General features: G+C 43.6%; 1 protein-coding gene across 5 annotated transcripts; it reads left to right on the plus strand.

Moving 5' to 3' along the window:
* The first annotated feature begins 13,854 nt into the window (after window positions 1-13,854).
* LOC147606184 (uncharacterized) lies at window positions 13,855-41,648 on the plus strand. Of its 5 annotated transcripts, none has more exons than XM_086792455.1 (8): window positions 13,855-14,228; window positions 15,884-15,936; window positions 39,756-39,815; window positions 39,903-39,980; window positions 40,494-40,623; window positions 40,774-40,826; window positions 40,945-41,133; window positions 41,253-41,648. In XM_086792455.1, exons 1-8 carry the CDS (start codon window positions 13,889-13,891, stop codon window positions 41,391-41,393), a joined length of 1,044 nt encoding a protein of 347 aa, XP_086648581.1. In that variant the 5' UTR covers window positions 13,855-13,888; the 3' UTR covers window positions 41,394-41,648. The 5 variants fall into 5 exon arrangements, with proteins under 5 accessions (XP_086648581.1, XP_086648582.1, XP_086648583.1 ...); XM_086792456.1 differs by having other exon boundaries at window positions 40,948-41,133; XM_086792458.1 differs by having other exon boundaries at window positions 14,098-14,228; window positions 15,813-15,936.
* Window positions 41,649-67,808: the final 26,160 nt, after the last annotated feature.

Below are 67,808 nucleotides of genomic sequence, written 5' to 3' on the forward strand. Positions count from 1 at the left end.
AACTTGTTCTTAGAGTAGACACAGTGTGGTCATCTGTTTATTTATTAAGATTGGTTATTTTCCTTGACTTAGGCCAGTTATAAACCTTGATTAACCTTTGACACCTTGCTTACTCTTGTTCAATAATTTTAAACTCCTGTTAATTTGCTACACTAGCTCATTCATGTGACCCTTAAACTAAGTTCTCATTGCAGCATCCATTGTGGTCTAACATGCTTGAATTTATACACTTTATATCTTTTGAATTCCAGCATACTTTCACTCTACTTCCCTGTTTTGCAGACGGTCCACCACAACAACCCTATCGAGCTTACCATACCATAGCTTCCGAGGACGGAATCTACATCAGGAAGGGGGGCATGTTAACCCATGGGGCGGACATTGAGACGTATTATGTTTTACGTCATTAATTTAAATATTCTGAGTCATGGACCGGGCTTGTCGGCACCATATGTTAAGGATAAAGGGATTGGGTGATCGTCGATGAGAGGTGCACCTTGAATATCAGTAGGATAAGGGTTAGGATCGGCCGGCAATGTATGGGCGCCCAAGTGTGAACGGCCAAGTCACCTATAAGAGTCAAATGTAACCCTAAAATCCTCATTCTCATGTGTTGTGAATACAAGAGTGCTCTTGCCTTATCTCTTTGGTTTCCTTCTCCTGCGTGTGTGTGTGTGTGTGTGTGTGTGTGTGTGTGAGAGAGAGAGAGAGAGAGAGAGAGAGAGAGAGAGAGTGAGAGAGCGATCGAGCACTGTGTAGCGGCACGGCGGCGGAGAGGCGGTAGAGCGGCGATGGCGGCTCCTTCTTCACTGCGACGCGGGAATCCTTCAAGGCGACGGTTGAGCGGTGAGTGACACACCCTTTGGCATTCTGTTTGAGCTTGCTTTCCTTGTTGTATGCTTGCAGCCATTCGTGGCTCGCATACGGTGTCTGGCAAGTCCCCAGCTACGACCTGTCGGCAAAAGCGCACAACATGTCACTACCATATAATGCTACAAGTATATGCATTATCTGTTTTGATTTATGTTCTTTGTCAACAACCATCAAGCATTGTTATTTGCTTATTCTTTTGGAGTTTGATTTCACCACATCACTATGCAAAATGGGTCTATGCATGTACATGTCGACCACTTTATATAATTCAACCTAGAGAACCCCCTCTAGGAGTGGAAGATGATCTTCCCGATGCTCTAGTGTTCCACATTGACCATGTATCAAAATGGTGTGAAGATATTGCCCACTTCTTGCCCAATGGAGCCAGACACCTCATTAGGAAGGCACCCCCTATCAATTGATAGTGGGAATGCTTTACAAGAAGGGTCAAAGATGACATCATGAGGAAATGTGTTCATGTGAAGATGACTTTGTTTCCATTCTGAATAAGCCCATTTTGGCATAGATGGAGGATACTTTGCCGAGGACACGACTTCCCACAAGGTTCCCAGGCCAGACTTTGGTGGCCTACACTCTTTGGTGGCCTACACTCTTTGGAGATGAAATTAAGTAGCGTTGTGATGAATGCCAAAGGTTTTCCATAGTCTCGAGAAGGACTGAATACCCCTGATCTAAGTGTCAGAACAACCTTTTAAAAAAAGGGGATTAGATTTTGTGGGTCCCATTGGCCCAGGAACTAAGGAGAGATTACAGGTAAACTATTGTGAGGGAATTATTGTGCATTTCTTATTGTAAAAAATGACTTATATACAAGTGACTAGTTTTCATACTAGGCCGGCCAAACTAAAAAATGGTCCGGCCTCTATTACTAGTCTTAAGCAACTATGTACACTAAGTCTATAGAATTTTCCTATTTGACATTAACTATGTACACTAAGTCCATACGCTTTCCCTGTTTGACATTAAGTAACTATGTACACTAAGTCCGTAGACTCTCCTTATTTAATATTAAGTCCATAGACTCTCCTTATTTAATATTAAGTCCATAGACTCTCCTTATTTAATATTAAGTCCATAGACTTTCCTTATTTGACATTAAGTGTATGATAAGGCCGCTTTATATATTCTAGCATCGTCTTACAAAAGTTAAGTGCCCATTCATGCTAGTAAGATGGCAAAGCACCTTATGGTAGGTCGGGCAGGCAAAACCATGCTAACCAATGAAACAAAGTGTAAACACGCTTCCCCTTGAAGCTTGAACTAGGCACAATTCCCCATACACTCTACCTTTTTGCATCAAAAGAAGGGAAGAAGTGAGACCTATTCTCAAGTACTAATTTTGCTAGAGAAATAAGCCCCCTTTTTATCATGGAAAAGGTCCCCTTGAGTGGAAATAGAAACTTGAGTTCTCGATCTCATCCATGGAAAGTCCCCATATCTTGAGTGAACTAGATCTATCTAAATCTAGACACTCAATTTCTAAAATTTTCCTAAGTCTGATCCAATTATGATTTTTGTAACAAGTCGTAACTTTAAAAAATATGGCCCTACCATAGTCTAAATAAAAAACTAAGTTACTTAAACTAAAGAGATTTTTCCAAACAAAAATTTTGCTCAAACCAAACTTTCTCTCTCTAGAATGTTTAATTGAAAGGTGGGGTTTTTATTACATACTTTCATATAACAGGGGGCCTGGGGGGTCTTAGAGAGAGATCTTACATAACTAGGTGGGTGGTTCTTAGAGAGAGATCTTACATAACTAGGTGGGTGGTTCTTAGAGAGAGATCTTACATTCTCCCCCTTGACAAACTCAAGATGCCCTCATCTAGATAAGTAGGGGTAAATTTAGTAGGTCTTCTTCTTTTTTCCAAGTTATGTCTTTAACAAAGAAGAACCTTTGCTTTACTAGACATTCTCCAAGTACTTTGTTTCTAAGTGGCTTTTCCCTGACATTAAGAATGGCTTTGGCTTTGAGCTCCACATATCCTTGAGTAGGAATAGTCACTCATTCATCATCAAGAACATGTTGAGATTCTAGCACATACTTCTTCAAGAGTCTAACAAGAAAAACATTGTGGGTCTTCAAATGTTCGAGAAGCCATAGCTCATAAACTTGCTCTCCCCAATTATACAAGTAATCAGATAAGGCCCATAATTTCTAGGTGCCAACATCTTGTACTTGTTTAAGGATATATAACTTCTTTTTGGCCTTACTCAGAGAAAAAACCATATCTCCTTCTTGGAACTCTCAAGAAAGCTTCTTCGAATTGGTATATATCTTATGTCTATCCTGGACAACACTAATGTCCTTTCTAATGGATTGTATATGTTGTTCCATCTCATCCAGCATTTGCTATGAAACTTCAAATTTGAATAGGGGATTTGACCAAGAAGCGGAGTAGTGCATTCTTGACCATAAAGAGCTTTAAATGGACTCATTACAATGCTATGATAGTAGTGAGATGCGTTATTGGCAAATTCTACTAAGTGAAGATAATTCATCCAAAGAATATCCTCAATAATCACTCGATTCACTCTCTCTATTTGGCCATCTACAAGGCTCATGGTTGTAGTATGAATAAACAATATCCTCAATCACTTGGTTCACTCTCTTTGTTTAGCCATCACTCTCTCTGAGAGTGATAAGTAGTACTATGATCTAAAGACATGCCCATAGCTTCAAAGAAAGCATTCCCAAATTGCGAGGCAAATTTGGGATTATGACCATTGAGGATCCTTCTACCCATTCAATCTAAAAATTTCCTTCATGAAAGTATTAACAACGTCAACTACAGTTTCAGTTATCTTTACTAGTATTAAATAAGCTACCTTTGTTTGGCAATCACAATGACTACCAAAATGGAGTCATATCTCAATTGTACCTTGGGTAAGCCTATGATAAATCCAATTCTTTTAGAAAGCAAGATTTCAGGAATTACCAATGCTGTTGCTCAAAGTGAATCCAAGAGAAAGTAAGAATCCCTAGAATTCCCAACACTATTACTTAGAGTGAATTCAATAAGTAGCAATAAGACAATCAACAATAACTAGTAAAATAGTTAGCATTAACTAATAACTAGTAAATAGTTAGCATTAACTGATAACTAGTAAGGATTCATCAACAACTACTAGTAAGGACTCATCATCAACTACTAGTAAGCACTCATTAATAGTAACTAGTAAGCTCTCATCACAACAATAGTAACTCGTAAGCATTTAGCATCAACTAATAAGCAATAACTAGTAAGCACTCATCACAAGTAGTAACTAGTAAAAGTACTCATCAATTGTAACTAGTAAGTACTCATCAACAGCACTAACTAACTAAGCAATCCAGTGCTATTAGAAGTAGTAACTAGTAAGCATAAGCACTAACTAGTAAGCACTCATCACAAGTAGTAACTAGTAAAAGTACTCATCAATTGTAACTAGTAAGTACTCATCAACAGTAACTAGTAAGCACTAACTAGTAAGCAATCCAGTGCTATTAGAAGTAGTAACTAGTAAGCAATCCAGCACTATTTAGTTCATCACTCTATGGAATACACAATGAGAGTTTCCTCTCCCAAAGAGGAACTTAAAGCACTTGCATTCCCACTATTCAATCCACACTTCCTCAAAGTCAATTTCACTACCCACTCCCTAAGCTAAGCTCTCTCACTCATTAGCTCCACTCATTTCCCACCATTCCAAGCTTCAGTTTACTCAAGAAAGAGGTTTCAAGCAAGAAAATATTCTCACCACTCACAAGAATCTCTATGAATATCTTTTCTACATTCCATGTTGCTTCAATCCATATGCATAGACATATTTTTTTCGCGAGACCCATAAACAAGAGCTCATATGAGAGTTTGTGAATTCCCAAACACCATGGAACTTGCAAATATTCAAGAGTATACCACAAAAGATATTAATGTCCATAAATAATCAGAAAGAAATATTTTAATGTGACTTTAGAAATGTAAAAGTCCATTAGAACATATATAGCAACTAGCTTGATTATAAGGAGATAAGACAAGGGCTATTAATACATATCATTGGCTCATAACTCTTCCTCACCTTAGTTTATTCCCATATTGATGTTGAGATATCGAGCTCATCTAATGAGGCGGACACTAATGACCTGCCTGGGGATAGGCCCCACACTTACACCACTAGCATGGTTGGTGAGATCATGGGTGATATGCAATCAGTGGGATGACAAGCTGTGTGACAGCCATTCTAGACTGGCATAGTTATAGTGCCAACTCATTTAATTGGGTTCACACTATAGAGAACCCTAGTATGTATTTGGTTGAGTACCTTTTCATATTGTGTGTACTCTTATCTTTGTATATGGTGTGTTGAGTGTTGTGTGAAGAAGAAGAAGATTTTCAGCCTCTCACCTTGTGTGTTCTCTTTTAGGGTTTTGTGAGTGTGTGTGTGTGCTTGCAAGAGCTCAAGCTCTCTTCTCCCCTGCATTTTTTCATGGTATCAGAGCCTGGTTCATGCTAAGGACTGAGCTGCAAGCAAGAGAAGCACAGGAAGCAGTACGAGGGTAAGAGCTTCATCTACTCTTCCCTATTTGTGTTGGCGACTACACCCTTGTCGGGAGCTCTATGGGAGGCATCGGCAAACAATCTCTGATTGAGGAGCTTTCTTCACGGGACTAAAGCTATAGGGCAACTATACTGTCCTATTAGACATTCCTATTGGACATAATTTTTCGGGCCAAAAACGCGTTTTGGGTGCGTTAGGACCTCCGTTTTTTAAAAAGCAAGCGATTTCGAGCACTGCGGGTAAGTCATCGATTCTATATAGAACTCTGTTTTAATAACTGTAGGAAGACAGATTGGTTGTGCAGACATTATTGTGTGTGTTGCAAGGAGGTCAACAGTTGCCATTGGGTGTATGTATGCACATTGAGGTCACTAGTTGTGACATTTGAGTGTAGTACAGTACCGCTGCAGAAAATACAGTTGTTTGTGCAGGACAAACCAGAGTGCTGTTCTGGTAAATTTGTGTGTCTGGCAAGATGTCAAATGATGGCATAAACCAGATTGTTACTGAGAAGCTTGATAAGAACAACTTCCATGCTTGGAGGTTTATGTTGACAAATTTCCTGATGGGAAAGGGTTACTGGGACTACATAGAAGCTGAGCGCATGAAGAGGCACTAGAGATACCGAAGATCAATCCGACTGCTGCTCTGCAGACGTGAAAGACTTCAAGGATTAGAACCAAGGAGCCAGAAAAGTTATGTATTGGCTCTCTATCAGTATACAGGACACCATGATTAGGCACATACAAGATGCCAAGTCCCCCAAGGAAGTGTGGGACACCTTGGTAAAACTCTATGAAATGAATACTAAGGCACGAAAGATACAGTTGAAGAATGAACTTCATACTGTGGAGAAAAAGAGTATGTCTATGAATGACTATGCAGCATCGAAGATCAAGGGTATTATGGAATCCCTTGCATCTATTGGCGTTTCAGTAGATAATGATGATAAGGTGGAAGTCTGTCTACGTGGTCTCGGGCCACAATACAAGGCATTCAAGACGTCTATTCAGACTCGGGAAAACATTCCCAATTTCACAGATTTGATGTCTATGTTGATTATAGAAGAGAAGAGCTTGGGTGAAGACCAAAACCCTTCACAAAACAAAAACAATTCAGAGCAACAGGCCTTCTACACAAGTTCAGGAAGAGGACGAGGTAGAGGAGGCCATGGACGCGGCCAAACAGGTAATCAGAATTATGGCTAGCAGCAGCAGTAGCAACAACAACAGTCCCAGAATTCACAATAACAATAACACGTAGGTGGAAGAGGCTAATTCAGAGGTAGGGGGAGTCAAAGAGGTCGTGGAAATTGGAAAAGCGGTATAATGATACATGTGGATGCTTTTCTTGTGGTAAGCCTGGACACGTGCAGGCAGATTGTTATGGCAGATTGTTATAAAAAGCAGGCTGACATGCAAAATGGGAAATTACAGCAAAACAACTATGCATCCTCGAGCAGAAATAATGAGGATAATGAAAGGTTATTTGTTATGTAGCATGTCGTTAATGCCATGTCTGAAAATGTTGAAGTAGCACATAAAGATGATGTATGGTACATTGATTCAGGTGCTTCGAACTACATGACAAGTCATGGGGAGTGGTTCAAGGAGATGAAAAACCTTGAAAGACTAGGTTTTGTGGAAGCAAGGGATGACACTGCTCATCCAATTGCCCATGTTGGAGATGTGCCATTGTCTATGCAAGATGGCAAAGTGAAGTACCTGAGATGTACTTCATGTTCCGAACATAACAAAGAATCTGGTTTCAGTTGGCCAGATGATTGAGTAGGGTCTGTAGGTTCGGTTTAACCCCGATGGTTGTTATGTTTAAGACTTTAAAGACAAGTGCAGGTTGGTTGCAAAAGGCAACAGAGTGGGTAGAATGTTTACATTGAAGTGAGTGCTGCAATGTTTGGTTCAGGAATTGTTGCAGACACAGACATTTGGCATAAAAGAATTGGACATGTGAATGTGCAGAGAATGAAGTCTATGCAGACTAAAGGAATTATGACAGGGCTGCTAAAGTTTAAAGTTGAAGGTATGCAGAAAATATGTGAAGCATGCCAATTTGGAAAGCAAACAAAGCATGTATTTTCACATGACAGAAATGTGAGCAGAAATGCACTAGATGTTGTGCATTCAGATGTATAGGGTCCTACGAAGACCATGTCTATGGGAGGCTACAGGTATTATGTGACATTTATTAATGACCACACAAGGAAAGTGTGGGTATACTTCATGAAGGAGAAGGGTGAGGTGTTCACTCATTTTCAGAATTTCAGAGTTATGGTTGAAAAGCAAACAAGGAAATATGTAAAGTGCCTAAGGTCAGATGGAGGGGGAGAGTACTTCTCCAATGAGCTCTGAATTTTTGAAGAAGAATGGTATTCAGAGACAGTTTACATGCAGATACACTCCGCAGCAAAATGGAGTTGCTAAGCGGAAAAACAAGCACATTGAGATTGTGCGAGCATTGATTGGAGAGAAGAATATGCCGCATAGCTATTGGGTTAAGGCTGTTTCTACAGCAGTTTACATCATGAACAGGACTCCAACTGCAGCCATACATGATGTAACTCCAGAGGAGAGGTTTACTGGCAAAAAACCTGATTTGTCTCATCTGAAAGTCTTTGGATGCATTGCATATGTGCATGTGCCAGATGAGCTGAGAACTAAGTTAGATCCAAAAGCTGAAAAATGTGTGTTTATTGGGTATTCCCTTGAGCAAAAGGGATACAGATGTTATAATCCTGCTGCACGTGAGTTGAGGGTAAGCAGGGATGTTGTTTTTGATGAGATAAGCAGCTGGTATGTTGCTTAAAAAGAAGTTGTTGGGGTTGATGCGAGTGGAAATGTGGTTGTACAGAATGCAAGTCAGCAATCACAGTCTTTGAGTGGACCAGGAGAGTCCTCATCTAGTGGTTCAGTTGATAGACCATGGAGTGGCAGGCTACGTTATAATACCAGTCCTGCAAATGTGATTAGTACATCACATAAAGGCAAAGAGAAAGTGGTTGAGCCCCTTAGTATGCCTGACATTTCTGCAGGGCATTCTCATGTTGATGGAGAGTTTAGTGGCTCAGAGATGAGCCTTGATGAGGATCTTGGGATACCAGCAGCTATGAGAACACCTGGTGTAAAGAAGGCTATGGAAGTCATGAATGCAAAGCTGCGAAGATCTGGGAGAGTGAAGAATCCTGTGCAGAGGTTCATCTATGATGGTGTAAAGAAGGCTATGAAAGTCATGAATGCAAAGCTGCGAAGATCTAGGAGAGTGAAGAATCCTGTGCAGAGGTTCACCTATGATGGTTATGTGCCACATCACTATGCATACGTGGCAAAAGTTGTGCAGGTTGTAGAGCCCACATGCATTGATGAGGCTGTTGGAAATGTGTGTTGGGAGAAAGCTATGGATGAGGAGATGGATGCACTATGTGGAAATGAGACTTGGGATTTAGTGCAATTGCCTGAAGGCAAGAAAGCCATTGGATGCAAGTGGGTGTACAAAGTAAAACATAACAGTGATGGAAGCATAAGCAGGTACACGGCTAGATTGGTAGCCAAAGGATATGCACAGACATATGGCAGTGATTATGAGGAAACTTTCAGCCCAATTGCCAAGATGGCAACAGTGAGAGTTGTGATAGCAGTGGCTGCGTCAAAGCAATGGTCTTTACATCAGATGGATGTAAAGAATGCATTCTTGCATGGGGATTTGCAGGAAGAGGTGTATATGTTGCAGCCACCTGGTTATGAGGATGTGAGTCACCCAAAGCATGTTTGCAGGTTGAAGAAAGCCTTGTATGGCTTAAAATAAGCACCAAGAGCATGGTCTGACAAGATTTATGAATATCTTGTCACTATTGGCTTTCATGTAGCCAATGCAAATTTCTCGCTGTATGTGAGACACAGTGATAGAGGGGTTGTGCTTGTTGTCATCTATGTAGATGACCTGATCATTACGGGAGACCATGATGCAAAGATCTTTGATGTAAAGATCTTGCTTAGATGGAAGTTTGAGATGAAGGATTTGGGGGAGATCAGATATTTCTTTGGCATTGAGGTGATTAGGTCACCACATGGTATTGGATTACTGCAGAGATAATATGGCTTGGACATGTTGTCCAAGTTGTGTAGGTTGTAGAGCCCACATGCATTGATGAGGCTGTTGGAAATGTGTGTTGGGAGAAAGCTATGGATGAGGAGATGGATGCACTATATGGAAATGAGACTTGGGATTTAGTGCAATTGCCTGAAGGCAAGAAAGCCATTGGATGCAAGTGGGTGTACAAAGTAAAACATAACAGTGATGGAAGCATAAGTAGGTACAAGGCTAGATTGGTAGCCAAAGGATATGCGCAGACATATGGCATTGATTATAGGCAACTTTCAGCCCAGTTGCCAAGATGGCAACAGTGAGAGTTGTGATAGCAGTGGCTGTGTCAAAGCAATGGTCTTTACATGAGATAGATGTAAAGAATGCATTCTTGCATGGGAATTTGCAGGAAGAGGTGTATATGTTGCAGCCACCTGGTTATGAGGATGTGAGTCACCCTGAGCATGTTTGCAGGTTGAAGAAAGCCTTGTATGGCTTAAAACAAGCACCAAGAGCATGGTCTGCTGACAAGATTTTTGAATATCTTGTCACTATTGGCTTTCATGTAGCCAATGCAGATTTCTCGCTGTATGTGAGACACAGTGATAAGAGGGGTTGTGCTTGTTGTCATCTATGTAGATGACCTGATCATTACGGGGGACCATGATGCAGAGATCTTTGATGTAAAGATCTTGCTTAGACAGAAGTTTGAGATGAAGGATCTAGGGGAGCTCAGATATTTCTTGGGCATTGAGGTGATTAGGTTACCACATGGTATTGGATTACTACAGAGACAATATGGCTTGGACATGTTGTCCAAGTATAGCATGATAGGCTGTAAGCCTATCTCAGTGCCATTGGATCATAATGGCAAGTTGAGTGCGGATTCAGGAGAGATTTTGGAGGATCCTACTATGTATAGGCGCATAGTAGGAAGCTTGATTTATATGACGATCACCAAGCCAGATTTGAGCTATGCTGTTGGGTTGGTGAGTCAGTTTATGCAGGTTCCTCGGAAGCTGCATTTGGATGCATTGAGACGCATACTGAGGTATGTGAGGTCTACTTTGCATTGTGGACTATTTTATGAAACTAGGACAGAGATATGTGTACATGGGTACATCGATGTTGATTGGGCTGGTAGTATCTCAGATTGAAGATCTACTAGTGGATTCATGTTTTCTTTGGGGAGTGCTGCTGTGACTTGGAGCAGTAAGAAGCAGCCTACGGTTGCTCTATCTAGTACAGAGGCCGAGTACAGAGGTGCTGCTATGGCAGCATGTGAGGTAGCTTGGTTGAGAAAGCTACTTGAAGATTTGGGTCTATATGTGGATAGACAAGTTGTCATTTTCTGTGACAACATTAGCAGTATACATTTGGCCAAGAACCCAGTTTTTCATGCTCGCATGAAGCATATAGAGGTCCACTACCATTTTGTCAGAGAGAAGGTTTTGCTAGGAGATGTTGACCTTGTTTATGTCAGCACACAGGATCAGGTCGCTGACATCTTCACCAAAGCATTGGGTACAGAGAAGCTCTGCAGATTCAGGGCTTCGCTTGGTGTACATGAGATGGAGTTGAGCTTGAGGGGGAGTGTTGAGATATCGAGCTCATTTAGTGAGGCGGTGGACACTGATGACCCGCGTGGGGGATAGGCCCCACAATTACACCACTGGCATGGTTGGTGAGATCATGGGTGATATGGGTGATATGCGGCCAGTGGGATGATAGGCTGTGTGACAGCCATTCTAGAGACTGCCATAGTTATAGCGCCAGCTCATTTGGTTGGGTTCACACTATAGAGAACCCTAGTATGTATTTGGTTGAGTACCTTTTCATATTCGGTGTACTCTTATCTTTGTATATGGTGTGTTGAGTGTTGTGTTAAGAAGAAGAAGATTTTCAGCCCCTCACCTTGGGTGTTCTCTTTTAGGGTTTTGTGAGTGTGTGTGCTTGCAAGAAGCTCTCTTCTCCCCTGCATCTTTTCAAGTGCAGATTCAGGAGAGATTTTGAAGGATCCTACTATGTATAGGCGCATAGTAGGAAGCTTGATCTACACGACGATCACCAGGCCAGATTTGAGCTATGCTGTTAGGTTGGTGAGTCAGTTTATGCAGGTTCCTCGGAAGCTGCATTTGGATGCATTCAGATGCATACTGAGATATGTGAGGTCTACTTTGCATTGTGGACTATTTTATGAAACTGGGACAGAGATATGTGTACATGGGTACACAGATGCTGATTGGGCTAGTAGTATCTCAGATAGAAGATCTACTAGTGGCTTCATGTTTTCTTTGGGGAGTGCTGCTGTGACTTGGAGCAGCAAGAAGCAGCCTACGGTTGCTCTATACTATACAGAGGCTGAGTACAGAGGTGCTGCTATGGCAGCATGTGAGGTAGCTTGGTTGAGAAAGCTACTTGCAGATTTGGGTCTATCAGTGGATAGACAAGTTGTCATTTTCTGTGACAACATTAGCAGCATACAGTTGTGAGGTGGGAGTGCAAAGCACAAAGTGCAAGTGTGTGTGTGAGTGCAACGTGCGATGTGTGAGTGCGAGTGTGAAGTTGCATGACAAGGTGCAAGTGCGAGTGTGAGAATGGTGAATCCACCCAAGTTTGTGGAGATGTAAGGTAAGCCCAGTCCACTCTCCTCCCTCCTCCTCCCTTATGTCTACTACTTCTCTCCAAGATCCACGAGGAACAAAGCATTTGGGAAACCCTCTTTCCTAATGGATCTCCATAAGCTTATCTCCCAAGTCCATGCTTCTTCTCTAAAGATTCTCTTGCTCACACTGCTTTCAAAAGTGGCCAATATTTGGAAGGGTGGTACCCCCTTGTGGTACTCCAGTGTGTGCGTGTGTGTAGAAGTAGGGTGAAATTCATTGTACCCATAGGCTAGACTTAGGAACCAATTTGGAAAAAAAATCTTGCTTAAAATAAAAATTGATTTGAAAGAGGGATGCTGATTTTTTATCTACAATTTTAAATGATACTTTGAAGGGCATCTTTAAGGAAAACAATCGCAATTACCTATTCAATATGCAATAGCATTACAAACTTTACACATTATCACTTTCTTACCACCTTGTTCTTTAAGATACCTTCTTTTTTCCTCTTTGTTAAGAGTCAATATGTTCTTTGGACTTCTTGTCCTTTACATGAATCCATGACAAAAACCATTAACAAACTTACAATCAACAAATTCTCCAATATTTAAAAAACTGGTTGACTAGAAAAACTAACCAAATGCATAATGTTGATTTTGTTGAAATTACTATTAATGAGTCACAAAGCAAAATATGTTTTAAAAATAATAAACGAGTACTAGACAAGCTAACCAAAGGCATAATGTTAATTTTGTTGGAATTACTAATAATAAGTTATTTAGCAAAATAATGAAGAAACATGCAAACATTAAAATAATTAATCGATGCCCACTACCATTAGTGAAGTTTCGTATGGAATGCATAGGCTCCCACAACCATGAAGGCCACACCTATTTCCACTTAGATATCCAGTTACATGAAGGCTACACACAGCTCACACTTAGCTAATTAACATGTTTAAATAATAAGAACACATAAAAGCTAACATATAAAAATTAGCAACATAGATCATGGTCTTTATGGATATAACATTGAAGGGAAGAAAAAAACATATTTCTTATGATGTTGCACAAGTTTGAGTTATTGACTTACACATGCTCTAAAATAGGTGAAACATCATGATTTCCATAGTGTGACTAAAGTAGTCGATGCTATACCCGTTGGGATGATTGATTGTTCTTTCTTGGGAGTTTCATCGAATATGGTTGTAACATTGTTCAGGGTAGCCTCGCTCAGTGCTAGTGGAAAATGAGGAGATCCAACCAATCACACCTTAGCTCTTCTATGCCTGCCCATAGCATTGCCGAGCAAGTGCCCTCGACAATAAATTTCTAATTTGTTTCCAACCAACCATCTATGGTGGACACCATCTTGGTAGTGTTTGTAAAGCAATGGGGGGAATCCAGATTGATCTAATGGTTTTGAAAAATCAAAGAGGTTTTTAGCTTTTCTGATTGATCTAATGGTTTTGAAAAATCAAAGAGGTTTTTAGCTTTTCCACCGTGCTAATGTGTAGACCCCCTTCGGTGAACTCATTCCCATAACCAACGATGTTTCAATTTCACAATATATATATTATATATATTATTACATATCATAATATATCTATATTTATTATAGCATACTGTAGTAGTATACCATAGGACAATAACCCTTAACACGCTCTCTCTTTGTGTCCGGACAAGTGTGAATTCTCAAAGACTAAACAGATGAATACTTTCTGTAGGCGGGTAAAGTGTGGCCTGTGACAGATGGCCTCCTTATGTGGGTGGGCTTGTCATGCCTGTTCTGTTACTGGTTCAACTGACGTAACACTGTCTTTCTCCATAGCCAGACCATGGAGAAGGCAAACAAGATATGGGCGCCCTCCTTTTTCTTCACGGCGCAAGACAGTAGTCTACAGTGACCCATCACCATCATCATCAGCGGTTTCACCCAAGGAGGCGCCCCCATCCGCCCACAAAAAGAAGCCCAAAATCAGGCAACTCTTTTCCATGTCCAGCCCTTACAATGAAATCACTGTTATAGATGTTCCCCAAGACATGCCGTCTGAATTTGCTGGCTCTAGACTACTGCTATTGGACGAATCCGGTAAGTTTTCGATTTTTTTTCCTTTTTCAAATGTTACCTTATAAATAAATGAATATGTATATATGTGTGTGTGTATAAATAAACATATAAATGAATTGTATGTGTGTGTGTGTGTGCGCATGCGCATATGTATCTATAGATACTGAGGTTTCCCACTAGTAATATATCATTACTAAAAAAAAGTGTGTATATAGCTATAGACGTGTGTGTGTGGAGCACACACATATATGTATGCATGGAGGAGAATAAAACTGAGGAAATTTTGGACTTAGAGAGAAGATTCATAAATTTTGAAGCTGAAATTTTGAATATATACTGTTTCCCTCCCCCCCCCCAAACACACACACACACACACACACACACACACACACACACACACACACACACATACTTTCCTTGGCTAAATTACTCTATGCCAAGGATAAGGAACTGCATTGCATGCATCTGTCATGTGTCCATTCTTACTTGATCCTAATGAGGTTAGCGTAAAGTGCATTAATGGGTTGTCAGTGGGCCCTAGCCTTAGTGGCTTTCTACCGAATCATGGTTCCCAGCACAACTAGGGGGTGTGAGTTTGAATGCCAACACATACAGCATACATGACCTACTAAAAAAAAGTTCATTAGCGAGAACCCAGAAAGCAGGGCAAAAGTGAAAGCAGTAGAAAAAGCATGAAGAAGAAAAGCAAGGGTTTAATCTGTTGAGACAGTTGTATACAGACATGCCAAGATTAGACTGGCCAAAACAGGTTTAAAAGTGCTGCTCCATGGGTTGTGGTGGCCTGATTCCTTTCTCTTAAGGGGTGTTTCATCCACAGCCAACCCTCCCTTTGTGGAATCAATGGGCAGCTATCCTGGGCTCCCCAGGGCTCCTCCACGAAAGTCCCTCCAAGTGTGGAGCACTTGGTCTGATACGTGGGACACTTGCTTTTCTACATTTCCTTGATGGGTCTTAAGGGCTTCTTTGGCTTTTCGTGATTCTTCGGGTCTTCATGTGATCTTTCCTTTGATTTTCATGATTTTGTCTTGCAAATCACTTCAAACTTCCCTTTAGTAAGGTTCTTATGTTTCCACATAAAGCATAGCGTGTTCCAGTTCTGACTTCACATTATATTCTAGAGTTTCCAGCTTGCCAATCTCCATATGTCCATGTGCTTTGAGTGGCTGTCTCCCGTTATTGGCATGACCTACAACCACCTTGTGTGTGTGCATACCCTAACTTATTCTTAAAGTCACTCAGTAGACTGTGTCCCTTCATGAGGGCTCACAAAGATCTAAACTGTAACTCTCCTAGACTACCCTGGACATGTCCTCAGTTGTCTTGACACATGCATCGGAGCACTGATGCATGTGGCGTTTTGGACGTCTTGCCTCATGCTCATAGCCTCTTTTTCCCCTTTATATTAGGCCTCACAAAATGGACTGATTTCTGTGCTAAATGCTAATTCTAAGTAGTAGTCCTAGCTCTTGTGACAAGACTTTAAGTTCTGCACATGTTGATTAAGATTTTGCTGACTTGGCCTAGACACGATGCTTTGATGATGGAAGAAAAGGTTTTAATAATGTGCATGTGCATGTGGCGTAGGACTTATGACAGAATTTGCTGGACAATTCTTTTCTACTGACTTGAAATGCTCGGAGTACTCATAAATGCAGGAAATGTTCATAGTATCTACAAAGATGATTGCAAGTGGACCAACGCCTACTGGGTAAGGATCTATTGCAGCGTTACCTGATTGCAAGATATCGTGAATGTTTTCTGTGACATGTCCCTACATATTGTGCATCCATTGTATTTACAATAGCCAATGCATGATATACAATCCTAGAAATGAACCCTACCTTATTCAGTCGGCCGTGCACGCCCTTTTGGGGGGGGGGGTTTGAAGAAACAGTATTTTTCCAGCCCTAAAAAGGTATTTTTTCTGGGTATTTTATATTTTATTTGGGTTTTTTTTGTCTTGGCTGCTGGCCTACACCTTTTAGGGTGATCTACCAGCACCCCCCCTCAGTATATATAGCCTTGCCTATCTTCCATCATTGGTGTACCACCTCGTTGTTATATCCGGTACCATCTGGCCACTACCCGGGACAGCAGCCCACCCTCTGCTACAGGCCACCGTGAGACAGCAGCCCTCTCTGCTATCATCAGCGTTTACATCTTCTGCTGGCCGCCTACATCAGGGCTGTCTTCAGCGTTTAGCTCAGGCTGACATCAGTGTTTTACAGCAGCCTCACATCAGGCTCACGTCAGCCTTACATCAGGTTTATATCGGCGCTTACATCAGGCTTCCTTCAGCACTGTTATCTGCGTTTTACATCAGCATAGATCAACGCCTACATCAGCACTTCATCTACGTTTACATCAGCAGACATCAGCGTTTTCATCAGGGCTTATATCAGCGTTTATATCAGCCTTACATCAGCGCATACATCAGGGTTCACATCAGTGCTTACATCAGCATATCTTCTGCGTTTTACCACAGCCCATGGGACAGCAGTCCCCTCTGCTATACATAGAGCATATCAGCGGTTTTGCCTCAGCTCTCACCATCGGGACAGCAGCCCACTCTCTGCTACATCGGGACGGCAGCCCACTCTCTGCCTAGCTTCACCATCGACATCACTTCAGGTACGCAGCACCTGTGTGTCATGTGCACAGTGTGTATCTACCGTGTGCTATACGCATGCAAGACTAGTTTCGAGGCTTGGGGAAGCTTGAAACTAGGCAGGTTGATTGACGAGCTGAGTTAGGGAAATACTAACGGGCGGGCACCCAAGTATGGACGGATGGGCGGCCAAGTGTGGACGCCCGATGACTGGCCAAGAGCCTATAAAAGGGTGGCCAAGGTTAGTTATTGTATTATAGAGAGTCTCGCAAGTTTGTGAGAGCTCTATGGTCTTGGAGCCTGGATCTAGTGCAGACGTGCACCTGCTTTGTGCAGCTGAGGCCGGCAGCAGCAGTCTCGAGGCCCGCGAGGGCAGCTTCGTGGCGGTATGGACGTCGCGAGTAGGAGATTGGTCGGTACGTCATCCTAGTTAGCTCAGCTCGTGGCTCGGTGGGGACAGCCAAGACTATGGGCTTGCCCACAGCTGTCATGGTTGGGAGGTGAGTCAGGCATGCACCCCCTTGCTTGTTTGTTTGTTCGTTTGTTTGCAGGATTTGAGTTTCGAACCAAGATCGATCACGAGGAGATCCATGGGGATTTGAAAGTGGTATCAGAGCATACCTCGTGAACGAGCAAGTCGGTAGGTAGAGAAGATGAGGTCGAAGAACGGTATGTGTTAAAAAGCTTGCTGTTTTTTTTGTGCATACTGCAGTTTTCAGATTTAGTATGTGTTTTTTCTTCATCAAAGAGATCCATGTTGATGGGAGGTGGTAGTTTAGTAAGGGTCGATTGCTTTGCAAGGAAGAGAAGTCTTGTTGTGCAGTTGCGTGTACTGTAGAGAGAGAAAAAAGAAAAAGAGCATATTGCTTTGCGTTGAATGAACGTGTGAGAGAGAGCGAAGTATGCGAGGCGTTGTATAAGCTGTTGGTTGACGTGTTGCAGGCGGCTAGGCTTGCAGCCGGCCAAGCATGCGAAGGCGCCCAAGGCTGGGTAGGCAGGCGGCTTAGACCGTGTAGGCAGCTAGGCGGCTTGCGCAGCCAGCCCAGGCAGCGCTGGAGCGCCTATGCCAGGCGGCCAGGCAGCGCCCAGACCAGGCCTGCGTAGCCAGCCCAGTCCACGTGGCCTTGTGGCCAATCTTGTGCGAGGGAGGCGTAACCTGCACACAGGCGCTGGCAGCAACGCTGGCGACAGCAGGAGTCGACGACAGCAAGCGCCAGCAGATCTAATCCAGGAGGGAAGCAAAAAAAAACACAAGGAAAGCGTTCGTTTTTTTTTGGGAGTTTAAATTTTTTTAAAAAAGGTTTAAAAGTCCTCTCCTCTCCAAGGTTTCAAGGTGTTTATTTATTTATTTTTTTTAAAGCCTAGAATATATATATATATATATATATATATATATATATATATATATATATATTCAAAGAAAAAAAAACACAAAAGCAAAGCAAAAGCTTAGCCTAGCTTTTGGAGATTTTTGGCTTTTGGGAAACCTTTATAAACCCCTCAAGTGGGCTTCTTGCCACACATCTCTCAAGTTTTCAAATTTTCAAGCTCTCAAGCTCTCAAGTTCGCTCTCACTTTCATTGTGCAAAGATCAAATTTTCTCTCCACGTACCCTCTTCACGATGTCGACCCAAGAATCAGAGTTGGAGCTCCTTGTGGAACGCGAAGGCTTGCCGGCTAAGGTACCGATGCCGATCTTTTTGACGATTTTGTGTCAAAATCAGATTTCCAAGAGTACAAAGTAGCTCTCGAAGCTTCTTCGACGGAACGTCAGGCACAAATCGCAGCCCAGATGCAAGCTTTGCAAAACTCCATCGCTCTCTTGATCACTATCCTCTCTACTTTCTTGGGTATGGATACCTTGGCTTCAGCTTTAGGCCCCAATATTACTCCGGAACCGTTCGGGGGCGAGCAAAAGCAGCAAACCAAGGAGATCGTGGACACTTGGCTACATAAGTGGCAAGTTCACTTTCAGTTTCATCCATATGATGATGGAAAAAGGATCCAGTTAGTAGCAGGTTTTCTGTCCGGCAAAGCTTTGCTTTGGTGGAAGGAACTCAACCCTAAGCCAACGACTTGGGCACAATTTGAAGATATTTTCAAGAAAGAATTCCTCAAGAAAGAGGATGACTATGATGTTGTTGCCCGGTTTTCAGCTTTGACCATGACCTCGCAGCACCTCACTTATGAGGTCTACCTCCAGAAGTTTCGTGACTTACAGATGAAAAGCTACAAAGATGGATCCCACTACTCTGTTGGGATTTTTCGTAGCTGGTTTACCCGACTTGTACCGATTACAGGTTAAAAATAACAAATGTAAAACATTGGACGAGGCTATTCATTCAGCTCGTATCTATGATGATACGATGGTCTCTTCCAAGTCGAAACCCGTTACCGAGCAGGGGAACAAGCATAAAAGAAAGTTCTCCGCACCTATGGCTAACACGACTGAAGGCAAGTCTTCGGACCAACCTTCGAAGAATTCAAGTTCGACACGAGCGAAGAAGAAACGACTCCTTAGGGCTTTGAAGCTCAAGAAGGAAGAACGTTGTTTTATCTGCGAAGAAAAAGGACACATGCGTAACGAGTGTCCGAAGCACAAGGGTACCAAGTCAAACGCAGGACCCAAGCCAAAGGCAGCTAACTAGTTGTCTTTGACAGGTACGTCAATTACTGTACTTTCTCGCCCTAGTACTTGTTCTGATTGTCTGTTCAATTCTAAGGTATTTGGCATGCATGATCTTCTCCGAGTTTATGGCGAAGTGAATGGCCATAAAATTCACATTCTTTTAGACCCTGGCAGTTCGTATAACTTTGTTAACTACAAACTTGTGTAGAAATTGAGTCTTGATACGACACTCAGCGACCATACCTATGAGGTACGCCTACGTGCGGGAAGACAAGTTTAGGATCGCAAGGTGGAGATGCTTCCAATCCAGATTCAGGACTACAAAGATATTCTGGAATGCTATGTTATGCATCTGGAAAATGTAGACTTGTTATTAGGGATTGAGTGGTTTAAGACTCTTGACGTCCAGATAGATTGGTCTAGTCATATTTTTTCTTTTCAGCATAGGGACACCAAGTATAGTATTTTAGGTGATTGTATTCATCCCTCTCAGGGACCTCTTGTAAATACAATTGATTTTGGAAATATAATGGATTCTTCTTTGTATACTGCTTTCCATTGTGTATTGATTCCACTTTCTTCTTTTCTCATCCCTTCCATGGATGTAAATGAATTAAGTGTGTTTGAAAGCAAAGAATTATAGAAGATACTTGATTCGTTTCAAGACGTATTTCCTAAGGAACTGCCATCGGGTTTACCACCTGACCGGGCAGTAGATTATCGTCTTGACTTGATCCTTGGTGCTCATCCTGTCAGTATTCCACCTTACAAGATGAGCCAAGCTGAGGAAGATGAGTTGGCTAAACAACTTGAAGATTATTTGAGGATAGGCCAGATCCTTCCAAGTAAATCACCTTGGGGTGCACCTGTGTTGCTTAGGAGAAAGAAGGACAATACTTGGAGAATGTGTATAGATTACAAGAGATTGAACAAGCTGACAATTAAGAACCGTTATCCTCTCCCTAGATCAGATGACCCGATTAACCGATTAGCAGGAGCGAAATATTTCACGAAGATAGATTTACGTAGTGGCTATCACCAGATACGTATTCATGAAAGGCATGTCGAAAGAACTGCCTTTCGGACTAGGTATGGCCATTACGAGTTTCTCGTATTACCTTTTGGGTTAACCAATGCTCCAGTCACTTTCTAGCAAATGATGAATGATCTTTTCGGTTTTATTGTTTTTCTTCGAAAATCTGTACGGGAGTACTCTCAGCTCACACTACCGATGACCGACTTATTGAAAGGTCGTGGACGTAAGTCAAATCAGCCTATCACTTGGAATAACGATTTGGATATGGCCTTCAGACTTTTGAAAGATAAAGTCAAGGAAGCACCTATCTTAGCATTGCCTGATCCTAGTCGGCCTTATGTTCTTGAAACTGATGCCAGTGACTATGCTATTGGGGCTGCTTTATTTCAAGATGATAGACTGGTTGCTTTTGAAAGTAAAAAGCTAGACGACACTCAATCTCGTTGGCCAACCCTTGAGAAGGAGCTTTATGCTGTGATTCATGCTCTCAAGGTTTGGAGACATTATTTATATGGCTCCAAGTTTGTGGTATTGACTGATCATCAGTCAATCAAGTATGTATGTGATGCGGATGATTTGAGAGGCAAGAAAGCTCGTTGGGCAGAGTTAATGCAAGATTTTGATTTTGAGATCCGTTATCGGAAAGGGTCCATGAATAGTATTGCAAATGCGCTTAGTCGGATTAGAGAGGTGAATACTTTGTCGTTCACCGAGATTTCTACTGACTTATTTCAGTCATTGAGAGGGCTTTGCAGGACTGATAGTTATTTTGGTCCATTTTGGCAGAAGATTCAGGACGGGAGCTCATTGATTGACCAAGACTCGATGACTGAGCAGTCTACTATTCAAGTCGCAGGAGGCCAATGGATGATTCGGAATGGTTTGCTATTCCGTAATGACAAAATTTGTGTACCACAGATCCCGGACATTAGGTCCAAGATTCTTAAGGAGTGTCACGACGCCCCTTCTGTTGGACACCCTGGGGTACACAGGACACTATCATTAGTGAAACACACTTTTTATTGGCCGAAGATGAAAGGGTATGTAGAAGATTATGTTCTCAATTGTCAGATTTGTCAGGCAAATAAAGCTAAATGCTTTAGACAGGCTGGGTTGTTGCATCCTTTGCAAATCCCAGGTAATAAATGGGAAAGTATTTCCATGGATTTTATTACCGGATTGCCAAGAACACATCAAGGCCACGATTCTATTTGGGTTGTGGTAGATCGCTTGACAAAAATGGCTAGATTCTTACCGACCTGGAAGACTATTACAGCTATGCAATTAGCTCGGCAGTTTATCGAGCAATTGTTTAGACTGTATGGGTTACCGCAGGACATAGTTAGTGATAGGGACTCTACTTGTTTTTGAGAAGTTGGAAACAACTTTGAATTTGAGTTCCTCTGATCATCCTCAATCCGATGGCCAGACTGAAAGAGTGAATCAGATTTTGGAGGATATGCTTCGAGCATATGTATCCAAAAGACAGAGTTCATGGGAGGATTATCTTCCTATGTTAGAATTTGCATATAACAGTACTAAGCATACGAGTACACGGTTTAGTCCTTTCATGCTTATGTATGGTTTTCAACCAAGATCACCTGTTACAGTAGGATTCTCAGGACTTCAGCATGATGCAGCACGTAATTTTTTGCAAGATATGCAGGAAATGTTACAAGTTGCGAAGGAATCTATTAGAAGTGCTCAAGACCGAGACAGGTTTTATTCTAATAGACATCGTTCACCTAGAGAGTTCTTTGAAGGAACGATAGTGTATTTGCGAGTTCCGAAAGATTCCGAGACTTTACGGACAGGTAGATCTCCGAAATTATCCCCTAGATATTGTGGATCATTTCGTATTACACGATGGATTGGTTCAGTTGCATATGAATTGGATTTGCCTTCTCATGTGAAAGTTCATCCTGTATTTCATGTCAGTAGACTTAAGGAAGTACTGGGTGGAGCAGATCAGTTAGTTACTCCTCAAGAAATTATAGATGTCCAGGACATGACATTTATTCCGCACGAACCTGAAAAGATTCTTGGATTTCGTGAACGAAGATTGCGTAATATGCTTATCACGGAATACAAGATGAAGTGGAAGGATCGTGTTGAGGAGGACGCTACATGGCAGACATTGACTACTCTTCAGAGAGATTACCCTGGCTTTTTAGTGAGCTCAGGAGTGAGCTCTTAGAGGAAGGGGAGTATGTCATGTGCACAGTGTGTATCTACCGTGTGCTATACGCATGCAAGACTAGTTTCGAGGCTTGGGGAAGCTTGGAACTAGGCAGGTTGATTGACGAGCTGAGTTAGGGAAATACTAACGGGCGGGCACCTAAGTATGGACGGGCGGGCGGCTAAGTGTGGACGCCCGATGACCGGCCAAGAGCCTATAAAAGGGTGGCCAAGGTTAGTTATTGTATTATAGAGAGTCTCGCAAGTTTGTGAGAGCTCTATGGTCTTGGAGCCTGGATCTAGTGCAGACGTGCACCTGCTTTGTGCAGCCGAGGCCGGCAGCAGTCTCGAGGCGCACGAGGGCAGCTTCGTGGCGGTATGGGACGTCGCGAGGAGGAGATTGGTCGGTACGTCATCCTAGTTAGCTCAGCTCGTGGCTCGGTGGGGACAGCCAAGACTGTGGGCTTGCCCACAGCTGTCATGGTTGGGAGGTGAGTCAGGCCTGCACCCCCTTGCTTGTTTGTTTGTTCGTTTGTTTGCAGGATTTGAGTTTCGAACCAAGATCGATCACGAGGAGATCCGTGGGGATTTGACACTGTGTCACCAGAGCTTGCACCACTCGGGACAGCAGCCCTCTCTGCTTCAGATACATAGCACCCGTGTCACAAGAGCTTGCACCACTCGGGACAGCAGCCCTCTCTGCTTCAGGTACGCAGCACTTGTGTCACAAGAGCCTATACCCTTCAGGTACGCAGCACCCTTGTCACGAGAGCTTGCACCACCACCACCATCACTTGGGACGGCAGCCCTCTCTGCTCTTCATCGACCACCTCAGGTACAACAGCACCCTTGTCATCAGAGCTTGCATCACCTCATCTTCCACTGCCACTATCACCTCAGAGTGCCTCTGCTTCCACTGATGCGAGCCTTCGACACCGACCACCACTTGGAGTGTTTGCCTCACATCGACGCGAGCCTTCATCATCGATCGTGCTTCAGCTCCGACATCATCTCTGCTTCTTGTCTTTCTTCTCAGAGTCACCTCACATCAAAGGGCTCTTGTACATATTTGCACTCACCATTATATATATATTCACTCACATATTTCATGCTGTGTGGTTTTGCTGTGATCTCTCGTACATCTGGTCTTTTCGTCCTTTTGCCCTCACATGCTATCAGAGCTATCGTGAGCAAAGGGATTGAAGACCTCAAGAGCACACATCATGGATCGTCTACCCGCACTCCTGGAGGACCGATTCTTCTCCCCGGAAGATGCTTCTCTAAACTTTGATCTGGACCACATAGGGAATGGGACTTCTTACTTAGTGGAGAGTCCTGTTCAATCCATGTACATCGACTCATCCTCGCCACCTTTGCCTTGCGATCGCCCTCTCTGACTTTATCAGATTTTGTTTCCAGAGGGGGATACATTCCTTCTGCCATTGTGTCTGTGTGGGACCCTGGCATCCATCATCTTCTTTCATCTTCTCTCATGGTCTCCTTTTTGGCCTGAGAGGGGGTATGAAGAAATAGTATTTTTCCAGTCCTAAAAAGGTATTTTTCTGGGTTATTTTGGGTTTTTTTGTCTTGGCTGTTGGCCTACACCTTTTAGGGTGACCGACCAGGAACCCCCCGCCCCCCCCCTCAGTATTGTTAGAAGTCATCTCCTGTCTATACATATACACCAAGGCCTCTGTTGTGGGTATGCTCGCCCTTATTAGGTGTTTTCTCGTTTTTCCCCACTCTCCGTATTTTTCCCCATACTTTTTCCATTTTTTCCATGGCTTTGGGGGGCAGTCACGGGCTGGCAGACGCATCTCCTCTAGCCGACTGTACATGTCCTCATTTCTGACCTGGCCGACTGGTCTTTGAGGGCTGGTCGTGGAGATCTGTCCATTGTCGGCTGCCTCTGGAGCAGGTCGATTGGTGCCTGGGGTCCATATAAAATGGACCCCCACAGCCCACTGCTCCCAGTTCAGTGTGTTGCAGGCTCGCACTTGTCTTCTACGTGGGCCCTTGTTCAACGTGGAGTCTTGCACGTGTTTGCTCTCAGATGTGTGTCTCATATTCCGCTGCGCATTCCGACATGGTATCAAAGCACAAGGCTGCTTGAAGATCGTGGAGACGTGGAGAGCTTGCGGGACTGTTGAAGCCCTTGAAGATCCGGGAGACTTGGAGATTCGGGACTGCTCGTGATTGGTGCTGATCGAAGGCATCGGTGGACCGTACGGGATGTGGAGAAGCAAGGAGTAAGCAGTTCAAGCCTCATCTTCATTGTGTTTCCCACCCACCCTCCCTTCAGAAGACCAAGTTCACCCCTCCCCCGAGGAGCAGGACTGTTCGTGTTTTTAGTGCTGTTTGGGAACCCTTGTGGGCCATTCGGGACGTGGCGAAGCAGGGAGCAGCAAGTGCAGCTTCGTCTTCAGGTTTTGTTCCCACCCACCCTCCCCATTCACACGACTAAAGTTCACCCCCCGCAATGGCAGATCTGTTAGAGCTGGCTGAGAGGCATGTGAAGATCCCGACACTCCCCACGTTCCCGGTGGACTGGCAGTTGGACGGGAACAACTACGGCATATGGAAGGTTATGATGAAATCTGTTCTGGAGTCTTATGACCTCGTTGATTTCATCGTTGTTGGGGTTCCACGGCCGGAAGTAGAGGAAGGGGAGGTACCGTCGATCTGAAAGGACCGAGAGGCACAGGCACAGATGTGGGATTTTGTCAACGCCAGGGTTCGTTCGTTTATCTTCCTCAACTGCACACCGCAGGTAATCAATCATGTAAAGCATATGACGCTGGCCAGAGATATATGGCAGCATTTGGCTTCTCTTTACAACAGGGTATCGCCCATGAAGAGGATTTCCTTGGAAGTACAGATGCGGGTTATGAGCCCTGCAAAGTCGTTGACGATGCGGGAGCATATTATGGAGGTTCGGAGGCCTTAACTGGCCAATGGTCGAAAGGCCGTAACACGGGCAAAGGGAAGGCTTCATCGGAGAAGTCTGTTGAGAAGAAGTCCGTTACTGACCGCGAGCAAATAAAGGTAGAGAGGACCTCTAATGATTGTGGTGAGAAAGGCCACTATTGGAGGCAATGTCCCAAGCGGAAGATCGAGAAGGGTGAAGATTCCTCAGCAGCAATCATGAAGACTCCGGCTTTTGTGCACGTGGAGGTGATGGACACCGATGTTTCATTTTCTTCAGGCAGGAAGGAGGTTGGAGGATTCTCCGCTACGGATACTCGGGAGTGGATTTTAGACAGTGGTGCTTCCAGGCACATGACTTCTTCCCGTTGAGATTTACAGGATCTTTGCAGGTTGTCTGGTCACATTATTACTGGTGGGGATACATCCACTATCCCAGTTCACAGTGAGGGCAGGATGGAGATAGTTCCCGATGGCAGAGGGGGGAAGCATTCCTCCGAGGTGTTGTATGTTTTGTCACTTGGTTTTCATATGTTGTCAAGTGCATCAGGTTTGCAAGACTGGCGTACGGGTGGAGTTTGATGAGCATTTTGTTGCTCTCTGGGACAAGGCAACAGGCCATGTAGTTTGGGAAGGCGGAGTGGAGAATGGAGTTTACAAGCTTTCAGCACTCTCTCTCTCTCTCTCTCTCTCTCTCTCTCTCTCTCTCTCAGGTTCTCAGTTTTGTGATGAGTGGCAGTCTGGTAATGGCCACTTAAGTGTGGATACGTTGTAGGTGCAGGCTTTCCCGGACCAGATGGTGGATAGCTTGCCAGTTGATGGCAGCAGTTGGCAGGAACTTTCTAGTACTGATGTTGAATGGGAGAAGAATTAGGGTTTCATGTGGGAGACATACACAGAGAAGAAGGAGAGAGAGAGAGAGAGTTGTGGGGATAAGTCAACTCAAGATATGAGTGTGTGACTCCCCTATCACACATGTATATTTGCACTAGTACACATAGTGCACTTAGTACATTAAAAGTACTAAGTGTACTATGTACTATAACTTATGGGCTTGTACATACTGTAAGGGTGGGCATAATGCCTTTATCCCAACAACCTCCCACTTAAAGGCAAAGTGCCCTTAAATGAAGGAAAAGAAAAATCAGCGTGTACATGATAATATACAAGGCCATATCAAGGCTGAAACTGGCCTCATCCAATGCCCATCAAGTGTCTGCAATGAGCAAACCGCTCCGGAGGCAAACTCTTTGTCAACAGATCAGCCGGGTTGTCATCCGTATGAATCTTAACAAGCTGAATTTGCTTGTTCTCTATCACCTCTCTGATGAAGTGATATTTCACATCCACATGCTTCGTCTTTGCATGAAAGACAGGGTTCTTTGCCAACTGGATGGCACTCTGACTGTCACAATGCAACAATGGAATATCCCCTGTATAACCCAAATCAACCACTAACTGAGATAGCCATAATGCCTCCTTGTTGGCGTGCCCGCCAAGATCGTCAGCGTAGATTTTTTGGGACGTGGCTACTACCAGGTGGATTTCGAGTCCCCCCAGGCAGCTCAGATGGTGCTGGCTCGGAGCCCCATTGCCCTCCGCTCATCCCGGGCGTTCCTGGCGCGATGGACTCATGGTTTCGACCCCGCGTCTGACCCGCTAGCAGGCGCGACAGGTTTCCCCGTCACTATCTGCTTTCCTGGACTCCGTAGGGAGTACTTGCCCCTCTTGTCATCCATTGGCAAGGCGTTCGGGCAGGTGGTGGAGACGCCTCAGACAGCGGCTTCAGTGATTGCTCGGGCAGCAGGACTCCCGGCCATTCGTGTTGTGGTTCCGTCACCGGAGTCCCTCCCGAAGACGATCCTCCTCCCTTGTCTTTCTGGAGGACATCTGATACAGCGCGTGGAGTATTCGGGCCTCCCCGGCTAGTGTTACACATGTCGGGAGATGGGCCATCTCGCACGCGCCTGTCCCCGCAAGGGGGTTCATCCTTCACGCTATGCCGCCTCTGGACCCCGTGCAGGAGGCCCGAGGGGTGGCCATCCACCTCAGAGACCGGACATCCCTGGCTCGCCACAGCAGGCGCCATCATCTGACGAGCAGGCCCCGGCGGAGGATGCCGTGCAGACCCAGGAGGCTGGCGGATGGCAGGAGGTTCGCCGGCGGAAACGCCCGGCCCGCAGGGACCGTCGCTCGCAGACGCTAGCAGGCAGCACAGGCTGGCGGACAGGCGACTCCGGCTGGCGTACAGGCACCTACCCGCACTTATGCTCCAGTCAGGGATAGGCGGCCAGCAGGTCCCACCCCGATGGACGAGGATTCAGACTCAGTGCCCGTTGAGGCCGCTGGTGGAGCCTCCCACGTGGAGACCCCGCTCCCGCCTCCCCCCGCGGGGGGCCCCGCCCTCTCCTTGGAGCAGATTCCTGAGGATCCCGGGCCGCACTCTGCGACCCCCGGCTCCCCTTCCCCTCACCCGGAGAGCACTCCTTCCACCCCCCCCTCTCCCCCCCCAGCCCCCCCCCCTCCCGCCTCCCCCGGCGGCCCCCCCTAACACCTATCCTCTGGCAGATGCCTCTCCTCGCTCTCCCCCCTCCTCACCGCGAGCCCCCATCCCTCCCTCGGTCTCTCCAGGATACTTCGCCAGACCACCCACTGCCCCGGGGCAGCGCAGCTGGGTAGGCCAGAGCTCAGTCCAGCGGCTGTTCCACCGCCACTCCGGGCCGGTGGAGATGGCGATCCTAGCTTCGCCCGCCACAGAGTTCTCTCCAGCCTCCCTTGGGGGGCCCCCGCGAGTGATGGGGCTACCAGTGGATTACGGTTTTTTAAGGTGCCTCCAGCTGGATGCTGGCCCGTTCGAGACACTGGTCGCGCCCTTGCGAGTTTGCGTGGTGTGCCATCCCTCTCGTTCTCCTTCAGTGGTGAGCAGCATGGTGGCCTTCTCCTTTCCTCTCAGTGTTGCCCCAGACACAGCATGGGATTGCAACTCTGTAGAGGAAGTTTTGCGTGATCAGATACTGGAGTTTTCTCACCACTTCAGTGACTTGGGGCTCACGGACCTATTGCAGACCCGATTACACTCAGCCCGCATGAGCTTGTTTGGTATAGGAGATTGGCGGGCGGATCCGGTCCACACCTCAGTTGAGGCGGTGCTACTGATTCTCCTCCATGCCTCCCCGAGGGTGCAGCCTACCTTTAGATACATATATGCAAAGGATTGGTCTCACGCCTATGCCCTGGACAGGGCGAAGGCGGAGTGGGGCTGGACACAGAGACAGGTCACCCTCTTTTTGGAGAGACTCCGCACCCGGACAGACAGTGACTATTCTCCCTCCAAGCCGGCGCCCAAGACTCACAGAGTGGAGGGCAGATCATCCGGGCCGGCTGAGAGGGGTGAGCCAGTGGCGGCTGCTTCACTTGCCATAGCTCATCCATGAGGATCCTCTCATGGAACATCCAAGGTCTCGGTGGACATCGCTGCTACATTGGTCGGGGCAGACTTCGCCAGGAGATCCAGAGGGCTCTCGTTGGAGGACCCATAGATATCCTTTTCATCCAGGAGCACCACCTTTCTGCCGGGCGTACCCGCACCTGCGGGAAGATCTTGCCAGGCAGGAGTCACACTTTTTGGTCACCGGCATATGGCTCCTAGGGGAACCAAGGTGGAGTATGCATCTTAGTCAGCGAGCAGCTTCTATCCGAGGTTGTGGACTCTGGCACTCTGGTCCAGGGTCGAGCGCAGTGGATCATCCTTCGGGTTGGGGAAGACCGCATTGGCTTCCTCAACTTCTACGCCCCTAATGGGGCGACCGGGAGAGCCGAGTTCTGGAGCACCATTAGGCAGTCCCTCCCCTTGGCAGACCACTGGTGCCTAGGAGGGGATTGCAACATGCTGGAGGATTGAGAGGACAGGATGGGGGGCAGCCAGGAGACCATTCATGGACCGGAGCTCGCTGCCTGGGAGGAACTAGTGCTGCAAGTGAGAGGCTAGGATCCGTGGACTCTCCCGGAGTTTGGCAGGTTGCAGGGGAGTCTATCTTTCTCGCGCTCGGATAGACGGGCCACAGGAGTTAACCTTTCCCGCATCGACAGGTTTTACATTGATGAGTGGGCTTGTGATAGAGGTGGCACTGTGGGCATACTTGCAGGCTCCTCGTTTTCAGACCACTTTCCAGTGCTTCTCCAGATCGAGGACCCTACGAGAGGAGAGCGGGGCCAGAGCGTCCAGATTCCAGATTGTCTCATAGAGGAGCCCGAGATTGCGATCAGAGTTGAGCAGGTCTGGCAGGAGCTGCAGTTTAGGAGAGGATCGGCAGCTAGCGATCTTGCCAGTGGCTTGCAGGAGATCAGTCGGATGCTCAGACAGGCTGCCTTGGACCGTCTGGAGGCCTTCAGAGAGCAGGAGAGGAGCCTACGGAGGAGTCTAGCGTCCCTCCAGAGACTCCACGAGAGGGATCCTACGAGCCCTTGGATCTCAGAGCAGATGGAGTCAGCTCGCACTGAGATCAGATCCATCGAGGAGAGGAGGGTGGAGTTCCGATTCCATGCTCGGGCTTCTTTTTGGACACAGGCTGGAGACAGAGTGACTCGAGATTTCTTTGAGGCGACAGGGCCTCGCTTCAAACGAGAGGGTCTCAGGCGTCTTCGGCAGGCTGATGGCCAGGTTGTGGTGGATCCCCCCAGGGTTCGGGCGATAGCCACAGATTTTTACAGGGATCTTCTCTCTGTTGAGCCAGCAGATGACGGGGTGAGAGAGGCTCGGGAGGCAGTCTGGAGCTTCACGAGACTGGTTGTGCCGGCCCATTTGCAGCACTCCCTTCTCTCCCCCTTCTCGGATACGGAACTGGAGGAGGCTCTTCAGGCATTACCTCGGGGCAAATGCCCAGGAGAGGATGGTCTCTCAGTGGCTTTCTTCCAGAGGTACTGGGGCCTCTTACATAGGGGCTTCAGATTGGCATTCCAGGAGATTATGGAGTCGGGAGTCATGCCGGACAGCATGGCAGAGGGGTTGATTCACTTGATCCCCAAAGAGGGAGGAGACAGACTGGAGATTAGACAGTGGAGACCGATCACCTTGCTAGGCACGGCCTACAAGGTCCTAGCTAAGACGATCAGCAAGCGGCTTCAGCCTCACCTTCCGGACATCATCCACTCCACGCAGACAGGCTTCATCCAGGATAGGAGCATTCTGGATAACATCTTCTCTTTCTGGGAGGCTACGGCTTTGGCTAGATTTCGGCAGGAGGATCTGGCAGTGCTCCTTCTCGACTTCGAGAAGGCGTATGATCGGGTGGGCTGGGCCTTCTTGGAAGGCACTATGGAGAGGATGGGCTTCCCCCCTCAGTGGATCCGTGGGGTCTCTGCACTCTACACATCGGCTCATAGCCAGGTGCTGATACAGGGCGTGCACGGAGAGAGGTTCCAGCTCTCGCGCTCGGTGCGGCAGGGGTGCCCCTTGGCGCCCTTTCTTTTTCTTTTTGTGGCGGAGGCCATGAGCACTTTTTTGACGGCACAGGATACAGGTTTGCGGGGCCTTCAGCTTCCCATCCGCACCTCGGAGGAGCTCCTAGACTCGGAGTTTGCGGATGACACTGCTGTCTATCTTCAGGGAGGTGAGGAGAACCTCCGCCGCTTCGCCTCAGCCATGGACAGGTTTTGCAGAGGTTCGGGCGCTTTGATCAACTGGCACAAGTCGTGTGGGTTGTGGGTCAGTTCTATGCCCCCCCCGACTTGGAGGCCAGTTGATGGTTTTCAGTGGCTGCCCCCCGGCACTACAGTGCGTTATTTGGGATGCTATGTGGGCATTGACATATCTCCGGAGCAGCAGATAGCCCCCCTTCTTCTGAGCATTCGGAAGAAGCTTCTGTATTGGAGTACCGCTCGTTTATCTCTGGCTGGCCGAGTAGTTGTGGCCAACCAGGTTCTGCTTGCTACCATGTGGTACATCACTTCTTGCTGGGCCTTCTCTCGGGCGTGCATTGGCCAGGTGCAGAGGCTCATCAGGAACTTTCTTTGGTCCGGTGGCGACGGGCGGCCCGCCAGGGCCAAGGTGGCATGGGCTGTGATCACTCAGCCGAGGGAGAGAGGCGGCCTGGGCATTGTTGATCCTATTTGCCAAAGCCGAGCTTTGCTTGGCAAGTTGGTAGTTCGTGGCCTCTTGCCAGGCGCTGAGCCGTGGAAGGAGTTTCTTGTTTCCAGGATGCTCAGCCGCACTCCTTCTCTTAGCGGCCCCTGGACCCCCAGCATCAGGTGGATCTTTACAGAGCAGCGATCCAGAGGAGTGGGCCTTGGCTTCGAGGAGCATTTTGCAGCTAGCCTTCTGAGGGCCTGGGCGCATCTGAGGCCGTCACTCTTCCAGACTCCCCCGGGCACTGATGAGGAGCGCCTGAGGCAGCCATTGATCTGGAACCCCTTGATTCAACTTCCCAGTGGCCATATGGTTGGATAGCGGTCTCACGTGTCGTGGGGCCTGTTGAGCTCCGGCCCAGCCCAGTCCCTAGACGACTGGATATGTTTTCAGCAGCTGCCTCTAGAGGCTCAGGAGAGGAGACTCAGTGGGATGAGGGGCAGAGAGTTGATGAGACAGGACATTGAGGCGGCCATCCCCCAGGAGTGGCGGACCCCAGTACAGGACCCTCCACCTCCACAGTGGATGGGTGTCTTTACTCGGCATGAGATCCTTCTAGCGGTCTACGGCACAGCGGAGAGAGTTGCCCCACTCACTTTCGAGGTGGGAGACGGTGGCCAGCTTCAGAGGACACGACTAGATTTGAATGGGCTCCAGGGTTGTATTCTTCAGAGGGTGCGGGTGGTCGGCTTTCATCAGAGACAGTGGCATGTAGACCCCTCACCGGCCTCGATAGGGGAGGACTGTTCTTGGAGATTATGGGCTTGGGACAGCAGGCCTCTTATTCGCCTTCAGTGGGATCCAGGTGAGTGGTTTTGGCGAGATCCCTACTCGGCCCCTACCAGCCCAGGCATCCCCTTTTTTCAGTACACAGCGAGGTTGGGGCGGCGGATTCAGAGGCACAGGATAGCGAGCACCCCGGCGGCGGCCGAGCATTGGCGGTGACAGGGGCTCTCCCTTGCCTTTCTTAGGGACTTCTGGCAGCGCCTTTGGGCCAGCTTCCGGCCCCGAAAGGTGACGCTTTTTCTCTGGCTCACAGCGCATAGAGGACTGGCTGTGGGGGCTTGGCTAGCTTTTGGCAGACACCCAGCGTCCTGCCCTCGGTGCGGCCATGCACAGGAGTCGCAGCGGCACTGCTTATGGGATTGTCCACAGGCACAGCAGGTCTGGCAGCGCGCTCTCAGGATGGTTTTTGCAGGCTCACCAGGTGAGATGCTGGTGACGTGGGGTGCGGTGGCTTGGGCCACAGACAGCGGCTCGGCCCTTGGATATGAGGACGTCCCTGGCAGTGCGACCATCCAAGTCTCTGACAGGGCGATGGCAGTGGTTCCGACGCCAGACTTCTCTTCGGCAGCCCCTCAGGAGGGGGTCGGGCACAGATGGGAGATGATCAGCAGCATGACGGCTTGGCACATATGGAGAGCCCGATGCAGGGAGGCCATTGACCGCCAGGCGACTCCACCGGCGGAGGTCATACAGGCCCTCTGGGTGGACATCATTCACACCTTGAGAGGACACTGGGGGAAACTCCAGGGCGACTCGGATCGCATGAGAGGGCGCCGCAAGGCTTTCCTCCGCACTTGGCAGCCTGGCCCTTTCCTCACCGCGAGGGGCGAGGATGTCACTTGGCACTATAGGCCTCCAGTTTGGCTCAGGTGTTCACTGTGTTTTTATCCCTCCTTGCGAGGTGAGCTTTGTAGCCTTATGGCGTTTTCTCATTAACTAATAGAAGGATCGTTTTTCCGGAAAAAAAAAAAGAAGAAGCCATAATGCCTCCTTGCAAGCCTCTGTGGCTGCAATATACTCGGCCTCTGTAGTAGATAAGGCAGTGCACTTCTGCATCCTGGATATCCATGACACAGCACCTCCTGTGAATGTAATCACATAACCGGCAGTAGACTTCCGGTTATCTGGATGACCGGCATAATCCGAATCCGTGTAACCATGCACTAATGCATCCTGTTTGCCAAAGCATATGCACATATCCTGTGTGCCCTTCAGGTATCTCATGACACCTTTCACTGCTTCCCAATGCTTCTTGCCAGGTTTGGCCATGTATCTAGAAACCACTCCCACTGCAAATGCAATGTCCGGCCTAGTAGCAACCATGGCATACATGAGACTGCCACAAGCTGAAGCATACGGAATCTTGGCCATATCAGCCCTGTCACTATCCGACTGTGGGCTGTCCTTAGCACTGAGTTTCACATATGGAGGCAAAGGAGTACTAGTCTTCTTCCCCCCGTCCATATTGAACCTTTGCAAAACTTTGCCAATGTATTCCTTCTGAGACAAATACAACACATGCTGATTTCTGTCCCGAAGTATCCGCATACCCAAAATGTGATTTGCATCACCCAAATCCTTCATATCAAAGGTTTGATGCAGCCTCTTCTTCAAGGCATCCATCTCTTTACGAGATTTCCCGGCAATCAACATATCATCAACATACAAGATGAGGATCAATAGACTGCCATCCAAAGCTTTCTTGGTGTATAAGCAGTGATCTATGTCACTTCTCCTGAAATCCTGTGATTTCATGAATGTATCAAATTTATGATACCATTCCCTTGGTGCCTGTTTGAGCCCATAAAGACTCTTTTTACGCTTGTAGGACGGAGGCTTCCCTGTCCATACTTCTTCTGGCACTTTCCCACCAAGCCTCGTATTAGGTGACCTGTTTATAAGATGAATGGCTGTCATAACAGCTTCAGCCCAAAAACCATGAGGTAATGCAGCATGTGACAACATAGAACGGACCTTCTCCTGAATGGTCATGTTGATCCTCTCTGCTGTCCCGTTTTGTGGAGGATCATAAGGAGTAGAGAGCTCCCTCTTGATGCCTTAAGCATCACAAAAGTCCTGAAACTGTTTGGACATATACTCTCCACCATTGTCGGAACGCAAAGCCTTCAGTGTTTTGCCAGTTTGATTCTCAACATGAGCAATAAACTTCTGAAACACTGAGAATGTATCACTCTTCAAACGAAGCGGATAAACCCACACCTTGCGTGTGGCATCATCAATAAATGACACAAAATATTTTGCCCCTCCCAAAGAAAGCTGAGGCATCTCACATACATCTGTATGCACAAGCTCTAACTGAGCATCTTTCTGTCCAAGAGCTTTCTTGTGGGGGCACTGGAGTTACCTGCCATATATACAATGCTAACAAAACTGAAAACTTGAGAAATTTAGAGAAGGCAAGTAACCAAAACGAGACAATTGCTCCATTCCTTTGACACTCATGTGTCCCAACCGGCTATGCCACATAGAGATTTCCGGCAGCTCGGTTGCATTTACATTAGCATGGTGACAAACACCAGCATGCATGAAGTAAAGAGTGTCCACCTTAGAGCCTCTGGCAACAACCAGTGAGCCCTTACTAATCTTCTACTTTCCACGACCAAATGTGGTAACATAATCAGCATCATCAAGCTGTCCAGTAGAAAGCAGGTTCTTCTTGATCTCAGGCACATGCTTGACATCATGGAGCATAAGCTGTGAGCCATTTGAAAACACAAGCCTCACATCACCTCTGCCAAGAATCTTGCATGCATGGTTGTCACCCAAATAAACTACTCCTTCATTGCCAGCAGTATACCTGACAAACAAGTCTCTGTAACCTGTGACATGAAAGGAGGCACCTGAATCAATGATCCATGAGTGCATACCATGACCATCTCCTGTAAGAAGTGAATGGGCATCAAGTGAAGACGTGAATAGGACCTCATCCTCACTGTCACCTGCATGTGACACATTGACTTCTTCAATCTTGACTCCACTTTTGCCCTTTGGCTTTACATCTTTGGCTTCATCTTTGTCTTTGTCTTTTCCTTTGCCCTTCTCCGTTTGATCATTCTTCCATTTGTAGCATTGCTTTTTGATATGTCCCTTCTTGCCACAATAATGGCATTCCAAATCCTTTTTGGAGCGGAACTTGCTCCTTCCCCGTTCTTGGCTTTTACCCCTTTGCTGGGATCTCCCACGTGCATTCATTGCATTGGACTTTCCAACAGAGTTGTTTTTCCTGTTCATCTCCTCTTGAAGGAGAGCACCCTCAACATCTGCATATGACAGCATAGCATTTGAATTGCTAGTGGCTGTCCTGAATGTGTCCCAACTCTCTGGCAAAGTGCATAAGAGAAAAGTGGCTTTGAACTCATCGTCCATTGCCAACTTTTGATTGATTACCTGGCTGACGACACCATTAAACTCATTTAGATGGGCTGCCATAGACGCCCCTTCCTTCATTTGAAGACCTGAGTTTCTTCAACCAATACACTTTGCTTGAGGCACTTTGCTGGGCATACAAGTCCTGCAATCTTTGCCACATTCCCCAAGCTGTCTTCTCTTCACGAATGCTGAAAAGTAAAGAGTCTGACACAGACAACATGATAGTAGATCTTGCTAGCTCATCCATATCTTCCCACTCTTCAGCAGTAAGAGAAGCGGGCGTTACACCCCTTTCTTTGATAGGCTTGTGCTGCTTCTTCTGGAGCAACACATTATAGCACTGGGTTTGCCAAATATCATAATTATGTGAGCCTTCAAGCTTCTTGATGTGAAGCAATGAAGAGCTCTCACCTGTGGTTGCCATAGCAATATGCAACCTGTCAATGCCCGACTCCCTGCAAAATGTGCAAACACTGCACCAAAAGCACACAAAGTGCTCACAGTTGTTCTCCCAAAGTTTATCTCCCACTGCGGAAGCACGAATGCAACTCTACTCCCACTGTATGTGATGAAATCACCAAAATCTGGTTGCTGCAGATTTAGTACAGCACCTTAAATGTGCTCTGTTGCCCTTCCAAAGTACTGTACAACAGTACCAAGTGCTCACCAATGATGTACCAAATCTGTACCGGCAAGTACAGCAGTTGAATCAGACTCATACCGTTTACAGGTTAAAAATAACAAATGCAAAACATTGGACGAAGCCATTTATTCAGCTCGTATCTATGATGATACAATGGTCTCTTCCAAGTCTAAACCCGTTACCGAGCAAGGGAACAAGCATAAAAGAAAGTTCTCCGCACCTATGGCTAACACGACTGAAAGAAAGTCTTCGGACCAACCTTCAAAGAATCCAAGTTCGACACCAGCGAAGAAGAAACGACTCCTTAAGGCTTTGAAGCTCAAGGAGGAGGGACGTTGTTTTATCTGCGAAGAAAAAGGACACATGCGTAACGAGTGCCGAAGCAAAAGGGTGCAAAGACCAACGTGTTGCCATATATATAGGCAATGATGTGTGTGAACACACTTAGGACCGTCGGGGCACTTTTTCTCTCTTTAGGAGGTTTTTTTTCCCGGCTTGTATATACGCCTATCATTCTAGGGCTAACTTATCTTTTGTACATTGACACAATCTAATACATTGTGTGTTGTGTGCATTCTTGCTTCTTCTTCTCCAAGCTTTGTGTGCTTTCCTGCAGTCCTAATTCCAACAATTGGTATCAGAGCAGGCATCGGCTCCCAGGGCTACGCCGCCGGCACCCTCCGACTCACGTTCTCCGATTGAGTTGAGCTTTCAAAAGCGCTTGCAGGTCCCTATACTCTGCAAATAAGCTCTTAGGGCTTAGCGTTCTCAGAAATCGCATCTGAGGTTGTTTCGGGTTTCGTTTTTGCATTGCAAGTTCTGCACAGGTGTTTTCGTCATTTTTTGCAAAAATCTCGACAGTACAGTTTTCTGCAAAACAGGCATACGTATTCTATTGTGGACCGTGCTACATAGTACGAGTTGTTCTCTGTTCAGTCTTTGCTTCATTACAGGTAGCTTTTGCATCCGTTTCAGTCAGTGGCTATGGTTGATAACAGCAATGATGTATTTCGCATGTTGTCTGCTGATGATAAATTGGATGGAGACAGCAACTATCCACTTTGGGTATACATGATGCAGCATGTTTTGGTTGCAAAAGGAGTGTGGAACATTGTGCAGGGTATGGATGTCCGTCCAGGTTCTGTGGATGTAGGATCTGTTGAGGATGTTGTAGGTTCTAGCAGCTCTACTGTTGCTGCTGTTTTACCCACTGCTGAACAAGCTCGTTGGGATGGTAAAGATGCGCAGGCTCATGCCTTGATTGCACTTTCTGTCAAACGTAACATCACCCCACATATTCGTTCAGCTAAAACAGTAAAACAGGCTTGGGATATTCTAGCTGGTTTGTATGCAGGTCGTAATGAGACAAAAATCTCTTACCTGCGTAAAGAGCTAGAATCGAAGATTATGCAGGAAGATGATGACATGAATGTTTTTCTTGCTGAGATTAAAGATCTCAAGGAACAGTTGATTTCTGCAGGTAAGAATATTCCTGATCATTCTCTTGTGCAGACTGTTCTTGATGCTTTACTTGAGTCATATCAGACTTTTGCTTCCACGTGGAGACTAGTTATTGAAGACAGACCTGATGTTGTCAAGTATGATACTTTAGTCAACAAGCTCTTGCAAGAAGCGCAGTCCAGGTAAAACAGGGCTAGGTAGCGTGCAGTTGATCAGGCATTTATTGCTGCCCAGCAGAGAAGAAGTGGTAAGGCAGTCCCTTCCACTGTTTCTTCTCCTATTAATAGGTCTGCAACTTCTTCTCCTTCCACAGGTAGCAACAATAAGTCTGAGAAGGCTCTTGATAAAGGCAAGAAAAAGATCAGGTGCAACTATTGTAAGGCAACTGATCCTGTAATTAAGAATTGCCCTAAGCTAAAGGCTAAAGAGGCAAAGAAGAAAGAGTCAAATGCAGTCACAATAGTGGATGCTTCTATAAATGCAGATTCTGTAAATGTTGTGCAGGATACAGAATGGGCGTTTAGCGTGTATTGCCAGTATGACCCATCTGTACATGATACATGTTTGGCAGTTTCTGTTGACTCTGATGTTTGGTATTTTGACAGTGGTGCTACAAAGCACATTACCTCGCATCGTGATATGTTCACTTGTCTTGAGGTTGTCCCTAATGGGAATACTGTTACATGTGTCAATAATGCTTCTTACCCAGTGAAGGGCATTGGTAAAATTATGCTTACTGCTGCAAATGGCAGCGCTTTCACACTTTCAGATGCTTTATATGTGCTAGGGATAAAGAAGCATCTATTGTCCGTCTCTGCGCTTGCTAGACTTGGACTTGTAGTCAAATTTATGGATGACAGATGTACTGTTCATAATTTGACTTCTGGTGATACGATTATTGTATATGGCACCTTGTTTCGTAGGCTGTATAGGCTCAATTCTTATGACAAGTGTGTGGAAGATTCAGCAAATGCAGTTTCTGATGAAAAGGCTGTTTCAGATGCAAAACTATGGCATGCTCGTTTTGGTCATATGAACTTTGCTAGTTTGCTGCGTTTGCAGAAATTTGATATGGTTGCTTCATTGCCCCCCTTGAGGCACCATTGAAACATGTTTGTGAAGGCTGTATTTTGGGCAAAATGCAGCGTTCTGCGTTTCCAAAGGATGGTTCTGTGCGGGCCACTCGCAAATTGCAACTTGTACATAGTGATGTATGTGGGCCTATGCAAACTCCGTTATTTGCAACCCTAATTTCAAGTGTAGTTTAAGCTATTCCGATGCTCTCTTTTTTCTCTCTCTCAAAACCCTAGCACATAGGCAAAAGAGCACTACAGTTGGTATCAGAGCTGTTGGTTTTCTTATGTGGATGCTATCGCTCTTCCACCCTCAATCTGGAGTCTATACAGACTCTCGTATTTGACCCCATGAAGATCCAAGACATGTAGGTAACTTGACATCTTGAATAACTCATCTCTGTTAGTGCAAACAACGGAACTCAGCCTAGGGGGATGGGTTTTATGGCTATATCCATGCCCTATGGATGTACATCTGCATTTTCCATCTGCTTGAGGATGTCTTTGTTCTCTGACTTGTCAAAATTGATGTTCATGATATTATCAGAAAGATTAACAAGATCCAATATAGGAACACAGTGCACCTCAAAGCAGCTTTCTTACTGGGTTTTTATCTCTACATTCCTTTTTTTTGGGGGGTGAATATGTAAGTAGTTGGTTGTGTGAATGAACAGGATCAATTTGCTACTCTCCCACCCATTGTTCCAGAGGGGCCCATCGCAATTCTTGGCCTGGTATTGGTTATACAAGAAGTTGTTATTGGTCTTTTTTATCCTAAATATTTATGCAACTTTTGACATCTCATATAATAATTGTCCCAGGGAGGCGGGACGTCAGCACGACTAATGCTAGATTTGTGGCCATCCTGCAAGTTATTGGGTTGGGAAATCGATGACATTGTGAGTATTGTCCCTTGCAGCCTTGTTCCCATCTATTTCTGTTGCCTTTAACTTGTAGTTAATCAGAGAGCTTTACGACAACGGTGTATAGGCGGTGGTTAGAGACAATGACAAATTGCATAGAAAAAAGTATTTACTTTTGGGACCCTTCTGGTTGCTTAAGATGGCCAATCAAACTTAAGTTGTACCCATTGGAGTCTGATAGGCCGGCATACTGCACATCCCTTCTAGATACAGCGGCTCAGCCCACTTATCCCCTTCGTGGTGGGTCTGAGGGGACAAGCAGGCTGAGCTGCCATAGCTAGAAGGGGTTTGCAATATGGAGCCATATCAGCATCCTTCCAGAGATACACGTCCCAAAGTTGGTGGATTAAGGTTTACAGTCACCTTTGTTGTCTAAGTCGATCTCGAACCTGAACTCAAGTGTCTATTTGTGCTTGCTTATACATGATGTGATTGGCCACAGCGAATGTATATGTAAACCGTTCCTGAATTTTGTTGCGGCCCTTGTAGCTGGTTGATGTGGCTAGGACGTATTTTGGATTGTCAGAGCTGGAAGTTCTGACCCCACAGGGTGGCATACTGGAGGTTCATCTTGATGATGCTCTTCAACCCTCTGCAACTGTGGATGGTGGTTTTGCTGGTATGGAAAACTTGAAGAGTTGGCCAGAAGCATCATTTTTTAGTAGCTTTGCCTTCTATGATTGTAAAGGAGCAGATGACACAGTATGCTAGTGATGGTCTGATGCCATAGCGCATTCAGCATGTTCTAAAGGTGTGTGCACACATTCAGGGATAATTGTGGACTTGTTTGCAAATGGAGAAGTTCTTCCTCAGCTGCGACAGGTAACCAAACCTTGTTTAGCAGAGTAGGGCTATCAATCTATCTTACATGTCATGTAAGGGAACTAGATCCCTTTGCTGTAGTCCCTGCTGTGTTTTATTAAAACTATGTTTGTGACAGCAGCCAGAAACGTGGTTTGATTTGAAGAAAAGGTTGAGGGATGGTGGCCGTATTATGATCAATTGTGGTGGGATATGTGTTGAAAAGAGTGATCCAATGTCAAAGTTGGATGATGGAACATGGACATGGGAGGATGGTGGGTATGCCAAAGAGGCTACTTTGAAAGCTATGGTGGAAGCATTTCCTCAGGTATAACCGTATAAAAGAGAGTTCCTTTCTTTTCCTCTCAAGCCTGAGTTGCAAAATCTACATGGTTTTGCATTGTGGGAGCTATAATTTTTGTGCTGATTTTGGACATGGTTTGGCAGACTCTTTTTCGGAAGATGGGAGGTGAATCGGACAACTATATGGCCTTAACAGGTCCTCTTCCTGATCTTGCAACGTGGGCGGCAGTTCTTCCCATTGAGCTCCAAACAGGTCTAAGTGATTGGAGAACGTTTTCACTGTAATGTATACTCGTCTCAGCATTTCTTGACGCACCTTAAATTTAGTCTTAAAAATGTCAAATCCCTCAATTCTTTCAGCGAATTAATGAAGTAAAAAAATGCCAAATTCAGTGGTCAAGTTTATCAATTTTTAAACTTGGAATCTTGGAATTTGTCCTCTTCATCCAGGGATTCTAGCCATTGCCAGTCAGAATTGCTTGTAACATGCTGTTGTATGCTAAGCAATTAGGCAACATGGACAAAAAAAAGTCAGTTTTACTATTGATTATGACTCGTTAGAAACTGAGACTCTTGAGTGGAAGACAGCAACGTGATTCCTAGCTGGTTAATATATATTCACACACACACACACACTCTCTCTCTCTCTCTCTCTCACACACACACACACACACACACACACACACACGCGCGCGCACACACACAAAATATACAAATGAGACCCTTCACTTGTTAGCCATCATTTTTAATCTTAATCAATTTTCACATTAAAATTTTAAAGCTTGAATTCTCTCTCTATACCCCTCCAATTTTGAGTCCCAAAAAGGCAACTTTTGCTTGGTCTTTAATTAATGAATCTCCCTATTGTGAAGTTTTGTTAGTTGATGCTACTTTGGTTATTTATTTTTTGCTAAGCCCCACTGCCCTTGCCGAACACAATCCACAAACGATGTTCTGTGCTTGTTTTGGCCCCATAGGTTATGTATGGTCTCCATGGACAACAGTCGAACACAATCCACAAACAATGTTCTTGGCCCCATAGGTTATGTATGGTCTCCATGGACAATAGTTCAATCTCTCTCTCACACACACACACACACACACACACACACACACATGCACACGTGTGCGCACACCCCTCCCCCCCTTGGCGTGCTATATTTCCTTTCCTTTCATTGTATATACCTACTTTTGAAACTAATCTACTCTACTATGGTTGATTTTTGTGTGTTATGTATTAGTACAAAGCAAGTGTCAAGCCATTGGTAAGTATGCTTTGATTTATCATTTCTATTTATTTCATGTATAGATCAACCCCGTGCTATGTCGGCCATTACATCATAAAAATTTTAGCTTCTTGGTACGGCGTGGACTTCGGCACCTCGATAGGTCAAGGCAACCATTAGAGCCTTATCAACCCCACTAGCTGCATGGCAGTTGGCACAAGAGTGTCCCTTGCCAAAACCCCTTATTGAGAGGTATGCTTAGACCGCCACAATTGCCACTCACTTCTGATACTACCACTTCAATCTATTTCTTCAAGAATTGTATGAGTACAATAATACTCGATGACTACTTGCAAAGCGAGGAACCCAAGATGGCAGTTGGCACAAGCTCTAGTGTCCCTTGCCAAAACCCCTTATTGAGAGGTATGTTTAGACCGCCACAATTGCCACCCACTTCTGATACTACCACTTCAATCTATTTCTCCAAGAATTGTATGAGTACAATAGTACTCTGACTACTTGCAAAGCGAGGAACCCAAGAACAAGAGAGTTACGAGTCTCATGAACAACAAGGTCCATACGAGCAATATAATTCTTATGGGCATCTTGAACAAGCTCCAAAGAGAGCCATAGAATATGCCTCCTTGTTTAAACGTTATGGTGCAACAACAAACAAGAGATCTCAATAATATGGTACCTATGCCCTCGATACAATGCTTTTGATGCGAAATTAAATTTAAAAAAAAATGTGTGTGTGTGTGTGTGTGTGTGTATAAATTTATCTATTCATGACGTCTAACCTAGACTACCTTATAAATTTATCTATTCATGACGTCTAACCTAGACTACTCTTTCCAGGTTTACCATTTTGTGAGATATAATTTGGTCTCGTTTTTTGAAAATACACAAGCTCAGTCATCTTGCCACCTACTTTCAGTGTTCCACATATCTAATCACATAACACACAGTAATACATTAGTGTCACATCATCATCACTTGCACCACGATCGTGATCCTCAACAAGAAAAAACACACTATCGAGCATGATCACTCTTGAATCTCGGTTAGACCAGCGTATGGAGAATCCCTCATATGTCTCGTATGGAAAAGCCCTCATATGTCATACACAAAAATCATGAAATCACACTATCCAAGGAGCCACTTCACCTAGCCATTCTTACTAGTCCTAGAAGCTCGTACACTTTGGTACTTGGTGTTAGGGGCCAAGTATGTCTAGTATCAACATGCATACTTAGTCACCAAGCTCTATCCTACCCGCAATCAATCTAGAGCTGCTTCCTTTTCATCATACCAATCATGCCTAGAGCTTGCCCATGTTTGACCAAGGGGTCAAGGCCTTAGACAATCGCCTTCCTTTGATGCACCTTGTAGATGACATCCGCATGACAATCGATGAACTTGTGTGGTACCTTCATAGGGCAAACAAAGAATACATATACATCACATGAATACAATATTCAATCAATCATTTCAAGATATGAATTCAAACAATATGCACCATATCCATATATGAAGCAATGTAAAAAACCATCGCAAGCTTGATGACGCATCACAGCTCTCCAATTGATACTTTGAGTAAGTTGAACTCCTTCAATCACATATATATCCTAGTGGGGTCTTCTCAAAATGTAGGTGTTCCTTTCTAACTTCTTAGGGGCATACCTAGATTCCCTTATGAGATTACAGCTCCTTAATCATGTAGTCATTCATCGCAACTTTAAGCTAGAGGTTTTGGGTACAAAGGGGAGCTTTGCATAGTGTCTCTTAGCTAAAATTCCTCACATTAGTATTTATAGTCTCTAAAGTCCTATAGCCTTAATTTGGTGCACAACTATGCACATTGAGCTAAGAGCTTTCTTTACCCAAAAATGGATTGTATCTATCTTCAAATAACTCACCCTTAATTTTACATGAGGTTTTCCTCTTTAAGAGATTATTCTCCTAAGCCCCCTACAACTTTAAGACCATAGTATCTACTAAATTCCACCATAGTCTTGCTAGGCTTTAATCCTATTTTTCCTTGAGGATTCTCTCTCTAACTTTACCACACATGATGATATAACTTCACACCTTATTTAGTTAACTCTGATTAGCTGGATTTCATTTTCTCTCCTAGGGTTTGGCCATTTTCTTCTCTATTTTCTAGAGAGAGAAAATGCTAGGGATAAACTAAATTCATATGGGTTAATTATTTATAAAATAAACAAGGAATTACACATCCTTATGAACAATCATTTGCACATTTACACCCTTAATCAATGAGAAATTCTAGGATTTTTCTCAATCACTACAATTTTGCATAAATTTTATTCTAGCTTGCCAATTAAACTTCAACTATTCTAAAGCCATTCTAAGGTCCTATCATTGAAATAATAAACCTTTTTTATGCATACAAAAAAGGATAACTAGGATAAATTGGGCATGCGTACTAATGCTTCTCTCTACAAATTTATGGGTTGATCTAAGATTAACTTGTTACTTAATTTATAGGGTTAAGTCATTTCATCTTAGCTTATCTATGCCTTGGATAAATCTAGGTGTAGAATAATAATACACATAAATTCATCTCATGCCTTGGATTGGATTAATCTAGGTGTAGAAGAATACACATAAATTCACATGATAACCTAATGGTCACAAACCTTCATTTTCTTAAGGTCCTTTTTTAAAGAAGTATACTTGTCTATTGTGTATTAAATTAGTTGAGAATTATTTATTTATGTAATTAACTTAAGAAAAATGATTAAAACCATTCACTTGTAAAAATAGACAACTAAATACATAAATTTGATTTTTGTACATGTTGTACCTTGATAACATAGCTTTGAGATTGATAGAGATGTTAATTTGAATGGTGCTAATGCTACCTTCTTCTTTTAAAAAAACATACCTACTATTGAGCTCGCAATTGTACACAGCAACAATCCCCAAGGCATAGAAATTGATGTGGTTTGAATGACTTGGATGGAAATTGCCTTCTCTGATTTTTCCAGTTCTAAGGTGAGGGTCCTTGATTACTATGTACTGAAGCTATATGTCTCTGGTATCGAGATCCTTTGTCACTTTGAATTGGAAAAACAAAAACAATAGAAGAGTTTAGGTAATCACTCACCATGTGACTTGACTATCTTTCATGAGTTGAAACTGTAATATTCTTGGCAAATTAGAATAAGAATCTTGTACTCTAGGTCATCTAGCCTTTGAGCCTTGATTTCGATCCTATCCCTGACTCTGTTAGGTTTTCGTTTACGTTTGATTATTTGTTGAGGTTGGGAGAGGGGATAGCAAGGATTTCTATTGAGTTGATGCTTGGGCAAAGTTCTCTACCATGTTTACCGCTTCTACCATTATGAGGATTTTGCATGCTTTACTAGCCTATCGAATAAAGGATCTAACTTTCAAATGAATCAATGAAGAAGCATTTCATTATCCACTGCAAGGGTATCCCGAATAGGACTTGCATAAGTTTGATGTACCGTTTGATATATTTCCCTACTTGAGACAACTCTAAGAATTCATTCATCTTTTCTTCCTAGAATCTTGGGGTATAATATATTTATTGAAGGTACGACTTCATATCTTCCCACTTGAGGTAACCTTAATTTCAGATGGTTCAATTCAATATGATTTCTCAAACACTCCAGTTATTTCTTTAACTACTTTGGGCTATTCTAGTTATTTTAAGCCAAACAAGGGTCATCTTACTACAATCATTGTATCCTAGTGTATATATCGAAGTAATCATCCATATAATCAGCCCAATTTAAAACTGCTTCATCGAGGTTATTTTTTTCCCCTCCTCAGACTGGATGTGGTCATGACCTACACTTCTTTAACATCATTATCCAATGTTTTCATTTCAAATATAAAGTTTAGAGCTTGGCGACCACTTCTCATGATTTCTTTCTAAAAGAACAAAAAACTTTTCATCTCAAAATCTTCCAACGATTAAGTAACAAAATTGCTTTAAAGACAAAAAAATACTTCTTTTATTTCTTCAAACCTTATTACATTGCCTCGGGAAATCTCATTCCCGAGATCCAAAAAGTTAAAAATGTCAGAAGTAGCCTATGACTATAAATTTTCTAGGAAGAAGATAAAAATTAAGATGATTAATTATCTAAGGTAAAGAGGCTTCTACCACAAATCCTATATTCTTTTACAAAATGCAAGCTTTCCACAATCATGGCTAGACTTAGGTTTGAAACATAATATGGAAGATAGTCTAAATCTATCTCCACTATAAATTTCTCTTCATCTTCATTCCACTGATGTTGCCACATGTACAGGGCTGGTAGGGTTGTGACCAAAGTATTTCTCTCTATAATTGAGATGGTAAGTTGCGGCCATTACTCTATCATTGGCCATGTGTCGAATAATGCAACATGAATGGCTTATCGTTCCAGAAGAGTGGAAGGCAAGTTCTAGGCTCTACATTTTTGCTCACACATTATTATTTTTTAAAAAGATAAGTTTTGCAAATACGGAAGACAAAAAAATATCTTTATTCTAAAAATTTATTTAAGTAAAAAATGAAGTCTTCCATAGGCCACTAATGGTTAAGCGTCGCTCTCATGGAGCGATGATACATATGGATAGATAGGATATAATGAACATGCTCATAGGCACACTTGTTTTGGCAATCAAAATCCTATGGAGAGGGATAAATTTCCTTAGTAAAAAGTTCAAGGACCCTTGATAAGGTACGACCTCGTCATCATCTATGTTGCTCTGTTGTTGCATTATCTGAAAGAGAAACCCAGTAAATACTGTAAGTTTCACTTTATAAAATCATATCCTAATATCATACGCTCAAGTCTCAACTTAGCTCAGCTTTGATACCAGCTATGAAACCCCTACCCCTTTGTCTATACAATAATTTGGCACAAAAAACCACACTAAGGATTTTGCGACTCACTCATGGTCTCATATATAATATCTTCATGCTTGGCTATCCCTTCAGCACTCCTTAGTCTGACTAGAATAATCCTTACATAAGGAAAAGTGAAAGATTCCACCAAGTGTTTTTCCTTCATAAATTGTCATCACAAGCAAGTCACATCGAGTGGCTCCCCGAGGCAACAAGATGTCTTGACTCCTTAATTATGAAGAAAATTCCTCTATCCTTTTTTATGATGTCTAATGTAGACTACTCTTCCCAAGTTTCTCATTTTGAGATATAATTTGGTGTCATTTTCAAAAGTACTTGTTAGGGTCTAACCTGCCACCACCCACTTTCCACTGTTTGATCCGTTTAGACTAGTTTCATAGCTTATCCTAGCCTTCCACTACTCGACCATCTACCACCACCTATATCTAAGTAGAAGGCATGCTCATTTATATTTCGAGAGGATGAACCTTTCACAATATTCATCTCTTCATGGATGAGGAGAGAAATCAATTCCTAAAAATCAAGAAAGTTCTCTCAAACTCTAATGGAGGTTTGAAACTGCTTGTATGCTTTGCCAAGACCATTCAAGGTCATGGACACCATATCATATCATCTACTAGTGATCTAATAGAAGCAAGGGCATCTACAAGCCCTTTAACCTTCACTGAGTAATCATTTATACTCATCTTTCCTCTACTCATTTAAAGGGAATTTTCAAGCCCTTTAACCTTCATTGAGTAATCATTTATACTCAGCTTTCCTCTGGTCATATTATGCAGCTCTTGCTTTAGCTCCATCTTCTGAGCTTGGGTATTTGTGTTATACATCTTCACCAAGGTTTCCTAAGCCTCGTTAGACATTTGTGCATCCTATATATGCACAATCATAGAATCTATCACACTAATAGACAAGGCTCTTTCATGCCATGCTTTATATGCTTGCACACCTATTGTGGGATTAGATTTTCTTCAGCAATCTCTGGCTCCTTTCCATCACCTATGATAAACTCCCAATACCCTTTTCTTATAAGGAAATTGTCATCCTAAACTTTAATAAATAGGTGCCTCCTTCATGAGGGAAATTCCCCACACTGAGGTGTCAAAAATGCATCATTTCTTCTAAATATCTCTTCTTTTTTAACTAATAACCTTGTCCTTAGTCAACTCCATCTTATGTGAGCATTTACTATTTTTTGGGAGATTTTCTTTTATTCTTCCATTTATCTCCTCCCTACATTTGGATTAATCTAATTAGTCCATAGGAACCTTAATTCAAAAATTTTAGAAAATCTAGACCCTTAAGCTAAGGTCCTATTTACCTGATTTTAATTTATTCCAATTGCACATTGAAAATTTCTTTTTGAATATCTATTTCAAGGGAAACCATTTTAGACACTAGGAGGATTTTTATATCCAAAAATATCTCAATTTTGAATTACCTCCCTCTAGACATTTTCTCTCTCTAGGCCAAAACAGGGTAAAACAGGATCTTTCTTTTATTTCAGAGAGGGGAATAATTATAAGATTAGAAGGGGAGGTTCTTACACCTACACACCTCAAAAGTCAGAGGGAGGAATCTTACACAAAAACAACACTCCACAAAGCATTCATAAGCAATGGGTCCGAAAGGACTTGCTAATGGCACATAATTACTACCAAGGCAATATACGACAGTATGGATGCCCAAACCCCACCCAGTGGGGGCCACCGTACAAACACCTCCGAATACAAAGGAAAGGGTAGTAAAGGCATTCAGAAACTAACTCCCAACTAAAACCAATGCTAAAAGTGCACAAACACTCGTGTGGAGGAAGAAGCCAACCCAACAAGATGGGTTAAATATAGCCAAACCAATACCTGTAACCACCTCGATCAAGGAGCTAGACAAGGATATTAAAAGGAGAAAAAAGAAGGTTCAACAAATGGACACTGATACAAGCCCCAATCCACAAGACTCAGTAGAAACACTACTTAGTTAGGTGGAGGGAAAAATCAAGCACTCCGCCGTGAACTGGTACAAAAAGGTTCACGCCGTGAATTGCTCTTGAAAGGTTCATGCCGCGAACTAGTACGAAACAGTTCATGCCATGAACTGGTCCAAAATCTTCCCGCCGTGAAATGGTTACTTTTTTTGGACCAATCATAGGAAGGCATGTGGCATTCTTCATTAAGATAGCCGCCCAATCCAATGGCTGTGCCATAAATTTAAAATTCTTTCCTTTTTCTGTCATTTTGCAATCGTCGGTCATCGTGTGCACAAACGCAATTGCGCCTCACTTCTTCAAGTTCAATCGACACCTATGTGTTGAGGTGGGAGCTCGGGCCTTTCTTTGTTTTTTCTTTTCTTTCATATTTTCAAACATTGATCGTAATCAATTAAATGCCGGACAAACAATGTCTTTTCATGTCGAACAAAGTTCTTGCATTTCAACAATGTGTTAAATTGTCGAAACATTGTCCTCAACATTAATTGCCTTATGATAATCCTTACACAAAACTCCGCTCTGTGGTCTAACCCAATAATGCATTCATCAAATTCATAAAAACGAAACCTAAAAACTTCACGTACAAAAACCTGCAATCTCACGACTACAGCCAAAACCTGCAACCTCACGAAAATACATCTCACAGATTTCCATCTCACGGAAATGCGTCTCACGGATTTCTCTCATGGAAATTCGTCTCACGGAAATCCATCTCATGGAAATCTTTCTCATAGAAATCTGTCTCACGGAAATCCATCTCATGGATTTCCATCTCAAGGATTTCCATCTCACGAAACTAGCTCTCACGGATTTCCATCTCATGGAAATCCACCTCACAAAACTAACTCTCACGAGTTTACCCCGGTTCACGAGATTACCCCTCACATGACCTGCACTTTCATGACTTTAACACCTACACTTTCACGGTACTTAATTTGACATTGTTATATCACAGCTAACATACCTCATTTATTGCTTACACCACTAACACCCTTCCCATCACAATTAACCTTCTTACCATTTTATATATATATATATATATATATATATATATATATATATATATATATATATATATATATATATAAAGAAGAAGACAACAACAAGAAGTGGCACATGCCCCACCAGTCTATAGCGGGATCTTTTTTCCATGTACAGATGTCGACCTCAAATCCAAAAGCCACAGAGACCCCCGCCAATAGTAACACATGCCAGTGCGAGAGGATCCCCCAGTGAGCCAGAAGGAAAGACCTACACGGGACCCGAAGATGAACTACCTGGGTCCATACGCCCAGGCTTTCCATGGTGCCATCATTAGAAAGGAGATCCACATAGCATATGGAAAGGTGGCCTTGCAATATCACAGATCGGAGTTCCTCCAGATTTTAGAAGAGGTAGAAGTTAAAGAAAAGCTGGAGAAGGATGGCACAGGTTCTCCCTCGGAACATCGACAAAGAACTTTGTGCAAAATATATAAAGACGTATGACAAAGCCACCAAGAGGGGGACAGTTAACAAAAGCACATGGCACCACGGAACAAGTACTTATCTCAAAAGAGTTAATATGTGAGGCTCTGTAGCTCCCACCACCAGTCAAGATACATACACACGCCTTTGACAAGATGCCCCTAGATGCCATGTTGAAGAAGAGCTCCTACAACTCTAATGGAGCTGAATACAAGAACATCAGGGATGAAGCCACAGAAAAGGCATGTAGGGTGATGTCATTAATCATGCAAGTGAAGCCAGTGGACAGGTGCAATAGGGTGCCACTGAACTAAATTGTAAAGGTACATGAAGAAAAGGAGGAGGACTGGGCATATTACATCCACAAGGAGATGGAGAACTACCTTAAGATGCATCAGTCAAAGATATGCAACCCGTACTTGATGACACAGGTACTGAACCATGTGGCTCAAAGGCCTCTCCCAGAACCAAAACCAGAAGAGAGAGTGCAATTGGCACTCCTAAATAGAGCAACCAGCATGCTGACTGCTAGAGAAATTCAAGAGGGACAAGCTATCCTCATGGAGACTAAGGTGATAATGAAGGAGATCAAGAGAGGAAGAAAAAAGAAAACTAAAAGAAAGATGAGAGGCGTCATACCAGATGTGGCTGAAGAAACACAAAAATTTGAGTCTGAGGTATTTGAAAGCACAGCCAGAGTAGGCTAAAGAGCAACTTCAGAAGGAAGTCACCCATAACCAAGAGCTACCAGCTATCCATGCCCAGCAAGTACAGGAGCTCCAGCACACTTTCCTAGCCAAAGAAGAAGAGCTACAAGGCCAGATCCAAATGCTATCCTTAAGTCTCAAGGAAGCGAAAAGCAAAGTGACCCACTTGCAACAAGAAAGAGAATAGAAAAACAAGGCAAATGCAGAGAAGGTTAGAGCGCTTAATGACACCATCAGTACCAATCAAGGTGAGATGCAGAGAATGATAATTGCACACCAAGAAGCAATGGCACAAGTCACCCAATAGCTACAAGAAAGAGAATAGAAAAACAAGGCAAATGCAGAGAAGGTTAGAGCGCTTAATGACACCATCAGCACCAATCAAGGTGAGATGCAGAGAATGATAATTGCACACCAAGAAGCAATGGCACGTCACCCAACAGCTACAAGACAGTCAAAGATTGGTTGTGCCGAAAGACTTCAAAGAATCATAGAGGCTCAAGGAAGAGAGGCTACCGCCAGACGTGCGTAAGAAGAAGCAACAAGGTGCTTCAAGGAGTTGGGTGCTACCAGAATGGTCAAAGAAATAGCTATATCAAACCTCCTCAGCACCAAGGACTCCTGTATCCAAGAATTGGAATGTCAACTGGCCATACAAGACCGAAGTCAAAGACAAGAACCTATAGATGAAATGCGCCTACTCCTTGAGCAAGCCTCGGAGATAGGTTAGTTGCCAGTAACTCCTCGGGCCCCTCCTCAAAATCTTACTCTTTTTTTGTCTACACTAACCCTCTCATTGCTTCTAAATCTGTCTGAGGACCTAAGCCTAGGAGAACTAACACTCATTAAGCAAAATACTGAACGTGATGTTGATCCCACTATCATTATGGGAATTTTTCAGGGGGGATGTAGTATTAACTAATCCATAGGATATTCACTTTTATCCCTTGCACCCAATTGTGCTAAACCTTTGTAGTTGGTGTCAGGTGCTCCAAAACTCTTATATTTCCAACACACCGGCCAACTACGAGGTTGTAGCCTAGAGTTATTAACGGATTATAAGCCATGGTTGGCTAGAAGTATACAATACTCACCAGTACTTAAACTTATATGAATCTTCCTTATATCACCCTTTTGGTATTCTAAAACTATATCATAATATCTACAAACATTTAGAATCCATGTTAACCAACGTCCTCTACACTTTTGATAAAACACATATTGAATATCCTAATATAAGTCCTGGGGATATCACTGAGCTCCAAGATTTTATGAAACTCCACAAACCTAGCCACCCACCCCCAAGCTCAGGCCATGGTCAGGAAGAGACATCTAATTCATCATCTAACCCAACTTACCTCATGTATTCTAATGTAGCCAGTAAATTACTTAATCCGTATCCTAATGCTCCGCCTACAGACTATATTTTTTCTACTCTCCCTTAACATATAGAATTTCCCACTAACACTCTCGCCCCCAACGAGGAGGTACCGGCACTTGACCCATCTCCCCCACGGCAAACTCAGGAGGTACGTCATACTCTCCCCCCACAAGACACCATTGAATCTTTTACTGATGATACTATTCTGGAGTCCTTGTCTGGTGCAGAGTATGAAGGATTCATAAGAGCTAGCAATACACTACTAAAGCCAAAACTGATGTTCAAGGTGTTAATGCAAATAACACCATTTATTAAGCCAACTCGGAGGATTTTACCAAAGGCCTACTTAGATGTCACACCAACAAAGCAACATTATGTACCGTACCCTCTTCGACGAGCACCTCGCTCGAAATTTGAAGAACTACTACCTTTGGCTCTGGAGAGGGCACCTTATGGTCCAGCATCGCAAGGCATACCAAGTTAGCAAATCCACAATTAGCTGACCTGTTGAAAATCAGAATGGTGACATTTATGATCAGTTATTTCTTCCGCACAGGTGGAGGAAGACTCACCAGTCCACACGAGGGGGGTATATAACAATTATCACAGATGATGCACACCCTAGGCTAGAAGATTTTGGCATACAGCCAGACTCGAGACAGGAGTTCCTCACAATTCTAGAATACAGCCATGAATATATGTGTGTGCCACCAACTCAATGAGTTGATCCCTTGTACATGCTACTAAAGAATGCCACTAAAGAGGAGATGGACACCTCTACAATCTCAAGAGGCCAAGCAGCATGATTCACATGTCTATTATAACTTCTTAATCTTCATGCCAGCTACATTTACAGACATAAGGGAACAAAGAAAGCATAATGTTGAATTGGATACAGGCATGGCACTGTATCCCTCGGACCAGCAATAGTGACCAGTGTTTGATTCTTAAAATTGTTCGTGATCCTGATCGATCAACCCAAGGAACGGTATGATGGGTTTGATGTTGAGCAGCTGCACTTTGACATGAATCAAGGTCCCTTTAACAGAGGCATGATGTTGTATTGTCATTACTTAATGTGTCTTCCAAGCTATATGCATGTCACATTCGAAGACATGGTCAACATAGAGTTCTGGAGATCACACTCGGCATTCAGAAGAACCCTCAAAAAGCTTCAATCGCGTCATAACTTCTGCCGTCACTCACGAGTTTGGCGACCATGTCTTTCGACCTCGGTATAACAGGTTCTGAGGACAAAACCTACATTAGGTAAGGGGGATATTAATCCCATTTTGGATTATCAAGTATGCTCCTCCATTTGAGGATATTAATAAGTGTCATGCAAAGGCACTATAAAAGTTGTACATTATGAGATATTGGCCACCCAAGGCCTTAGTTAAGTTTTGGGTGCCCAAGTGTGAATAAGAGCCAATTGTATATAAGGCATTTTCTCATAATTAATAGACATAATCCCCCTTTGTGCTATTGAGAGCTCTTGTTTGTGTCTTGAGAGAGAGCATTCTAGCACTTGTGCCTCTTCTATGCTTGTAAGTTGCATGCTTGTGTTGGAGAGAGAGAGAGAGTGATTGCCTTATGTGATGGTGCGAGTGACTCTACGGTGACGGCGTGGAGGTGGAGCTTGGAGGATTGGAGCTTCTCAAGTGAGCTTGGAGGCCTGAAGGGACTCAAGTTCAAAGCATTGGTAAGTGCCCTATGACAGTTGTGTTCTATTGCTCTTCCCTTAGGTGAATGCATTGAGTTCCCTCTTGGAGGTGTGGTAGCCCATAACAATAGTATCGCAATTTTTCTACACCTCTCCTGCATTTATGCCATCCTTTAAGACATTTTGTAATGTACTTGATTTTTGTGCTTCCTTTTGCACACCCTTATTAGTATTACAATTTTTGTTTTGTGAGACTATTGAGAAACTAGCCACAAATTCAGACTTTTCATGAGTTGGTTTTTTTTGCAACTCTTCTATAATCTATAATCTCAATAGTCTCTCTAATCTCTTTGATCTTTGACCCTAATCTCTATGCCTCATTTACTTTGCTTCAAAACACTCTCAAAAAATTAGTTAAAGCAAATATTAATTGTAGCGTTGCATATTCATAAGAAAACGTGGTATACTCACTCGTGAGTTCGTAGCAAACTCCTTTAGAATAACTTGATCTTCAGAGGTTCTTCAAATGTTATGCATCCATAGAAAATGATTACCACCTTTGGAGACATGGTGTCCACTCTTAAATTGCTTCAAAAGGTTATCCACAATAAAGGATTGCCACTTTTGAGACATGGTGTCCACTCTTGAATTCAAAGCACATGTACAGTTGTTTTATCAAATCACTCCATCTTCTAACTCTGCATTTTGTGTCAGCTTGACCTCAGTACAGTCAGCTAAGGGTGTAGGGATCTTGCTTTGGCTTGTCTGAGTTGAAGGGAAGTGTCCATGAGTCACAAGTGATAGTTTGAAATCTTTTAGAGATTTGCTGTCAACGGTCAGAAGGCTTTGTGGTCCAAATGATGTTTCATTAATAGCTACAGTCAGGTTACTGTCAATAGGGTATCCACAAGGTTAGTAGGTCATGGCTTGGTTTGAGTGTCTGAAGGGTATAGAAGTGTCAGCTGACAAAAAGGAGAGAGAACCTATATCAGTTGGGTCAGTTTAAGCCATCCTTGAGAGGAAAGATAGTTTTTGAGGTAGCTGTGGATCAACTATAGTCAACGAAAATCCAATAGTGTGATATCCTGATCAGTTTGGAGATGCCTGAGGGCTTGAGGATGACAGAGGACATTTGAGGAAGGTTTTTGTTTCCATAAGGGCTTCTGAGTCAGTAAAATTTTTGTCAGGATTATGAGGCAAAATACAAGAAGTGACGGTTAGAAGAGGGTTAGAGGAAAGTCAGCAAAGGGAGCAAGAGGCCCTTGAGGTTGTGGATATAAGGTCTGTTGACCTTAGAGGACATTAGAGGATCTTGGAGAACTTGTTTCTTCTTAGGGACAAGAGTAGGACTTCGGAGGTAGAATTCTTCCCTTTCTATGTTAGCTAGGTGTGCATTTGGTTAGATGCTTGTTAGTTGTGGTCAGAAGAGGCTTTGAAGGTGAAAGATCAGAGGTGTTGGAGGTGTGTGTAGACTTGGGAGGACATCTGAAGGAGGCAGATGAGGAAATCATTTCAGATTAGAGAGACTATTGAGATTATATAATTATAGATTATGTGTATGTATGTATGTTTTGAAGCAGAGTAAATGAGGCATAGAGATCAAGTTTTGTGACTATTGAGAAACTAGCCATAAATTCAGACTTTTCATGAGTTTTTTTAAACAATTATTCTATAATCTATACCTTTTAATCAAGTTGTTGAATGAGTATTGGTGTTTTACATTTGAGTAGAAAGCTCACTAAAACACAATTAGTGCTGCCATGTACTTGCAAAAACAAATGTGGAATAGGCATCAAGCTCACTAAAATAAGCTTGACATAGCTAAGAAGCTCGCTAAAACTGCCAAAGCTCGCCTACCTAAGCTCGCCAAAAAAACTTTCCCCTCTTACAGCTACCAAAGGTATTGCTCTAAAATTAGAGGGAAAGATATGGAAATACCCTTACCCGTGTATCGCTTCCTTGCTTACCTTATTCTTGCCTTGTGTCCTTATCTCTCACATGATCTGGAGCTCTAATACCTTAAAGAAAATGTGGAGGAGAGGGAGAGCTTAAGTTCTTTGCAAGCAAACACACATACAAGAGAGAGAGCAAGACACGAGAGAAATGGATGGTTGAATTTTCTTCTATCTTCTTCTCTTCTCTACAACCATAAACTAAAGAGATAAGAGTACATACTTTAAGGGAAAGTACTCTCCTACTATAGTATACAATGGTTGGTTCATAGTGTGAACCCGACCATATAACTTGGTGCTATAGCTATGCCATACTCTAGTAATACAAATATGGTTACACACCTATCATCCAAACTAGTAGTATATCAACCATATTCTCACCAACCATACCAGTGGCATAACTATATGACAATGCTATAATTATGCCATACTTTACTATATAGTTAACACTTGTCATCCACTGGCAGCATATCAGCCATAATCTCACCAACCGTACCAGTGGCATAAGCATGGAAGCTATTACCCAGTCATCAATGTCCATAGTACTAGTTGAGCTTGATATCTTAACAAAATGTAGATCTCTTTTCATTACCATTTACAGACTCACTCCTAGATGTAGTAGTAGGACATCAAGTGTCCTCCTTCTTAAACAAATTTAGTGGGTATAATCAAGTCCGAATGGCTCCATAGGATCAAGAGAAAACTGTATTCATCACAAAATGGGGGGCATTCACATTGAATGTGATGACTTTTTGGCCTCATGAATGCACTAACAACTTTTCAATGGATGCTGTAGTAGGAAATCTTTGATGATGAATACCGCACCACATTCATGAGGTTTTTCATTGATGATTTTAGTGTGTTTGGAAAAAACATTGAGCATTTACGTTTGGAAAAGTGCAAAAAGGAAAGACCGAGCCTAAATCCTAATTTTAGTAAAAAGCACATTTGCAACAACGACCAATGGTAGGCCATGTGGTGTCAGCAAATGGCATGGCAGTAAACCCAACCAAAGTGGAGGTAATCATGAAGCTACAAGCACCAAGGAACATCAAGGAACTGTCCAGATTTCTAGGCCAAATAAAGTGGCATAACAGGTTCCTGAGATTCTTAAACGGATGTGGCAATGCCACTAAAATGTCTTACTATAAAAGAAACAGAGTATGCGTCTGGAGGATGCTAAGAAGCATTTTGGAATCTAAAGCCATGCTAGCATCTACACCCATCCTACAAAACAACCCAACTATGAGCTAATATTTCATGTGTTTATGGATGCATCTAATGTGGCCATTAGGAGTGCATTAATGCAAGAAGCACAAAAAGGTTGGTTTTTGCTAGTGCATTATGTAAGCAGAAGATTAGCACTCTACCACAAAGAAGGAAGCATTAGGGATGATTTACTCCATCACAAGAAGTTCAGGAATTACCTATTGGGTAAGCTATTTGAATTTCATGTGGATCACAAAGCACTATTGCACCTAGTGAGATGAACAAGCCAGATTTGGTAGGAAGGTTAGCTAGATGGATGCTATTATTGTAGGAGTTCACATTCACACTAGGAAAAGATCATGTAGTGGATGACTTCCTATCCAAAATAGAATTTGGAGAAGCTCGTGTGGGAGTTGAAGGTGATTTTCCAAATGCACATCTATTCCTAGGGTAGATCAAGATAAGAGCAATTAGTATGATAAGATATTGAAATTCCTAACAGATCTCTCGTTTCCGGAAAGCATGGATAGAGATCATAGGAAAAATCTTGTTTTCAGAAGAAGCAAGTTATTCATAAGCATAGCCCAATGCAATAGACATGATGCCTCATCAACCTATATTACCTCTAGAACCATTCCAGAAGTGGGGCTTGGACTTCGTAGGACCATTCAACCCCACAGCCTAGAAAATAGGAAATAAATACATATTGGTAGCAACACATTAATGCACCAAAAAATGGGTGGAGGCAAAGCCAATAAGAGATTACAAGGCAGATTCAGTTGTCCAAGTTAATGTATGAGGTCATTATGACAAGGTTTGGATGCCTAATTGAGCTAGTAAATAAGCGATCAAGGCACCCATTTCCTGAATGAGGTGATCAAGAAATTGACATCGTAGCATATGGTCATGCATAAAAGGTCCACAACATACTATCCATGGGCAAATGGACAAGCCAAGTCAAATAATAGGTTCCTGAAAGGAATTTTGATGAAGACCATAACAAGAACCGAACTGACTGGGATAAGAAACTACACTCTGCATTATGGGCCAAGAACACAAGTTCAGCATGGTGTATGGTCTAGAGGTAGTGGTTCTCATGGAATTCTTAATGCTTAGTCTCAGGATAGCTATCACAGAAAGGTTGAGTCCAAAAAGACTCGAAGAACCACATAATTTAGCTGTTGTTGGAACTCGATGAATAAAGACTTTAGTGCCTAGACCACCATTGAAATAGTGTAAAAGGGTGAAAGCTACAAAAAGTAGAAAGGAATAGCAAGTTCATAATCTTTGAATAAGGAGACGCAGTCTTATTATTCACAACACAAGGATGGGGTCACATCCTTGCAAACTAAAAATGAGGTGACAATACCATATAGGATCCAGAGAGGAAATTAGGGACTATGACTTTTGAGCTATAAACATTGGATAGGGTAACCCTCAACAAGCCAATTAATGGATATAGGCTCAAGCCATACCATGGTCTTGCACCAGAAAGGAGGACTAGAAACCCCAATCTAGATGTCGGCCAAATTGGTAAACTCCCAGAAGAAGAAAGGACCTCGAAAAGAGATGACATGCGTTGGACCTCGAAAAGAGATGACATGCGTTGGATGATTAACATATGCTAGGAAAAGAAAGAGATGATTAACATATGCTAGGAAAAAGAAAGAGCCAGATGTCAAACTAGCAATGCCAATAATAGGAGAAGAGAGGGTTTCCTGGAGGGTGGAAAATGACGGTATTAAAACTCATCCCTATCCACTCATTATTTCTATATAACCTTTTGTGCCATGCATAGAGTAATCTTGAAGGAAGTGAAGATCATGGGAAATCATGGAAATCATGGTGTTAAGTGCCATGCATAGAGTAATCTTGAAGGAAGTGAAGATCATGGGAAATCATGGAAATCATGGTGTTAAGTGTCAGCACGCACAACCCACCCAATGATCAATAGAACCAAAACCCCCTTATGGTCTAGATGGACAAACCCATTCCCCTCATTATGACTCTATGCTTCCTAGCTACTTTTTCTCTCTACAATCATGGAAATCACGGTGTTGAGTGTCGGCACACACGGCCTAGTAAATGGTCAGTAGAACCAAAAAAGCACTTCTGGTCTGGGTGAACAAACCCATTACCCTCATTGTGGCTTTGTGCTTCCTAGTTACTTTTGTTGTCTTTTTCCCAAGACCAATGGTCATTAGAATCAAAACACCCCATTTGGTCTGGACAAACCCATTCCCCTTTTGGTTCGGGTGGACAAACCCATTCCCCTTCTGATGCGGGTGGACAAACCCATTCCCCTCATTGTGATTTTGTGCTTCCTAGCTACTTTCACTCTCTGCAACCTTGTCTCCTACATACCCTACTCGTTTTCTCTGTTTAGTGGCCCAAGTGCTAAGATGGCAGAGTTCAGGAACCTCAATTGAACCCTACCACAGGAAACTTAAAAGCACAAGGAGTGGCTGGAATGAGTTGGCCTAAAGGAGTTGGCAAAACTGACACATGGAGAACTCAAAATCAACCTCCACATAGATGAGCAACTACAGAGGCTAGAGAAGAAGAAGAAGAAAAAGATCAGCAAAACAGTTTCCACATTCACAATTAGCTACATGACGGAACTATTCAAATTACCAACAAAGGGCATGATAGATATGCCACTCGCAGATGAAAGGGACCTGGTGAGGCAATTTGGAGCATTGAAAATAGAAAAAGAGTACAAAATCATAGGAAAACCAAATGAGGATAGACAAAAGCATATGAGATTTATAATAGAAATTATCAACCTAGTGCACAAACCATATTGCATATCTTGAAGGAACTATAGTATCATCCAGGCATCTAATTCAGGAGCCAAAGTTTCATGGGTAGAGCTTCTTTACAATAGCTTGAAAGAGGAGATATCCAACCGAAAGAGAAGCAGTAGCAAAACAAAGATAGGGGCTCACTTAAAAGCTCTATTTCAAGGACTAGCTAAGTAGAAGAACTAGTAAGGGTAGCAAGAAAAGCACAATACCCCCACTTCAGAATAGGAACACCAAGAGGTCTTGGGAGAAGTAAACAAGACCTAGGGAGAAGGAGAGCAGGACAATTAGAAGAAACTCCAAGCAAAGCCCATAGTGGTGATAACCCTGGTCGCCCCACCACTGTGGCGAGAATCCCTCATCTACCATCTCCAAGGAAAATCCTAGAAACAATAAAGTCCACCAAATCTGAGAAAATAAAATTTCGCTTTGGAGCTAAGAAAATAGGGCTACTTAGCAAGAAACAATAGCTATAGCAATATAGTAGGAGACAAAGGCACCTACATCATCGAACACAGTACAAGGACTCCTAGACCAGGCAAGAAGTACCCCTTCCACCCCCAATTTATACAACATTTGAAGTAATGGTGGTGATAACTAGTAGAGGCCCTACATTTTCAAGCACAATGGAGGTAAGATATGTGTAGGAAGTACTACGGGGTTACCTGTAGAGGTATCTTGTAAAGGGCCCAAGTGGGATTCAAAATCTCAAAATAAGCTTACAATAGAAGAACAAGGAGCTCCAAGAAAATAAATAGGAACTGCTGCTAGCTAAAGTTGAACTGTAGCACAAGGACAAAAGCTAAAAAAGTAAGTGGTAGGACTACAAGAAGTAAACAAGAATATCACTAAAGAACTAGCCAACCTTGAGGTAATGGTGTCCCAAGAAAGAGCATGAGACTAGACAAGGAAAACCTTGTTGATGCCACTACCAAAGTAGAGGAGGCTAGGCAAAGATCAAGCAAAATCATGAGACAACATCTAGAGGTGGTCCAAAGCATGTAGGAGAGAGCTATCAAGGAGCAAGTCAAGCTGGCCCAAGAGGATGGCCCAAGAGGAGGCTAGCTTGGTCGTTTATGATGCAGAGACCACCCCAATTATGTACAAGCTTGATGCATAAAGAATGGATGAATGGGAAGAGCATGCCACATAAGAGCTCAGAGCAGTGTGGGAGGAGTGCCTCAACAAGCAAAATAGTACTGGAAGCACCCTCCCTCACTTCCTATAGAGAATTAATTGTTTACAAGAAGGATGATAGGAATCCAGACGAAGGCTAAGGACAAGAGGAGAGACCGTAATTGGTACACACGGACGCAGGAGAAGGAGAGGGATCTGGGGAGAACCAAACATCACTCAAATCCAAAAACCCTAATAACCTTGGGTTGTAGGGTTGGCTCATGTACCTAGTCAGGGATATGGCCAAAAATAGTTCCTTAACCAAGGCAGTATTTTGTAATCTTCAAAATTCTCTCATGAGAGAGCCTTTGTGAGCCCATCTGCCACATTATTGCATGTAGAGACATAAGCCAAGCTAATTTCTCCTGCCACCAGCCTCTCCCTAGCATAATGATAATGCAACGCAATGTTCTGTATGCAAGCATGAAACATTGGGTCCCTTGCAAAATAATCAGTGAAGAGGAGGTGAGGGACTGGTGTCCACACCTAGAGGCATCTGAGCCATAAACAATCCACAGTCGCTCTGTAAAAGCTGCCTTGTACTCAACTTCATAGCTTAAAGTAGGAATTTTTGGCTACTTCTTGTTGCTAAGCCATTATATACATGAATCACCAAGGTGAAAGCAAAAGCTACTAGTGGACACTTGCGTGTCATAACATCCAGCCCAATCAAAATCACTGAAAGCATACAACAGCTGAATATCACCCCTTGAGCATAGAATAGGACAAGGAATTGAATGCCCGATTAGTATCTAAATACTCACTTAGCATAGCCTACTAATAAGTTCTGGGACTACATAAATATGCTCAACTACTAGGAGACCTTGTTAAGCCTTTTTCCATATAATGCAATGGGTCACTTGTGGGAGATGTACCCTCTCCACAATGTGGCTCCAAAAATAGAGTATAGAAAGCTTACCTTTGTCATGGGGATGCAAACGCTACCCATTTAGAGCTCTCTCCGACCACTTTTGCTGGAGCTAATCCTTGGCAACAACTTCCATCGTCGTCAATTGTTTATGGTGTTGGCAAAAAGGTATGGGGGTATAAGACTATAACCTGCACACTCTCACTCATATGAGAAAGGAATGCAAGAGATAGTGTAGTAAACAAGAGCTCTAATCTCACACAAGGGAAGTGTCCATTCTCATTAAAGAAGTTGTATTTTTTACAACTTACTAAGAGCCTAGGCACCCAGACTAGGGGGGCAACAGTCGACCTTAGTTTAAAGTGCTCATATGTGTGTTCTAGGCTAACTAATGTACATCCCTTTGATGTTGGCATTACACTTAGGTCATTCATCCCTTTTGTAACATGTAGTTAATGCTGTGTCTGAAATGATGTAGCGGCATGTAAGGACGATGTATAGTATGTTGATTCAGGTGCTTCGAACCACATGACAAGTCATGGTGAGTGGTTAAAGGAAATGAAGAGTCTTGAAAGACCAGGTTTTGTTGAAATAGGGGATGACACTGCTCATCTGATGCCCATGTTGGAGATGTGCCATTGTCTATGCAGGATGGATGGTAAGGTGAAGTACCTTGCAGATGTGCTTCATGTTTTGAACATTACAAAGAATTTGGTTTCAGTTGGCTAGATGATTGAGCAGGGTTTGCAATGCTTGTTCAACCTTGATGGTTGTTATGTAGAAGACTTTAAAGATAAGTACATATTGGTTGCAAAAGGCAATAGAGTGGGTAGAATGTTTACATTGAATGTAAATATGCCTAAAGTGAGTGCTGCAATGTTTGCAAATGGTTCAGCAGTGTTGCAAATACATACATTTAGCATAAGAGAATTGGACATGTAAATGTGCAAAGAATGAACTCTATGCAGACTAAAGAAATTGTGACAGGGCTGCCTAAGCTTAAGGTTAAGGTATGCAGAAAGTATGTGAAGCATGTCAATTTGGAAAACAAACAAAGCATGTATTTCCACATGACAAAAATGTGAGCAGGAATGTACTAGATGTTGTGCATTCATATGCATGGGGTCCTGTGAAGACTGTCTATGGGTGGTTGCAAGTACTACATAACATTCATTGATGACCACACGAGGAAAGTGTGGGTGTATTTCATGAAGGAGAAGAGTGAAGTGTTCACTCATTTTCAGAATTTCAGAGTGATGGCTGAAAAATAGACAGGGAAGCATGTGAAGTGCCTAAGGTCAGATGGAGGGGGAGAATACTTCTCCAACGAGTTCTCTGAATTGCAAAAGAATGGCATTCAGAGAGTTTACATCTAGATACACTCCGCAACAAAATAGAGTTACTGAGAGGAAAAATAGGCACATTGTAGAGATAGCACGAGCATTGATGGGCAGAGAAGAATATGCTGCATAGCTATTGGATTGAGGCTGTGTCTATAGCAGTTTATATCATGAACAGGACTCCTACTACAGCCATACATGATGTAATGCTAGAGGAGAAGTTTACTGGCAAGAAATCTAATTTGTCTTGCATGTGGATGTATTGCATATGTGCATGTGCCATATGAGTTGTGTACTAAGTTGGATCCAAAGGCAGAAAAATGTGTGTTTATTTTAGGAATTCCCTTGAGCAAAAGGGATATAGATGCTATAATCCTGCTACACGTGAATTGAGGGTAAGCACGGGTGTTGTATTTGATGGGATGAGTAACTCTGGTATGTTGCTGAAAAAGATATTGTTGGGACTGATGTAATTGGAAACGTGGTTGCAGAGAATGCAAGTTAGCAATCACAGTCATTGAGTGGACCAGGAGATTCCTCATCCAACAGTTCTATTGATAGACCATGGAGTGGTAGGCTGCATCATAATACCAGTCTTGGAAATGTTGTTGGTACATCACATAAAAGCATAGAGAAAGTGGTTGAGCCCCTTAGTATGCCTGATATTTTGGATGGGCATTCTCTTGTTGATGTGGAGAGTCTAGTGGCTCGGAGATAAGCCTTGATGAGGAGCTTGGGATTCCAGCAATGAGGACACTTGGTGTGAAGAAGGCTATGGAATCCATGAATGTAAAGTTACGAAGATCTGGAAGTGTCAAAAACCCTATGCCGAGGTTGACTTATGATGGTATGTGGCACATCACTATACTTATATGGCAAAAGTTGTGCAGGTTGTAAAACCCACATGTTTTGATGAGGCTATTGGAAATGTGTGTTGGGAGAAAGCTATGGATGAGGATATGGATGCATTGTATGGAAATGAGACTTGGGATTTGGTGCCATTACCTAAAGGCAAGAAAGTTATTGGTTGTACGTGGGTGTATAAAGTGAAACATAATAGTAATGGTAGCATAAACATGTACAAGGATAGATTGGTAGCCAAAGGATATGCGCAGACTCATGGGATTGATTATGAGGAGACATTTGCCCCGGTTGCAAAGATGGCAACTGTGAGAGTTGTGATTGTGGTGGCTGCAGCTAAAGGCTAGTTTTTACATCAGATGGATATAAAAAATACGTTCTTGCATGGTGACTTGCAAGCTTTGTAAGGCTTTGTATGGGCTGAAGCAAGCTCCACGAGCATGGCATGACAAGATTATAGAGTGTCTTGTCACTATTGGTTTTCATATGGCAGATGCAGATCACTCTTTGTATGTGCACAAGAGTGATAAGGGTATTGTGATCATCACCATTTAGGTAGATAATCTTATTGTTGGGGGTGACAACTTGGATGAGATTGAGAATGTGAAAAGTCTTCTCAAAAGGAAGTTTGAGATGAAGGATTTGGGAGATCTGCGCTACTTTTTGGGAATTGAGGTCATTTGCACACCTGATGGTATTTGGCTGTCACACAGAGACAATATGTATTAGACATGTTATCCAAGTATGGGATGGCTGATTGTAAGTCAATCTCGGTGCCATTAGATCAAAATGGAAAGCTTAGTACGGATGTAGGTTATGTGTTAAAGGATCCCACTTTGACAGGAAGATTGTGGGGAGTTTGATCTATGTCATGATCAGCAGGCCAGATTTTGAGTTACACTGTTGGCTTAGAGAGCCAATTTATGCAGATTCCGCACATCTTGACAGTGTGCGACGCACACTTCAGTATTTGAGGGCCACTATTGATTATGCATTGTTTTATGCAACATGTGTATCATTGGAGCTTAATGGTTACACAGATGCAGATTGGACAGGTAGCATCTCAGATAGGAGATCTACCAGTGGATTTATGTTTTCATTGAGGAGTGCTGCTGTGACATGGAGTAGCAAGAAGCAGCCCACAATTGCCTTGTCGATCACAAAGGCAGAGTACAAAGGAGCTGTGGTGGCAGCATGTGAGGTAGCTTGGTTACGCAAGCTACTTGTTGTTGCTGATTTGGGGTTACATGTGGAGAGAAAGGTTGTCATATATTTTGACAATCTTAGTAGTATATAGTTGGCCAAGAACCTAGTTTTCCATGCGCGGACAAAACACATTGAGGTACATTACCACTTCATCGAGGAGAGAGCCTTGGCAGGCAAAATTAACTTGGCCTACGTCAGCACATAGGATCAGGTCGCTGACATCTTCATGAAGAATAGCCCTGCACATGGGCACTTTTTACCCTGTACTGGCAGGGTTTTTTCCCTGTTTGAACACACTCTTGTATGTCAGCCACATCAGCCCTAAGGCCAGGGCTTCTAATAGAAGCCCCAAGGATAGGGCTTCTATTAGTACTCTTATATTCCACTCATTCCTTATCATTATCATCATTGAGTACTTTCCAGCATCGAGCTTCGTGTCTCTCGCTCTCTAAGCTTGTATGTCACACTGTGTGTGCATGTGTGTCTGTGTGAGCATGCAAAGCATCTTCTTCCTCATCCAACATTGGTATCAGATCTAGGGTTTACGGCCTTGGTTTCAGTGTCTTGGTTTTGGAGCCGACGCACATTTAACTGTCGGCACTTGCCATCGACATTCGCGCCTCCTCTTGCCTCGACTTCGTGCCACCATTAGCCTTGTCACTCTCCTCGTTGGCATGGCCACCTATTGGCTTTTCAGAGCTTGGTTGTAGAGCCATTAGCTCCTCACCATTAGTCTCTAAAGCGGTAAAGCTCAGGGTACATTGCTAGTGTTCTACATCTACGCTGCCGTACATCCATTCATCTTCATTGCCACAAGCCTGGTAAGCTCTTGCACTTCTCACTTTTCACAGATCTAGGATTTCTGCCTCCTTTGTACATTGGTCATCTTTTTTTAACGATGTTGTATATTTTGGCCAGCCCCACACACTAGCACTACACAGCTCAAGCTTTTAGAAGCTTTCGGCATTAGATTTTGACATTCATCGAGTTTTGCTGTTTCTACTGTTGTTGTTGCTGTCTGAATACTAGCATTCAACTTTCGGCATTGGATTCTAAATTTATTGATTTTGCCTTGTCAACCATTCAGCACTCCTTTCGGCATTGGACTTTTGTGTCCGTCGATTCTACCTGGTCAACCATTAAGCTGCATCCATTAGCTTCGCTTGTTTAGCAGATCAGCATTTGGCTTTTCTCAGTTAGCACTTAAACATTTAGCATTTAGCTTCTTCAGTTGTACGTGATCATTGATTAGTCATTCAGTTGCTTCCGTCAGTTTTGCCCAGTCAAACAATTGAACCTTCGACTTTCAGCTCATGGCATCGGACTTCCTCGTCCATCAGCCGTATATCAGTTGGCTTTTCTCGATCAGCCATTTAGCATTTGGCGAGAGCGTCAATGGGAGATTGCAGAGCTGCTTGTATGTATCCAATGTCTCCTCCAAGATTTTGTCTTCCCATGGGGTCATAAGGACTTTGGTGGTTATAAGGAAGATACGGCTCTTGTTACCTGTGCAATCACTACACAACTTGTTCTATCATGTGGGGGCTGGGATGTGGGTCTGACATGTGTCATAATAAGTGCTATATACATAATGATTTTTTAGTGTGTTTAAATTGAGAAAGCTAAAGCCACATGGGCTCATTGGCCTTCTCATGCTACCCAAGTAAAGAAGTAAAGATTGTATAGTAACATAGGATATCTACTAGCTCTTCACTCTTTTTGGGGTGCATATTCAATCTTTTTGGGGTGGGCATTAAATAATTAATGCCTGCATTTAATGCCCATGGTACTTAGGCTCACCTAAGGTAGTGGGCATAAATTATAATGCCCACACCTTAGGTGAGTATAAGGTATAATTAATGCCCACACCTTAGGTGAGCCTAAGTTTATGAACCTTAGGCATCATATCTATAGCTCAGCCCCCCTGCTTCCAGCAACACCCAAC

Source organism: Cibotium barometz, chromosome 58, assembly GCF_041138505.1.
Source record: "Cibotium barometz isolate CiBa-2024 chromosome 58, ASM4113850v1, whole genome shotgun sequence".
In the NCBI taxonomy this organism is placed as follows: Eukaryota; Viridiplantae; Streptophyta; class Polypodiopsida; order Cyatheales; family Cibotiaceae; genus Cibotium; species Cibotium barometz.

Coding starts and splice junctions, on each gene's coding strand:
- LOC147606184 (XM_086792455.1), top strand. CDS start 13,889: ATGGCCTCCTTATGTGGGTGGGCTTGTCATGCCTGTTCTGTTACTGGT. Junction 14,229..15,883: donor ACTGCTATTGGACGAATCCG/GTAAGTTTTCGA, acceptor TCATAAATGCAG/GAAATGTTCATAGTATCTAC. Junction 39,816..39,902: donor CCATCGCAATTCTTGGCCTG/GTATTGGTTATA, acceptor TAATTGTCCCAG/GGAGGCGGGACGTCAGCACG.